Source organism: Elaeis guineensis, chromosome 4, assembly GCF_000442705.2.
Source record: "Elaeis guineensis isolate ETL-2024a chromosome 4, EG11, whole genome shotgun sequence".
Classification (NCBI taxonomy): Eukaryota; Viridiplantae; Streptophyta; class Magnoliopsida; order Arecales; family Arecaceae; genus Elaeis; species Elaeis guineensis.
The window spans coordinates 65,591,605-65,658,289 of NC_025996.2; the positions used below are offsets into that span (position 1 = coordinate 65,591,605).

Consider the following 66,685-nt stretch of genomic DNA (forward strand, 5'->3'; position numbering starts at 1 on the left):
TGTACAATATGTTTTATTCAAGATTCTATAGTTGAGATGCTATAATTAAATTGAATCTTCAGTTGGAGGTGAGGCTTAATCTCATAATATGTTAAGAAGGGGAAGGCATGGGAACTTGCTAGAGAGGAAGTACTTGTTATTATTGTTATGAAGGCTTGAACTAGGATACCTAATAGATTGAGTTTGGTGGTTTGTAGGAGACTGCACATTTGCTATCTTTCTTGCTTGCTAATTTACATGGGGGAGACATGTTCGATGAAATTTGAGAAGAAATTCTATCAAGCTTGCTGTTTGACAAGGTATTCATATTGGGATGTGCAATTTTTTAAAACTCATAAGTTTGTTACTTGCATGGTTTTAAATGATAGCCACATTCGATGCCTTTAGGTTACGGTTGGTAGCTGGCAGTCTATTCGGATTGCTGATAATTTAATGTGGTAATCTGGATTACTGTATTTGGTATGGTAATCCAGATTGCCTTGGCAATCCAGATTGTCTTGGAGAGGGATGGCTATCCAAATTACCACTTCTTTGGAAATGTTGCAATAAAAATTTTGGACAAAATTATCCCTAAAAAAATCAGACAAAACCCATTGTCCAACCCTCCCTATCCCCCCCACCCCCCTCCGTGTGCGCCTCTGGTCAGCGGCTCCACCATCTCCCTTTGCTTGCCTGCGGTTCCTCCGCCCTTGTCTCCCACTATCCCCCTGTGGCTCTTCCATGCCCGTCCCTATCACCCCCACGGCTCCGCACACGCCTGCCCCCTCCCCACCTCTCTAGTGTCCACGGTTCCCCACACCCCTCGTGCCGCCACTTTCTCATACTACCATCATACCTACACCATTTCCGCCACTTCTCATCAGAGAAAAAATAGAGCACCCAGTCAAAATTATTTGGGGTATTTTGAAAATTTGATTTCACATTACCGATAATCTGATTGTCATACCAAACATGTCAATCAAGATTTTTAATAATTTTACTGCAACATTACCTGTGTACCAAACACAGTAATTAACATTGCTGACAATTTAATGGTGGTAATCTATTCTGAAAACAATCCACATTATCTTCCAATATTGCTTGGCGATGCATCAAATGCAACCTTAAGGTCCGTCTATGCACCCAACTTACCATTATGTTTTATGTTTGAGTATATAGGATAATATTGATCTATGAAGTAGCTTTGGATGTTGTCATATTAACAATGCTTTTAAAACTGGATCAGACTGGCCAATTCGATCAGTTGAACCGGGAAGGATACTTAAAGATGGTCAAAATCAGATGAACTAGTCAGACCACAGCTGGTTCGGTCAATTTTTTATGGATTTCTTTTTTTTTTTTTTTGGTTCATGCTAGGGCTGTTGTAATCCACTAATCACTTCAAGTCTTAGGTTTCAACTAGTCGCCCTCGCCATCCCTTCTTCCCCCAAAACCAGAAACATCCCTCCAATTCCTATGCCTCCACCCACCCCAAAATTGTCTTCCCTCACCCTTCAGACCCTCCCTTCTCTCCAAATCCACATTGACTCCTCCTTCCTCACCAAAAGATGGCCTGGAGGAGCTGAAGTCATCTGACTATGAAGAGGAGGAGAAGATGCCACAATTATGCCATTCCTATGTCCTAGTTCTACCCTCAAACCAATATTCCATTCAAAGGAGAATCATCAAACCTAGGGTTCCCACATGCCGAATCTTGACTCCTCTCCATGCCTCCAAATCTACCGTTCTCACTACCTTCAAATCAACCATGCTCTTCCCCTTTCCTATCATTCTTGAGTTGCTTCGTCTTGTTTCCACCACCATTTCGACCAAAGACCGAATCTTTACGGGTGCACAAGCTCTTCGGCACTTCCTCCAATCTAGGGTTTGGATCTTTACGAGACTTCTAAGGATGATCAGGGATTTGTCAAGGCAGAGGGAGAAGATTTGAATCAGAATGCGATAGGTGTTGTTGTCAAGGTGGGGTTGCTGGATCAGCCAAGTGGACCGGTTGACCTAAGAACCAAATTGCTTGCCAGTTTGCTGTCTGATCCCATTTTAAAAACATTTCATTATTAATAGTTCCCATTAACTAACAACATCTTATTTGATAGGATAACTTCATTTATTAGATTCAATACACACTCTTTGCTTTGGAATATTCTATCTCCTTTAGTTACTTTGAATTCTTAGAACACTCTTGTATGCTTTATCTTTTCTTGCTTGTTAATATTTTTCTCTTCTAATTAGCTGGATGGGCTCTAGCCTTCACCTTGCATCAAACAACAGAGAAAAGGGTATCCTTTAGGTTTCCTGTGTGCTCACTATTTAATTTTTTATTTACAAGTTTTGGGCTTCCTGGACCTTTGGTTGGTTCCCTTAGCGTAAGGCTTGTTGGCTAGCTTTTCGCTGCTTATAGACCTTCAACTATGGCTTTCATCAATGCAAATAGACTAAAAAGTTAAACTTAGGACTGCTTTTTAGACCTTTGAAAAGGGTAAAGGTAACTCGATAGGAGCTTTGTTGATTTTAAACTTATTAATCAATTTGACATCTCTTATTGGGCACGGTATTTTGGATGTTGTGCATTTGAATAGTTATCCATGAGGCATAATTCAAATATTTTATTGAAATTACAATTTTTAAATACCTTCTAGCTTTGTCTATGGTGTCTATGCTTATTGTGAATTTGTTAGCTCTCTACTTGATGTTCTATCATGAGGGGAAGATTGTACTAAATAATTTAAGATTTAGGAATCTTGTAAACGATGGCTTGTCAAATGGAGAAATAGTGACTATTGGCTATACTGGTAAGTCTGTGGAGTCATGCAGGGGCATCTACATGTGCCATGAGTGGCCTCATATAGCCTGCAGGATTGTGAAAGTCTGTTCAGTAGCTCACAAGAGGTACAAATTATTCATTCTTATGGGGAGGTCAACCAACCAGCAAATTGGTTGGTTAGTCATGCAAAACAATACTTCCACTTTTTTTAATAAATACATTTTGATGGTTTTCCTTATTACCTAGGATCATGGTTTGTTGTACTGCTCCGAATTGCTTGGTTTGGGGCATATCAAGCCATACCAGGGTGGACCAGCATGTTTTCAGCCCTTAGTTCAAGACACTAGCAAGGGAGGAGAAGGAAAGAGGAGTTTTTTTTTTTTTCTTTTTTCTTTGTGGGGGGGGGGAGAATGAGAGAGAGGGAGAGGGACGGTCATGGCTAGAGGAGAGTCAGAGAGGGGTGGTGGAAGGGCTCTGCTTTCCGATTCCCCTGTTTTGTTTGAAACAAGAGAACCAGAGATTCTTTTTTTATTTTGAAAAGTTTGAGTGAAGTCAGCAAAGTAGTTGCCCTCATATTGTACCGACATCAAGGGAGGGGTGACATTTGTTGCTTACCTAAATGATTTCTTCCTATAAAAACTTAAGCATGCCCAATAAAAAGTTTTGTTTGTTTTTACTTTCTTTTGTTAAGTAGATAATTTGATCTAGTAAACTTCATTGCACATTTTGTTTTATGATCCCTTGGCAAACTCTTAAGTTAGGAACTGATTGTTCTTTTTAACCTTTTTAGTTTCCACTAGGATATCTCCAAGAGGAAGCATTAGTATTGCACCTCAAATGGAGATGTTCTTTCATTGTAACCAAGAATCATCCCTTCTCTTCTTTCTAGTGGGTTTGTTATTTGCTTGTGCATGAAAGATTTTTAGTCGAACTTTTGCAGTTCTGTATAGCAGGACTGTAATTGTACAGTCATTTCGTTGGACATTGTTGAGAATACTATTGATATTATAAATACATTTTCTCATGCCACATCTTATTCAAATACTACTGCTTTAAGAGTTTTTTGGCTTGGTTGTGCAAGAGTGGGGGTTTTGAGGGTGTGGAGGTATTCAAGGATACAATGGAGTGGAATAAGGTTCCGGAACAATGAGACTGGCGGGGTTGGTGAAGGATTGAACATTGAGGCAGTAGTCTCTTTTCTGTCCATTTATTTATTTATTTTTTTGTCCCAGAAATTAAGCTTATGATTGTTTTCAAAAAACATCTTTCTGCTATATGGTTGCAGTACAGCTTCTTCCATAGGGAGTGGATCAGCTTTGGCAGGATTCCTCTATTGAAGATTGGAGGACTCCTGTAATAAAGTTTGAAGATGCTTTCCATATATTTCACAACTGCAGGAATATGGATCTTGTGGTATCTTCATATTGCTAGTGTTATTTGAAATCTTAACTTTGGCTTTCCTTCTTTGGAATAAAAATTTTCCAGTTTAACTGCAACAGAGTTCCTATTATGGTATAAGAGTTCCTATTATGGTATATTTTTGGGAGTATAAGTTCTGGAATGATAACATCAAGGAGAAATCAAAAGGCTGAAGACCATTTACTCAGCCCTCAGGAGAGGTCGTGCTCTTTGGTGTGCTTGCTGGTTTCCATTTATTGTAGGCTAGACTATTAACAATCTTTTCCCAGTTGATGGAAGATATAGCAGCGTAAATGTGGTGATATTGTGGCTCAGATAAAAAATAAGCATGGCTTAGATGCAAATGCTAATGTTGGTTGATACGAGGTATTGAATTCTTCATTTGGAATAGGAACCCTTAATTTGAAGGAAGAATTGTAGGGCAAGAGCTTGAGACAGAGCCAAGAAGGGCTCTTCCACGTTGACAGCATAGAGTTATCAGTCTTTCAGTGATGTTACAGATTGAGGCTTGAGTGTAGAAGTACTGGCATTGCATAAGTTCAGTTGGCAACTGTCATGCCCTTTTGTGGGAACCTGACTGGGAACCTGACTGATAAAGAAACCCTAAATTGCCATTTTTGAGGCAATGATTGACAACTGCTACAGGTTTCCGGAGTAGCTTCTTATTTTAAGTTCTTTTGCTACGATGGTTGAATATTAGCACTGCTTTGTAGAACTTGGACAAGGCCATATATCTTTCTTGCAATTGTTTCTCCATTTTAGTTAAATAGGGATGGTTTGTAGTAGCAGCAGCAGCTATTAAATTTTCTCAATGGAAGGTTGGATGAGGAATATATATAGATTTTTAGTGAGAACCTGTCTTTGATGATAAAATTTAAAATGATTGTGAAAATGCTATCCTGCAACCAACTTGAATTAAAGACAAGATTTTTATTTTCTTGGTCAACTTTTTTTTATTTTTTCTTTGAAAAAGGGCTAATAGATGAATGAATATATTTTTGCATGCATTTATGCATCGCTCTCTCCATGGCTTATTCTACATATGCTCTAGTGGATTTTGGAGCTCTCTTTGGTGAATTTCAAGGAATGTTGACATTAAGTTAGTAGATTTTGGTGAACCATGACCTCTTTTAAAGATTCTTAATGGATTTTAAGCATCAACAAAGACTTGCCATAACTAGGTGAAAGTGACTCGGACTCAGTATGGTGCATATTTTACACTGCAGAAGGCTGTAAAAATCTAGATAGCCACCACATCTATTGTTCATCTTCAGAGACCAAATACAGCATGTTTAGTGGCAGACACATAGCATCGCTTGTTGAATGGCAGCCGTCCATTTCAAGATTGATAATGTGGCTCCTATCTAGATCTATACAGCCCTTTGCTGTGCAAAACATGCACTGCAAAGGATCCCGGCTCAAACTACTGGTCATCCATAATTAAGGCTTTTAGTTCCCTTTCTAGTTTTAGTTTTTATTCTAATTAGCCTGCTAGACAGCTTTTAGTTTGCTTTTTTCATTTTTTTGGTTTCTACTTTCTATGTGTCGCTTTGAAGGTTATGCTGCCACTTCCCTACCTTTACTAGGTTCTCAATGGAGATGGAGAGAAGAAAGCAAGCTAAGCGGTCTTGATGATGGCGAGATGAGAGCAAGACAAACAAGGGTTAATACCGGTGATGATAATGCAGATTTGAGGTTGTGTAATATGGAGACATTATGGGAGAGAAATGTGCAAGGTATTGGATGTATATGCAAAGATGTTTCAAGATATTTATCACTTCGCTCATGACTCAGCCACCGGTCTAATTTGGTCTGGTTCAGTGGTCATAACATTGTTCTTAATCAACAATCAATGTGAGAGATGAAGGAAGCGTCCATCAAAATCTTTACTTATCCTCCTTTTTGATATTGTACAGAGGTTCAAGTAGGAGTGTGTCTAACTTCTCTAAATAATTTTACATCAAAAGAACTTCTCTAAATAATGAATATGCAAAATAAAACAATAAAACAATAGATGATGTGGCAATCATATGGAACTGATTTCTATGGTTTTCAAAGTTAGTTTATTTTTTTAGATTGGTGAGATCCTTCCTCTCTTATTTGTTTATTGGGTAGGAGATTCGGACATCTAATAATGTAATAAAACATAGATGTTGTACCAATTAGATATAACTTTTTGTGAGGCTTGTAGCAGGTATATGTTTAATCCCATATAAGTGTACTTTTGGAAGGCCTTGTATCTTTGAGCAAAGATTTTTATTAGTAACTTCATGTTAGCAACTTTTAATGAGTTTTAGGTTTATTACAAATGGTATCAGAGTTAACCCAGTTGATGGCATATAGATTTTGAGACTAACCATGAGCTGGTTGTCATTGGACCTTTCCACTGGTGAGGATGCTAGGACTTATATATGAGTTAATTTGATGCACACTTTAAGTTATATCTATCATGAAGGAAATTTACACAATATTCTTTAGACAGCATTTACATCCAAATGACAGCCTTATATGTGTACATGAAAATTGAATATTAATGAAAACTTTCTAAGCGACAACCTATATATATGTTCGTCAAATTAGAATACAAATGAAAATTTTCTTCAGGGTAGATTTTTCTTAACTCTAATATCACCATTTCACTTTTCACATAGGCTCCAAATAGAGAAACATGCATAAAGGGATAGTTAGAGGGATAAATACTATGAGAAACTGTTGAATGATCTGGTTGGAAGGTACTTGATAAGCTCTAACATCAGTTTGGTGGCATTAATTTGATGGCACAAAGTTATCTTGCTCTAATCCTAGTCTAGCTAGATCATCGAAATGCTGACTGGCAGGAGTCACTTGGCCCTGTTTTAGAAAGTTGATATGGAAAAAATGTTTCTGAAAAAATAGTTTATATGAAAATATTTGACATTTGGTGGTAATATCCTCAAAGTTCTATTATTCTCTGCTATTGAGTGATGCTTGGTGACACTATTTTCGTGCAAATGGAAAAAATTCCTCTCTAACATGGTAAAAGGGGATTGGTTTGACGAGCAAGGACTAGTTGAAATATGGGGATGGTTGATTGAGTTGCCCAGGGGGCATCGCATGGATTGGAGGAAATTTTTGGGTACACTGACCAGTGGCCTAAGTGAACTGTTCTCCTATCGATGTATTTAAGTGTTCGAATTCTTTAAGATTCTTGCTCGCTGTAACCAGTCCCTAAAATCTAGTCGTCTTGGAGGTTGTCTACGCTATTTGGTTCAAAAGAGGATTCCGTTGGAGAAGTCAAAAACTCAATATGGGGGCACTAGACTTATGAAATACCATGGAGGAGAACATGTGCATCCATGAGGGAATAAAAAATTTTCAAATAATTTTTTCTGTCAATGTATTTTTCAGCTTTGATTGATATCTTTTAGTCTCGCATCGGGGGTAAAAAAAATTTTTTAGTTTATATGAGAAAAAAATTTGTTTAAATTTTTAATAGTATTTGAGGGGATTTGAAGAAAAATTTATTTGAGATGTAGGTGTGAGTACATTGGGCTCTTTAACTTCTGAACCGGTTTATTTATGAACTGACAGATTAATAAAAAGTAGAAGTGACTGATAGAAATTTTTTTTAGATTTCTTGACTTATGTTTATTCCAACATGTCCAGAGAGTTGCAGCCACAACGGTGAATACATCAGAAAATTTCATTCTCTACGAAAAACAGAGATCTGAGAGACTTGAGGGGCGTTGGAAAACACCCAAAAGATGATACATCACCACCTCCCAAATTGTATTGGAAATTGAGCGCTGATTAAGATATGATGAGGGGATTCAAAAACCTGAGATGGAAAACAAGAAGTTTTTAGAATCCTGTGGCCCTATTTTTTATCCGAGAGAAATTTTTTTGTACACCACCGGTAGCATAGAAAATTCGTCGTGGAGCACGTTATCTCATCGGATCGCGTAGTCTTATTTTTTTAATATATATTTAATATTTATTTAATATTTATAATTTTATTTTTTTATTTAAAATTTTAAATAATAATAATATTTTTTAAAAAAAAATTATGATATTTTTTATCGATATTATGACATTCTGCATTAAAATTATAATTTTTTTCATAGATTATCATAATTTTTTTAATAATATCATAAAAAATATATATATTTTTATCATACAAAAAATTAACAAAAATATCTTTAGTTATTCTATAAAAAAATTATGATATCCTATATAAAAAATCATAATTTTAAGACAAGATCTATAATATCGGCACATGATGTCATAATTTTTTAGAAAAAAAAGATATTTTTTTATTTAAAATTTTAAATAAAAAAATAAAATTTTAAATTTTAAATATGTATTGGAAGTAACAACTACGTGATTTAATAAAATAAAGCGGTGTGGTCTATATCAAATTTTTTGCACTGCGAGTGGTGTACAAAAAAATTTTTTTTTATCTAAAACGCCTAACAACGCCCGACATCATCCCATTCGAAATCTTCATGGGCGTATTTGGTTGGCGGTATAACCCACAAAATGAGGTGGAATAAGGCTTTTAATCTATAAGTAGATGAAATCAAATAATATTACTCTATTCCACAAAAATATTAGAGACCTTGCACCGTGAAATAGAAAATCTTATCGTCTAATTATCTTTTGACGAGTCCTTTATCAAAATAATTTTAAAAAAAATTATTTATAAAAATAATATAATTTTAAATTTATTTACAAAGCTAATACAAATTTTATAAAATATTATTTAAAATAATATTTTATAGTATCACATCAGCATCTCTTTTTCATATGGACGATGAATAAAAAAAAAATTAAATTCATCATTTCAAATGGTATTTTTGAAAATGTCATTTTAAATGGTATCTTTGAAAACGCCATTTCAAATAATATTTTCAAAAACATCATTTGATGGCGAGTTTAATTATTTATTTTTTTTAAAAAAATAAAATTAAATAAAATTTTAAATTTTAAATTTTAAAAAAAATTAAAATTTTAATTTTGATTCAAATAAAAATTATCATTTCAAATTAGTATCCTCATTTCAAATTATTTTTTTTAAAAAATATCTGAAAAAAATAAAAAATATCATAAAAAAATTAAAAAAAATTGAAAAAAATAAAAATTATAATTATAAATTTTAACAAAATAAAAATTTTAATTTTAATTCAAATAAAAATCATCATTTCAAAAACAATCTCCTTTTTTAAAAAAATATCCCGAAAAAATATCTTAAAAATTAAAAAAAAATACTATAAAAAAAGAAAAAAATAAAAAAAATAAAAATTATAATTTTGAATTTAAAAAAAATAAAAATTTTAATTTTAATTCAAATAAAAAATATCATTTCAAATTACTTTCCCCATTTCAAATTAATTTTTTTAAAAAAATATCTCAAAAAAATATCATAAAAAAATAAAAAATAGAAAAAAATAAAAACTATAATTTTAAATTAAAAAAAAATAAAATTTTTAATTTTAATTAAAATAAAAAACATCATTTCAAATTAATTTTCCCATTTCAAATTAATTTTTTCAAAAAATAATTCAAACAAAAGAAAAAATACCTAAAAAAATGCTATAAAAACAAAAAAAATGGGAAAAATGGGAAAAAATTAAAATTAAAATTTTAAATTATAAAAAAATAAAAATTTTAATTTTAATTCAAAAAATTAAAAAAATAAAAATTACGATAAAAAAAGTAAAAAAATGGGAAAAAAATTATAAATTATAAATTAAAATTAAAAAAAATAAAAAGTATAACTTTAATTTAAATAAAAAATATCATTTTAAATTACTATCTCCATTTTAAATTAATTTTTTTATTAAAAAATCTCATAAAAATAACTCAAGAAAATAAAAAAATTTAAAAATATCATTAAAAAAATAAAAAAAAATTAAAATAAAAAATACCAAAAGAAATGATGTTTTCAAAAATGCCAAAAGAAATGATGTTTTCCTTGCTTAAGACAAAAAAAAAATCCCTCTTCTCCCTCTTCTCCGACGTCTTCCTTCTCCGCATCTTCCTTCTCCTCTCTGGCGGCATGGCGGTGAGCTTCGGTGATGGTGAGCTTCCTCTTCTCTTTTTCCTCTTCCTCTCTCTCTCCCTTTTCTCTTTCTCTTCCTCTCTCTCTCTCCTTCTTTTCCTTGGCCCACCGACGACAGCCATCGATGGCGAACCCGCATGCCCCCCCATGTCGTTGGCCCGTCAGTGGGCCGACGGCGGCCGCCCCGCCCCTCCCCTTCCCTTGGCCTGCCACCCGCCCCTCCCCTTTTCTTGGCCGGCCGCCCCGCCCCTCTCCTTCCCTTGGCCGGCTGCCCCGCCCCATCCCCACCAGCGGCGGCCCCTCCCCGCCTCCCCTTCCCTTGGCCGGCCGGCCGCCCCTCCCCTTTTCTTGGCCGGCTGCTCCACCCCTCCCCTTCCCTTGGCCGGCCACCCCGCCCCATCCCTCCCCAGCGGCAGCCCAAGCAGCAGCAGCAGCCCCTCCCCAGTAATTTCAATGCTCATTTTAAAAATGTACAGCTGAAAAGAGAAGTATAGCAAGCAGGAAGCACTCATCAAGTTCGCAAGTTCAACTATATCATGGATAGGATCAGAACAGTGAATGAAGAGGCTTGGAGCTGGTTGTCTGAGTTAGAAAAGGAGAAGTGGACGTTGGCACATGATGACGGCCTGCGCTATAGTGTCTTAACTACAAATTTATCGAAGATTTTTAATAGTATTTTACGAGGAGCTAGAAATATGCCAATTACAGTTTGTGTTCCAATAACGTTTTACCGTCTTGTGAAATACTTTAATACGAGGCATGCCCAAGCCTTGAGATATGTATAGGAGAATCCAAATAATCTTTTTACTCCTCATGTTGCAATTAAGATTGCTGAAAATTAAGTACAGCTAACCAGCACCGAGTAACAGCATTCAACCTTCAAAGAGGCATATATGAAGTGCTTACGAGGAGAGTAAGCGCAGGGTTACGTGGTAGAGAAAATTTTCATACTGTTACTTTAACTGAAAGAAAATATTCTTGTGGAAAGTGGACCATGTACAATATCTATGTTCACACGTTTTAGCTGTGTGCCAAGAAATTGCTGTATATTTTAGTGGGTTTGTGGATGATGCATATACAATTACAGCATATATGAATGCTTGGAGTGGCGAGTTTAATCTATTACCACATGAAGATTATTGGATGCATACACGTATGTTCAAATGTATTCCTGATCATCATCATTTGAGACCCAAGCAGAAAGGCAGACCAAAGTCAATAAGACTGCGAAATGAAATGGATGATAGGCAAACAAGAAGTAAGAATCATTGTAGTATTTGTAAGGAACAGGGTCATGATCGTCACCGCTGTCCTAGAATACTTCAACACACTTCAACTTCAAGCAGTGGAAGAAATTAAAGACTCCAAAGATATATTTTCAATATTATTTTATGTATTTATGTGGGATATTTTACATATTTATGTGGGATTGTAATTTTAATGTTGCTTTCTATCCGAAGATGAACTGTATTATGTATTTAAGTGGTTTTATATGACAATATTATGTTTAAAATATATTTCTCATAAAATGAATGGCTACCATATTTTTCATGCTCTAACACACTTGGGATAATATCATTATTTTAGATTCATTAGCGTGCTATGGCTTACGATCCACGGTATCCAGGCCCTCGAGACACGAGTATTCTTACATTGCAGGAGCACCATCGGTCACAGACTATTTTAGATGGCGGCGTAAGCATTTCAATCCTACTCTTATTATTAATATTTTTTTTAAAATCATATACATCATCTAATTATTATATCTTATTGCAGGAGCCCAGACACCTTAGACTAGATGATCCGATGCTGACTTCTAGAGGACAGAGCATATCCCACTTAGAGTGGTAGATTATTTGCAATATCTTAGATTCTATGGAATGTATCGGATTGGTCACATACAGATGGATGTTGGTCTTATTACTGTCTTACTTGAGAGATGGCATCCAGAGATACACACATTTCATCTTCCATTCGGTGAGGCGACCATCACATTACAGGATGTCAGCATTCTTACCGGACTACCAGTTGATGGCAATCCAGTTACCAAAGTTGATCCCACGCTTATCTTTTCGGAGTGATAGGCTTTATGCTTACGATTGTTAGGGTTTAAGCCCGACGTCCAGTTTTTCGATCATTTACGACTCCGGATAGAGTGTTTGGATGATCGTTATCGATATTTTCACATTAGGGATAATGCACCAAAGAAGATGGTGCAGCAGTATGTCAGGGGTCAGGTGCTGCGATTGCTTGGTGGTGTTCTATTATCTTATACTTCATCGAACAAAATGAAGTTAATATTTTTGCCATTATTGGAGGATTTAGAGTTCGTTCATAGGCTCAGTTGGGGCAGTGCAGTACTAGCTTGCTTGTACAGGGCTATGTGCCGGGATTCTTATGCTGACCAAAGTGAGATTGGTGGTTATCTTGTATTACTACAAGTATGTGAATTAAAAATTTATATTTTTAATATTTTTAAAAATTTAATATTGTAGCTTTGATTTGATATATCAGGTATGATTTTTTTTGAAATTTACAGATTTGGACATGGAAGAGGATGCTGACTATTAGTCCATTACGACGACAGTTGCTCGAGATGCCACCAAAATAGTATGACCCTGATATTCCATTTAGACTAGACAGACCATTGAGATATAGGTATAAAAATATTGCTTCGTTTACTTGAAATTTAGTATTGTTTTAAATCCAAAAAAAATTTATTTAACATGAGTAGACTGTCAAGCAGATGGAACGTTGCATTCAACATTCATCATGTATCGACGAGAGTGGCATGGATTTATAGGTACAGTTGGATACATTAGTTGATATACATAGACAGATAAATTTTATTTATTTATAAATATTATTTTACAGTATTCATAATCTATTAAAATTTTAGCTTACTAATTTTTTTTATTTTAACTTTGTCAGTTTTTATGAGAGCCATATACACATGAGATATTAGCTATATTGCCGCAGATATGTACAATTGGACATGACATATGGACTGCTAGGGTGCCACTTATTTGTTTTGATGTGGTAGAGTGGCATCTTTCTGATCGTGTCCTACGGCAGTTTGGTCAGATTCAGGGCATCCCAGAGCAGTTTGATACCAGCCAGAGATTTCATCGTATTGATCGATGAGGGAGAGCTCGTGTTGACTGACGTATCAGACATACAGAGTATATTGATATTTGGGATACACGTCAAGAACACATTATTCATAGTGATCCCATTTTGAAAGGTCGTTCATATACCAAGGACTACATGGTTTAGTTTTTTAGCATTACAGTGCGAGTCATTGAACAGCCTCGGTATGCAGTTCTCGGATATGAGGATGAGAGTTCTGCTGTGCATCTTTTGGTAAAACTATAAAAATTAGTTTATATTATTTATGTTATATTTTTATTTTATATTTTACAGTATATTACTAATTTTATTTTTATTATGTAGACTGATTCTATGTCGGATCTTGTGTTGGACGCTCATCGTGCTTTATCTATGACTGATGAGGACGAACGGATTCGGATACTGCGTGAGATAGAGAGAACAAGTTTCGAAATATTGGTGGTGATTGGTGTTGACCCATATAGCTGTGCACCTTGGTATGGAGCAGTCGATGCACCAGATATGAGATATACGCCGTCACCATATGTTCCACATATGCCATCACCGCATATTCCGCAGATGTCATCACTAGATGCTGCACAGATGCCACCACCTTTTGATCCACAGATGGCAGCGTCTTCTTCTTCCTACATTCCCAGATGACATCACCGGGTACCAGTTGGCCACATGAGTATGACACTTTCTTTTCAGGCCCATCCGTATATCCAGATGAGAGGGTTGAGGGGGTCGCTCGGTCCGTAGATGATCTGACAGCATCAGTTATTCCTGAGCAGCATGACCAGTAGACCTCCACTGATATAGGGGAGGAGCCATCACAGCAGGAGCAGCCGTTGAGGACCTTCCTGAGAAGGTCTAAGCGACCACGGGCACCACAACGTCCTTGTGGGACTTAGTATTTTTTAGATTTGTAGTTAGTATTTTCGAAACTTTTATTATACTATTTTTTGTACACTTAACAATTTTATTCTATTTTATATTATTAATTATTGATTTTATTTTATATTATTTAATTTTAAGTGATCGGATATTATGCTTTGTGGATATGAATACACATACTCTCATGTATCTCAAAATATTAGGAGAGAAAAAGTTATGCTAAAAGGACTATAGAAATTATAATGCAAATAATAATAATATATCAGATAATTTAATTATATTTCTTAAAATATCTAAAAATAAGCTAAATCAGACAAATCGGTGGGGAACTATCAAAGTTCAAGCCAATTTTTCGATAAATAAGATGAATCAGACTGTACTGGTACATCTCGATCTGGTACGGACACGAACAGCTATATACAGTGCGGTATGGGCCGGTATAGGATGGTAAGATTTTGGTATGTTGCCCAGCTATGCAACCCAAGATGGAGGGTGAATTGAATTTTTAAAAATTTAAAGTTAATTTAGAACCACAAGGATTAAGTAATAATAAGCAAGTTATATGTAGTAAGTGATTTAAGCAAAGTGTAGAAATGAGATGCAAAAATGCAAGAAAATAAAAAAATTTAGATAGAGAGCAAGTAAGTACATCACAAACAATCAAGATTTATAGTGGTTCGATGTCAATCTTGCATCTACATCCACTCCCCAAGCTCCTACTTGAGAATTTAAATTCACTAAAACGTATTCAACAAGAATACAATGTCGGTACCTCCGACTCTAGCTATCCCAAGCTAGAACACTTGTTTCTCAGATACAAGCCAACCCAATACAATCTAATTCAAGGTTCGAATCAATCTATCCAAGTTTTGGAACCCTTTCAAAACTAAAAATCAAGATAAAAATAGAGTATAAGAGTTAATGACAAAGAAATACAAGTTTAGCTCCTTTAATGAGCAAATAAAATTTTAAGTACACTTTACACAATAAGGAAGAAGCTTTTCTAATTTTTCTCAAGGTTGTTGAAGACTTGAATGAGCTCTTGAGGGGTTGGTGAATTTAAAATGAAAGCTTCTTTTGCTTGAAGAGGACTTTTTGCTTAGGACTGAAATGAATGCTTGAAATACAATAAATCTTTTTTCAAACCAAAATCATTAGTAACTTCCTCAAATATTTTGTAATCATCAAAAGAAATTCATAAAGCAATATGGTACATTATGGTGCTTTTACCAACCGCTCGATGTGATGCGGTTTGGGCTGCTATAAGTCGTTATGGGGATGATACGGATTGATTTTCTATTTTTTTTAAATTTATTTGAATTAAAATTAAAATTTTTATTTCATTTTCTCTTCTTTTAATTAAAATTTATTTTAATTAAATTTAAAATTTTTATTTTTTTAAACTTTAGAATTATAATTTTTATTTTTTTTATTTTTTTATTTTTTTCTATTTTTAAAATTTAAAATTTATATTTTTCTATTTTTTTGATATTTAAGCCCATTTTTGAAAACATCATTTCAAGTGATCGGATATTATACTTTGTGGATATGGATACACAGAGTCTTATGTGTCTCATGTGTCTCATCTGTCTCATGTGCCAAGGAAAAAGAGGGAGAGAGAGAGGAAGAGGAAAGAGAGAAGAGAGAGCTCACTGCCATCGGAGCTCGCCGTCGAAGCTTACCATTTTTTTTATTTTTATGGTATTTTATTTTTAGGTATTTTTTTCTTTGTTTGAAATATTTTTTTAAAAAATTAATTTGAAATGGAGAAAGTAATTTGAAATGATATTTTTTATTTGAATTAAAATTTTAATATTTTTTAAATTCAAAATTATAATTTTTATTTTTTTTCATTTTTTATGGTATTTTTTTATTTTTTTAATTTTTTAAGATATATTTTTTTGGGATATTTTTTAAAAAAAATTAATTTTAAAAGGAGATTGTAATTTGAAATGATGATTTTTATTTGAATTAAAATTATTTTTTTTTAAATTTAAAATTATAATTTTTATTTTTTTCATATTTTTTCTTTTTTTATTTTATTTTTTTTTAATTTTTTAAGGTATTTTTTTGAGATTTTTTTTAACAAAATTAATTTTAAAAGGGGATTGTAATTTGAAATGATGTTTTTTATTTGAATTAAAATTAAAATTTTTATTTTTTTAAAATTTAGAATTATAATTTTTATTTTTTTTTCAATTTTTTTCCCTTTTTTCTTTTTTTATGGTGTTTTTTTACACCAATTTTTTTCTTTTTTTAGATATTTTTTAAAAAAATAATTTGAAATGGGGTTACTAATTTGAAATGATGATTTTTATTTGAATCAAAATTAAAATTTTAATTTTTTTAAAAAATTTAAAATTATAATTTTTATTTTTTTCTATTTTTTTTATTTTTTTCTATTTTTTGATAAATAAATAATTAAACTCACGATCTCAAATGGTGTTTTTGAAAATACCATTTCAAATGGCATTTTCGAAAATATCATTTCAAATGGCGAGTTTTTTTTTTTTTTGTTCGTCGTCCATGTGGAAAAAGGATGCTGACGTGGCACTATAAAACGTCATTTCAAATGATGTTTTATAAGATTTACATTCGCTTCGTAAATAAGTTTAAAATTATATTATTTTTATAAATAATTTTTTTTTAAATTATTTTGATAAAGAACTCATCTTTTGACCCATATCTACTTTTTGACCTGACAAATAAAAATAAAATGATAATTATCGTTGTGTTGAAATCCATATCTAACACGAAATTCAATGTACTTTATTCTTTCAGCTGGTCTCTGTACTTATCCCGCTAACCAAATACTAAGGGAACCCATATTCGCCAGTATAAACAATGTCTTATTACAAGATATTAACCTTGAAAATTTATTGCGCACCAAGCTCTTTGTCTGCCCTCCTAGACATCAGCCCAGGGCTTCTTGTGAGATATAGTTTCTCCTTCTCATCAAGTCATACTACCACAGCTAATCTACTCGAGATAAAGAGTCTTGTAAGATTAAAATAACTTGTGATAACCTATATAGAAACCTTCTTCGTTCTAAAAACCTCCCATCCATAGCTTCCCTCCAATTAGGGAGAAAAAATAAAATTCTTAATTTGCTGTATCTTTTCAAACATATATTTTATAGAGAACTAGGGATAAATTTCTAATTCTACTTTTAACTTAAAAGTAGCTCTCCAGTTAAATTTTATGTAAACATAGCTCCTCATTTCAAACATAAATTAAAAGTAACTCTCCATTTTTGGCTGAAATTACCCTTATACCTTTATGCAATAAGATAGTATTCCTTTACAATAAAATAGTATTATATTATATTAGTGCAGTATTACAATAAGGTGATATTACATTACAATAAAGCAGTACTATTTTATAATAGCATAGTATTATTTTATAATAGTGCAGTATTACATGATATTAGTGCAGTATTACAATAAAACAGTATTTTTTTCTTTACAATAACGCAGTATTACATTACAATAAGATAGTACTATTTTATAATAGCGCAGTATTATTTTATAATAGTATAGTATTACTTTATAATTACAGAGATAATTCAGTTATTTCATACCATTTGAGGAGCTGCTTTTAAATTATGTTTCAAATGAGGAGTATTTTTTACTTCAAACTTAAATGAAGAACTACTTTTAAGTTTAAACTTAATTGAAGATTTTTCATTAGTTTATCCTATATTTTATGCATTAGAAAGGTAAAAGAATATAAAAGCCTTTTTATATCTGGATTATATTGCCCTAGGCTCCCAGGCAGACACCAAATTAACTTGATGGTAAGCGATGAAGCAGAGGTGTTGGAGTGCAATGTTGGTTGGAACCTGCAAGCAAGTCAACTTGTCAGAGAGTATCCAATGGGAGACCCTCCGACAGTCAAGTTAGTTGAAAGCCCCAAATAGCGTACGTGAGAGAGAGAGAGAGAGAGAGAGAGAGAGAAAGAGAGAGAGAGATGTAAAAAGGTAGAAGAGAGTGATGATTAGCTCTCAAGAGTGCTCAAGAGACTAAGGGTCTTTCTATTCTTTTCTTTTTGTAGAAAATGGACTAGTAGTCATCTAAGGATGGTGGCTAGCCTTATCATAATTGCATATGTAGGGTCAATGCATAGAACCTATTCTGTTATTCAGTGATGGCATCATAATTTTGGCGATCTCTTGCCCTATCTGTGCAATATTGGTGAGTCTCCATGCGGGGCATGCGTTGATAATCTCAGTCAACAAGGTTGTTGCTCTAGACCAAGGACATCTGAATCGCACGAATAGTTCTAGTTTGAGGCTAACTAACTTTAACGACATATAAGATCAACTGCATATCAGTCTCCCCCCACTCCTAAGTCTGAAGTTGACTATAGCTCGAATGAAGGGAGTTAAAATATTTCTCTGATAGAGGCATCGCCAATTACTTCGGCCATTTTTTTTGGTGGTTGTAGTAAATGTTTCGATTAGACTTTCAAGGCATCATAATTTTGGATCTAGAAGGCATGCCACTCTAGACTCGCAACTCTTCGCTTGGATTAGAAAGGGACTTGTGAGACTTATCCTAGCTAGTCTCGGGGTGCGAGGGCTTACCATAGGTGCATATGATCTTCCTCTGATCATTCGGAGGTCGGGTCTGATGTCCTTATAGGCTCAAAGTAGATTGCATCTATTTTGTCTCCTATAGACTTGGAGGCAATTTGCCTCCAATACTAAATTTTCGATGAGTTCCATTTGAAATTCCTAGGTCTTGAGGCCTAGCTCTTGGATTCACCACTGGGTCGGCTAGGTCTCCATTGAGAGATGCTGGAGGTTGGGCTAAGGCTTTCACTTCATCTCTTCACCATCCAAATCTTCATATATTATTGTATTATTTCGGCTCTCCTGATCAACACTTGGAGGTTTATAGTTATCTTTTTTTCCTTTTGTTTTCTTTACGGCCTTCGCCTTACTATTTCTCTCTTCCGTGCATCTTTATCTTGAAGAAGTGTCTCCAAAAGAGGGATTGGTGGCATATGTCTCCCAAAAAGGGCTGCATCTTTATCCAAGGGACCCTTTCTATGCCACAAATGGAAGGAGTAGTTTTTCTTCATTACTGTCGAGCAGCCATGTGATTTTGATACTTCATAAGGTTGGCCTCAGAAGGCTATGAACCAAGTCCCTAGGCTATTTGATGCTGACAGCTGTTCTTTGATGACCCTATCTAGTTGCAATGATCCTTCTTTATAGGAGTTGCTGTCTGAGTAAATATTGGTCAACATCAACTTGAGTCATGCCGACCCCTGTGATATGGCAATCTCTCATTATTGTTCGTGATAGTCTCTAGCCTACAACATCCTTTTGACTTTGCTTTCTTCTATCATGCAGCAATGCAGGTGAATGCCGAGCTTCCCCACTAGACACTTTAGAAAAAGTGGAAGGCTGCAACAGCTGGTAAGCTGTCATTGAGGAGGGCTCAAGTCAAGCCCCCCATTGGTCATCCAGGACTAAGCTCGACGAGGGGGCCGAGCCACGTCCTTAGGCTCTAAAGAGGGACCGACACGATCTTGAGGGCAAGGTAGTCTCACCCATTCGTTTACTTTCTTTTGGGATTCTAGTTTCTTCGAGGTCTTCACCATCAGCCCTTACTCCCCACGGTTGAGGTAGAGAGAAGGCCCATGGTGGTCATGGCCTGTCCTTTTGCTTTATTTTCGTCCAACTTTACATCTCAAAATAGAGTGTAAAGTAGAATGAAAGGGGCTCCATAGTGCCCACATTGTCAAAGACCTTCTGCACAGGGTGATCCTCCCCACCGATTGGGAGGCGTATCAGAGCTTTAGCACCCCCATACATTTATGCGAGGTATTTGACTCCCTCCTTCAGATGAGAGCTTGTCATACTTTCTTTCATGCATAGCCAAGCCTTTTAGCCTAACTATTATCTGATTTATAGTTTGTCCACTACACCAACTTCTTCAATGGTACCACCAGAGGCTCTAGGCTCTATGGGCTAATGCTGAGAAGAAAGCTAGATAGACGAAAGAGAAATTGGCTAGAACAATGGCTAAGTATGAGGAGAATTTGGTGAGGGTGGTAGAGCAGTCAAAGAGAGTTGAGAACAAGCTTCTGATCTCCCTCATCGAACATGAGAAGAGAGAGAAGGCACTGATGGAGAAGGTGGTGAAACTGGAGGGCTGCTTAGCCTATGAAAGCAAGGCCTAGAGGTCAGAGATTGCCGACATCAAGGGCAAGCTTTAAGAGGTCGAGGAGAGGTCCTCAACGGCGGTTGAGGAATACTGCGGCCAATGTGACCTTGCCAAGTACGGATTTGGCCGACCTCAAGGGCAAGCTTTAGGAGGTAGAGGAGAGGACCTCGATGGTGGTTGAGAAGTACTTGATGTTAGATCGTTGCCAACATGATCTGGCCAATTATGGATTCGAGGCTTATCAGCACAGCTTCGAGGATGTCATGCTAGGATCCAAAGATTTTTTTATAAGATTAATTTTAGCATCCTTGATAAGGATGCAGCTTCTTCTGTTGCCATTTTTCTATCATGGTTGAGGAGTTGATCAAGAGTATGGTCCCCTCAACCAATGAGATCACCCCCCAGGACTCAGAGGTTAATGCCCCCAAGGAGGTCTCCATAGTTGATGCCTCCATCCATGTCGATCCTTAGCCCCCTAGGGCCTTTGTCTTCTTTCTTTGCTAGTTTCTTTTTTCTTTTGCTTGCATTTGTGGATCTTTATTTTGTAATTGACTTCAACCATGATCATGTATAAAACATGAAATGAAACATCTCTTTTGACTTCTTTATTTGCACTCTTCCCTACACTTTGAATATTTAGGGTTACATTTCATGTCAGGTGGTCAGAGTTTGACTTCGGCTTTATTTGCTTCCAAGTGAGATTGACTGTAGCAAGCTTGAGGTTGGAATTGCATGGCCTAAAGTTATGTTTTATGTCGAATGGCCAAAGTTTGGCTTTGGCTCCACTTGCTTCCTAGTGAGCTCAAATGTGTCGATCCTAAGATTGGGCCCATGTGGCCTAGGGTCTTGTTTTATATCAAGTGGCCAATGTTTGGTTTCGACTCCACCTTCTTCTAAGTGAGCTTGGATGTAGCGACCTTGAGGTTGGGCTTGCAAGGCTTAGGGTTGTGTTTTATGTCAAGCACCTTGCTGCTGTTGGCATGTATCCTCCATGCAGATGGAGTTTCAATAGTGGGCATAAGATCTAGTAGGTAAAACAAAAAGGAAGAAGTAATTTATTAAGGCACAACTCATCCAGTATATGGGACATCACTGATAATAGGATCATAATTATCTGATTTTTAGATTCTCTAAATTGAAGTGCTGTCCAAGTAGCAAAGTCGATAAGTTTCTTGATGCTGACCTCCTCTATCTAATAAGGTCCATCCTAATTGGACAAGAACTTCCTCTGCTCCTTAGGTTGTGATATCTCTACTCTTCTAAGTATTAGGCTATTGAGGTAGAGTGTGAGAGTTATAGTAGCAAGCCACCCTCTGTTGGTAGATTTTCATCTAGATTCAAGCTTATTCTCTTGTCTCTTTCAGTAGGTTTAGGTTAGCTCATAGTTGCTTCAAATTGCTCTATTCATATCATTGCTTTCCACTCGAGGTGAGGGCAAACTGAGCTTGATAGGTATGATGGCTTCCATCTCAAACACAAAATAGAATATTGTCTTTCCAATCGGGATTCTTTGTGTTTCGATAAGCTGACAATATATTGTATAACTGTCAGTCCATAAGCCTTTAACATATTCTAGCCTCATCTTTAGTCCCTGCAATAGTATCTTATTTGTTATCTCAACTTCTTCATTAGCTTGTGGATGAGCTACCAAGGTGAGACGATGTATAATGCTGAGCTCGTTACAAAATTCTTTGAAATAGATAATATTGAACTGCCATCCATTGTATATAATAATAATTCACAGGAAGTTGAAGCAACAGATAATTGATTTCTAGATAAAATCTTTGGCTTTGGCTTGATTATCCAAGTCAAAGGTTTCGCCTCAACTTATTTAGTAAAATAGTCAATGGCCACAAGCAAGAACTTCTTCTACCTTATTGCTCAGGGAGACGGACTAAGAATGCCTATTTTTGAATGGTCAAAGGATCATAGGGCACTAATTGGTGTTAGCGGTGTAGAGAGCTGCTGTTGGATGCTTATATTTTACTGGCACTGATCATGCTTCTGGATGAGATCAGCATTGTCATGTTGTCGGATCAGTCAGTAATACCTTTGTCGGAGGATCTTATAAGCCGGCAACTTGCTCCTAGATGATTGCAATAGATGCCTTTATGCACTTTCCGAAGCACATAATCATTCTTGAAAGGAGGTAGGCACTTGAGGAGGGGTAGAGAGAAAGATCTCTTGTGAAGCTTGTCGTCATGTAGAATAAAATGAGGGGCTCATTATACCTGTCTCCTTATTTCATCCTCATCTAATGATAGTTTTTCATAGCATAGGCGGTCTATGATCGGATCTATCGAGCTCAGCACGTGATCTACTTGCATCATTGGTGCAGGTTCTTTGATTTTTGGCTTACTCAAGATTTTAAAATATGAGATTTTCTCCAAACTCGATACTCCTGAGGTGACGAGCCTTGAGAGAGTAGGTCAACTTTAGCATTTTATATCATCGAGATTTGCTCAATATCGAAGCTCAAAAGTCTAGCTATGGCATCTTTCACTTTCTATAGGTACTTAATCATATTTGATTCACATCTGGCTAACACAAGTATTGAATCATTGTAAGCCTTCATCTGCTTGACCTCAAGTTTTTTAGCAATTTTGATACCAGTGATTAGGGCTTCTTATTTTGCTTCATTGTTATAGGCTTAGAATTTACACCGCAAAGTATATTCTACAGTGATCCTTCTGAGATGGATGAGGATCAGTACGACCCTACACTCTACTAAACTAGAGGACCCATCAACATATAGGGCCCAATTGTATTCAAAACTTTCTTCTTTGTAACTAGCTTCTATTTTTTCTTCTTTGGTGATGATGCATTTGAGGATGAACTTACCAAGTACTTGTGCTTCAACCGTCAGATGAGATTGGTACTTGATGTCAAATTCTTCAAGTTCTAGTACCCACTTGGCAAGTCCAGCTAAGGTGTTTGGCCTATGGAGGATGGTTTTCATTGGCTAGTCGGTCAACACCACCATCAGGTGGGCTTGAAAATAGGGGCATAGCTTTCTTACTGAAGCTATCAGTGCATACACTATTTTTTTTGGCCAGTGTACCTTGTCTCGATGTCCTGGAGGATCTTACTTACATAGTAGACATGCTTCTGTAATCTACTTTCTTTATGAACCAAAACTAAGCTTATAGCATCAGAAGAAAAAGCTAGGTATAGGTATGCTACCTCGCTCAATTATGGTTCACTGAGGAGAGGTGGGGAGCTAAGATAATTTTTTTAGTTCATTGAAGGTCGCTTGAAACTCATCGATCTATCCAAACTCCTTGATATATTTTAAAGCCTTGAAATATGAAAGGTATCTTTTAGCTGATCTTGATACAAACAAGCTGAGACTGATAATCCATCCGATTAGGTGCTACACCTCCTTCATTATCTTTGGTAAACTCATCTCTTGTAGAACTTGAATTTTCTCGAGATTGGCTTCTATCCCCTACTAAGACATCATGAGATGAGGAATTTTCTTGATGTTACATCAAAGATTTTTTTGCTTAGATTCAACTTCATTTGGATTTTTTTTTGAAGGGTTGTGAAGGTCTCTTTAAGGTCAGCTATGTGGTCTTCGATCTCTCGACTTTTGACGAATATATTGTCAAGATAGACATCCATATTCCTCCTGATTTGATCACAAAAAATCTTATTCATCAACCGTTATTAAGTGTCTCCTACATTCTTCAAGCTGAGTAGCATGACCTTGCAACAAAAAAAGGTCATTGTTAGTGATAAAAGTTATCTTCTCCTTGTCCTTTGGCGCCATTCTAATTTAGTTATAGCTAGATAAGGCATCCATAAAAGTGAGAAGTTAGTGGCTTGATATAGCATACTAGAGCTAGTCGATTCGGAATAGAGAAAAATTATCCTTGGGACAAGCTTTATTAAAGTTGGTGAAGTTAATACAAATCTGTCATTTTCCATTTATCTTTTTTTACTAGCACCACAGCAACAAATCTGGATAGCTAACTTCTCGGACAAAACTTGCTTCAAGGAGTTTGTTCACCTCATCCTCGATGATCTTCTTGTACTCAGGGGTAAAACTTTTTTTTTCTGCTAGATCGACCGATGCTCTGGATTTATATTCTGCTGATACACCATCACTTCAGGGTCTACCCTGGCATATTTGCTACTGACTAGGCAAAGACATCTGCCTTTGCCCGAAGGAATGAGACGAGATGTGCTCGGACCTCTTCCTCCAATTGGGAGTCGATGTGGATGGCCTTGGTTGGGTCACCGTCCTATAATTGAATCAGGACCAACTCTCCAATGGGCCCATCCCATTGCTCCTTCAACTCATCTCACATGCCCAACCTCTCAACAGGGAGAGTTTGTATTGGACTTTCCTTTGAAAAGTCATCATGTAGCATTCTTGAGCCACGACTTGGTCTCCTTGGATCTCTCTAACCTTGTATCTTGTTGGAAATCTCATTAGTAGATGATAGGTTGGCATAATCACTTGGAGCAAATTTAATCTCGATAGACCCTAGATGGCATTGTATGTCGATGGGATCTTAATCACCAAAAATTTTAGCAACACGATTGACTATTGAGGTTCTTGTCCATCTGTGACTTACAAGGTGACCACCCCTTCTATAGGGATAGAGTCTCCAATGAAGCCAACAAGAGGGGAGCCGATTCCTATGAGAAGCATCATAAAATAAAATATTTGCTAAGCTCCCATTATCTATTAGAATGTGGTTTATATCATGCTTTTATAGTAAGAGACACAACCACTGCATTGTTGTGTGACAACCAACCCCAGTCAGATCAGCATTAGAAAATATGATTTCATCCCCGGCCTTCAATTTCTTTTGTGCTGAGGCTCTTTTTGATCAGTTGGGATTTTGGAGGGTTCCATTCAGTCGTTCGTCCATGATGGTGTTAATGACACCTATAGTAGGGTGGTTCTCCAGGTTCTCTTTAGAAGGTCTAGGTTCATTTTGGACTTCCTCCTGCCCATGCTACTGCTCAACATATCTACTGAACCAACCTTGACAGACAAGGACCTCAAACTCATCCTTGAATTATAGACAACTCTTGGTGTCATGTCCATGATCTCTATAAAATTAGCAGTACTTTTTTGTATCTGTCATATAAGGTGGAGACCACATTTATCTTGGAGGCCGTAGCTCCTTCTTGACCTCTATTAGAATTTGAGTCCTAAGGATATTAAGATGGGTGTACCTTTCAAATCTCCTCGAAGAGCTCAAAGATCATGCCTTAAAGGTGGGGTCTCCTCTTCCTTCACAAGGTGTGCTTCCATGAGGCAAGTTCTTCTGCTTCTTATTTCATTCTCTCTTTTTCTTAACAGTACCTTTCGAGGACTTATCACAGGAGTTCATGGCCCTCTCAAAATTGACATACTTCGCCAACATTTCAGCAAACTCTTTGGGGTACTTCTTCAATAAAAAGAAGAAGAATTAGCTCTTGCAAAGTCTACCCTTCACTGACATGATGGCCAATTGGTCGAGATCTCGCATCTATAGGGTTGCTGTATTTAAACAGCTTACATAGTCCTGAAGTGATTTCTCCTCTGCTTGAGGTTCACAAGGGAGTCTGATCCTCAACATCACCTCTGATTTCTGATGAAGTGTAGGTTGAACAGATGGCTAAGCTGCTCGAAGGAGTGGATTGTATTGGACTGAAGGCTAGAGTACTACAATTTGGTGGCTTTTTAGAGGGTCGAAGGGAACACTTTGTATAGGATGGCATCAGAGGCATCGTGAAGCAATATAAGAGATTTGTAGCTTTCCAAATGATCGATCTGATTAGAAGATCCATCATATGGGACTAGCTGGAGTAGTGGGAGCAGTTCGTTCATTATCTTTTGACAGAATGGTGGGTCCATGTTAAACTCAGATTTGTCGATCGGGCCTTGCCCCTTTAGGGCCTTGATTTGCTCTTGCATCTCTTTAAATTTCTTCACAAGGTCATCATCTTAGGATAGATGACACCCAGAAGGCTAAGGGGAGGTGTGCTCTAGGATAGAAATCCTGCCTCACTATGAACATGATTGTAAGAGTGAGATTGCTGGCTCCATAGTGACCAAGCTAGAGGCGGATCGTTGGCAGGTTGTTTCGATAGTAGGCATGCGGGGATCAGTTGCTGTGTCTCTTAAACCATGGCCTCCAAGGTATAGATCTATTGGACCAGAAGGTTGAATTGCTCCAAAGTGATGGCAGCAAGGGGTAGTTGTGCCCAATCCAAGCTACATAAGGATGTGTTGGAATGGGAAAAGGTATTAGATGCCCTCTTGCGTGAAGCATTTGATGCTCTTCTATGCGACTTCATAATTATAGACTCTCTATGCGACTCCATAATTATGGACTCTCCTTTCTAAGTTTAAAGAGTGGCCCTTCCTCTAGCACCAGGCAGTTGCCACACGCTCCCGGATGGATACCAGATCGACTTGATAGTAGACGATGAAGCAGAGACACTAGAGTGTGAATGCCGATTGTCACTTGTAAGCAAGTCCACTTGTGGAGAGTATCCGATGGGGGACCCTCCAATGGTCAAATTAGCTGAAAATTAGGAATAGAGGAATAGAGAGAGATACAGGTATAAAGAGATGGAGAAGAGTGACGATTAGCCCTTAGGAGTGCTTGAAAGACTCATCTGGGGGTCTCTTTGTTCTTTCCTTTTCATAAAGAAGGGACTGGCAGTCGTCTAAGGAAGGGTGGTGGCTGGTCTTGCTATAATCGTGTATGTGGAGTTAATGCATAGCATCCATCCCATTATTTCAATGATAGCATTGTGATCTTGGTGATCTCGTGCCTATTCTATGCAATATCGATGACCCTCCGTATGAGGCATGCACTGGCCATCCCGATCTGTCATGATTGTTGGGCCTATCTAAGGGCACCCGAACCATGCTAGTCGTCCTAGTCTGAGGCCAATTAGCTTCTGTGTCATCCAAGACTAGCTCCATATCAAATTATATTATTAAAACTCATATATGCACAAGGAGAGAGAAATAGAGATGCAGGGTTTACCAGTCTGCAAGAGAGGGAGGGATCCTGGATTGCACCTTTATTTCTTCAAAACCAAATATACAGTATTCCAAAGTTGATATTGCACTTCAATTTCATACCACCAGACATGATCATTTGCTAAGTTCAACTTCATTTTGATTTCAAAGTTACATATATAATTTTTTCTTTTAAACCCAAGGCTCTAATGCTTAGGGATGCAAATAGATAGGGTTAGATCAGGTCACAAGTGATTCGGATTAGACCGGATTACGAGTGATCTTGACTTGACTTATTTTCTTGATCAGATCCTAATATTAGACCTAGATCCAATCTAATAAAAGATCAGATTGGGTCGACATTGTCAAAATTTTTCCCATTAGATTATTCGGGTTGGGTCGACCTAGGTCGGGTTTGGGTAATATGAGAGGCCAAGACTAGCTTAAGGTGGAGAAGGGCCTATAATTTATTCCTTCTCGGTATGATGAGGAATTGCTGCCTCAAAATAAGGGAGTGACTGAGGGTGAAAGACCTACTACTTCATTGAGGTTTTTGACGCTAGAGATTATACAAGTCTATGCATTTGTATTGGAAGATACAGTCAAGGTTTGCTTCATATTGGGAGATAATGGTGGGCGGAAAGAGAATATGATCTCTTCGCTGTGTTTATTTTCAGTCGACAATCAGGGCCATGCCTTACAACTACATCAAATATTATGCACTTCCATCTGGTCCGTTGGCTGCATTTATGCCCATGTCTACTATTTCCAGTATTCCTGGGAACCTGTTCTGAGTCTTGGAGCATGGCACATGGTGGACTTTTTGCTTGCTCGAATCTGTGCTTCCATACTTGCATCAATTTCTTGTCATAGGACCCTAGAATATCTTACCTCTAATCTATGTGCAAGAGGGTTTGCACATGGTGTATTTGAGAGGATTATTATTTGCATATGAACCTGATTTATGTAATTACAAGAATGTTGAAACTGATGAGTTGTGAAAATAAATTCTGGAGCACATATGCGATTCTTTGGTATCAATCAGCTATTTTGGCAGTTAAGAACATGTCTATGTTTCCTACGAATAAGTATCATTTATTCATTTTCATCTCTTTGCTATTGATTGCTGTTCAACAATTCAGTAAGACAAATTAATAAGACTATATCTGAGTGAATTCTTTTAAACACTCTAGTAGAACAAAATCTCAAATCCTGAGGACAAAATGGCCGTATGCATTCACCATAGATCCTCGTGTGGTTGCCACACATCCGAATTCCTTTAGAGAAGCATACACCTCCAGGAATCGAGACTTGGATTTATCTGCTCAGATCCGGGTCAGATCAGATCATTGAGCATAAGATCCATATCTACCTAGAACACTAAACATATCGAATCAGACCATAATCCAAGAAAACTAGATCAAACTCAAAAACTAGAATAGATTTAATTTTAAAACCTGATCCAAATCCATGAGTCCTTTAAAACAGTTCAAATCGAATTTCGCTGGATTAGATCAGATTGGATCACAGGTCAATCTAGCTCAATTGCAGCCTTGCTCATGCTATCATATCATCGCATGCATTAGGAGGTGAGACTGTTGACTGCAGGGGTTCTGCAAAATGGTCATTCTTTCTACTTGTGTTCTGGATAGAAGCTTAGTAGCTAGGATGGCTACCTCGCCTAAAGCGCAGAAAACGCCAAGCTGTAGGCACAGCAGCCTCCGACAAACTCCACACTGAATCATAGTACCAAAACAAACTTTAGAGAGAATTTTAACCTCTGACGACAATAGAGTACTAAGCTCCTTTTTTTTCTCTTTCTTTTTTTCGATAGAAAAAGGAAGAACAATAAGAAAAACTAAATATTAAAAATGAAACGAACAAAAACCAGCAGTATTCAACACCATCAACAAAGACAACTCTTGATTTTATAGCAGAACTCATGCAACTGCGACAATGGTGCAGCTCGGTTTTCTGCTCTGCGACAGCTGGAATGATATGATAATGTCAAGGAGATCATGATGATCATGGAAATTCCACATACGGACCATGAACCATAACAGGTTTGCCAGGTTATTATATGTATGAAACCTACATTATATACAAAGACTATATACACATTTAACAAAACAAAAGGCAGAATATCTTGCAAGTATGAAGAAAATGCAGAAACACAGCAGAATAGCATTGATAACTCCCATCAAACTCAAATCATCTGCATAATTTGCAAAAGGAACAAAAATTAGCTGAGTTTGAAAAAGTTAAATCAAATAAACAGATTTCTTAAATGAATTTATCACGGAAAGAACGGAAGCATCATCATCCATGCTATGTACAACAATCCACATTGAGGAAATATAAGCATGCTATACTATGCACAACAACCCACACAAAAACATCAGCATGCAAAATCTACCAAAAGAATGACAGAATCAGGGATAGATGGCACTTCCACAATTAGAAATATATGATAGGAATCAAGCAAAACATAATCAGGTCCAAGGAACCATATCCCAGTTTTAGATACCAGCTATTTATTTTAAATCTAAAATAAGTGATCCAAAGACCAGACTGTAGCTAGCTACCATAAGAAAACAATGATCGTCAGATGATAAACTTAGATAAACAAAATGAATTTAGATCAAATGCGCACACATCAAGTTGGAGGAAAGAGATAGCATGAAAAGGAAAAGGTCAAAAAATGTGTTTGTGTTGAACGAGTGAGAGAGAGGATGAGGAGGTGGGGGTGGGGGTAGGAAATTCAAAACCACAAGAACCAGATGCTTTCTTTATTCAAACATATTATCTTATTTCTAGACTACTTAAGTTCCCCCTGATAATCTATTGGAATTACCATTGAAGTAGTGTATGTCCTGCTTCCCTGGGGGAACAGTTGGCCTATCCACTTCACATTCACCTGTACGCTTAAGGTGGAGGTGCCTATGCATGACCAGTACATATCTTTATGCAGCAGAATCCGCCCCAAAGTATCCCTTAAAAACTTCAAAAAAAAAAAAAAAAGGGATGGGAAAAAAAAAGGGAAAGGAGGGAAAAGAATCCTGAAATTACAATGCATGCTGAAGTACAAAGGAATGCATAGATATGCACTTGAATGAGAAAAAGAGCTGCCTAACTGTGAATAGGATCAGAATGATCCTCAATGAACTAATGCAGCCTAGTACTGAATGCAGACCAAAGAGTAGAAATAATTTACATGGAGGGAAATTAAGTATGCAATAAATCATGTACAAAAGCACTACCATCTTAGCTGCATTTCTGTTTTTCAGCATCAACATTGCTGCCTCAGCAAAAGCCTGTGCTGCTTCTGCATCAGCTTCTGCAGCCTCTGCCTCCCTTGCTGCTTTTTCAGCTTCCGCCATTGCTGCTTCTGCCTCTGCAACTGCTTGAGCAGCAGCTGCCGCAGCCTCCTGTGCCGTCATGTTTCTCATCCGTGCTAATTCAGCATCAACTTGAGATTTTGTAAGGGGTTTGATATCATCCTTTTCTAATCTGGAACACTCCCTATGCTTTCCATCACGTAGCGACAAATTGGAGCTTTTTCCTACTGAAAAAGATGAACTAGGTGCTATCCTATACTTGCGCTTCACCTGTAAAGGCAGTCACAAGATTCACAAAGATTTAAAACAGGCAAAGTGTGACATAGTCCTATGGAAAAATGATGAGAAATCTCCTCAAAAGAACAGGACTAACAGGTGATCGGTGAATGTCTTTCATGCTACTGGCTGAGTGGATCATGAAAATGCTTTAAAGAATGTTCAACAGCTAATTATTCTGCCAAGAAACAGTTTAACTGCATTGAGCTACAAATCCAAAACTTTTTTACTATATGAGTACCTGTATCAATTATTGCCCACAATGAACAGTTTGATATGTGATAAGGGCCACAGCTAAGTCAGATCCAAGACATCTAGCATCTTTATGTATGTTAGAGATAAGGAACCTATCCGGTTGGAGGAAAGGAACCTATCTGATTGGAGAAAAGGAACCTATCTGGTAAACTGGAAATAATAAAACTTATGTTTTCGTAGTCTAAAATGTATAGATATAATCAGATGAGATTCACCATATTGTACTATATGCTTCATCATATCCACTGTCTATTTTGCAAGATATTGGAAAGGTGAGTTACCTTAATCAATGTCCCACTTGCTGTCAAAGCCTTCAGTTTTGCAGACAACAACCGTTTGAAATCTGGAGGTGGCCAATATTGATCCTACACGAATCAGATAGACAAAGTTCTGAATCATCTATAAGAAACTAGAAGAAAGTGCAAACAACACCTTCATTTTCATGTCAAAATGCCCAGAATTTTACATTTAATGCATGATTACCATTCTTCTCCAAATGAAGATGAGATCTCCATTTTTTATAGTGAGAAAATAAAAACAAGTAAATTAATGCCTTTACTCCATTAAGCTTACATGTCCTTTATCATTAACTCACACATATATCCCAATCTTTTTGAAACTATAACCAAAAAGAAAAAGAGAAAAAAAAAAATCCACCATAAAAATAGCTGTACAATTGATGTTCTCAAAAGAAGAGTGAATTCACATTCACTTTTTACAATAAGATAAGCTGGAAATTTTAAGTTAAATGAAAGGATGCAAATACACATTTTATGGGCCTTCTGTAGATCTAGGAATCATAAAAAGTTGCAGGAATCGGTTCTCAAAAATAAACCCACCCAGCACTGAGAGGATGGGAGAATACACTGAATAAAACACAAAGTCAGCAAGTCTACAAAGTGATTATATCCCCAAAGCACATAACTATTTAAAAAATGAAAATATCTTAAAGATTCCATATTCCCTTAAGTAATAAATGCTCTAACAAATTGCCAAGAGCAAAATATAAAACTAAATACACATAAAAGCAGATTCGCTTTTGGAGAAAACATGCAAGTACCTATCAGGATTAAATCAGTAAAACTAGTTGCAGGTTCAACAACACATTTTAAATAAGGAATTGGAACATGCTCAAGTACAGAATTTGCATTTAATTATTTATGATGACAAGGACAATTACAAACAGATAAATGCCTTAAAGAACCTGTGCAATTAATATTTCTATAGTATTCTAGAAGGTAAAAATAAGTGGGCTCGTTACTCATTGGAACCCTGTGAAGTCCAGAAGGCCCTCCTAAAATCTTCAACAATATATATACAAAGACAGATAAATGCCTTATTTATGATGACAAGGACAATTACAAATGGATAAATGCCTTAAAGAACCTGTGCAATTAATATTTCTATAGTATTCTAGAAGGTAAAAATAAGTGGCTCATTACTCATAGGAACCCTGTGAAGTCCAGAAGGCCCTTCTAAAATCTTCAACTATATATATACAGAGAGAGAGAGAGAGAGAGAGAATGTTCATGACTATGCCGTCAATTTTTACTCATTATGGGTTGAACTAATCAGAAAAGAAATAATGAGAGAGGATGGAAAAGAAATATGGTTCTCCTTAATCCCACTAATCTTGTTACCAAAAGATCCTGCTCTCTCTCTCTCTCTCTCTCTCTCTCTCTTGCGCACGCACACAAAAAACCCACAACATAAGAAAATTGCAATTCTCTCACTTCATATCTTACGACATTTAGTCTCAAAGCTTCCATGACATCCTATTTACTGTTTAATTAATTTATTTTAAGAGAAAGGCACCATGATATAAAGAAACCTATAACCATTCTCTCCTAAAAAATCCACCCATATTGGGTTGCCTTCTTAGTCTGACCATTTCTTAACAGGCATAAACAATTGCTTTTCATGTTTGTCCTTTAAATGAACATTTTTCCAACTTCCACCACTCCAGCTATTTCTTGACAAGCACAATTCCAGGTACACACAGGGCTATCTCTCTAAAGCCACAATTATTCCACATGCCAACATCCTAAAGTGAGAACATCTAAAATCTCCATATCCCATATGTTTTCTATAAGAGGAAAGAACCAAATGCTTCTTTACATATTCTCCACCTTCTCATCCCTCCCCCAACCCCCCACCCCTTGCCTTCCAATCTTTTTTACCTATTGCAAGACCCATGTAGTCCTAGAGTGCTTCCAAGGATCCTTTATGGAGTTGTCCAACTTTGCATTCCATGCCAGAACTTTTTCGACCAAATGAATCATAGAAGTTATTAGTTGCTGAAGAATACAAAAATAGGTGGCCAAACTTATTGCATCTCTTCTTTTAAGTTTACTATCATCTTTCTTTTTTACACTTAATGAGAACTATTTCCTATAAACAACAGTGTAAGACTTTTTCATTAAAGCTGTCAATTTGGGTTGGGCCCATCGGATTGGCCCACCCCGCCATGTAAATAGGGCGGGTTGGGTTGATATTTTAGCAACCCATTTAGAAGTGGGTCAGCGGGTCGGGACGGGTTGATCCGTCTCTTTATATATATATATATATATATTTCAAAAGAGGTTCTAATATTATTGAAGAGATAATTGATGAAGAAGAGGAAGAAGATAAAGAATTGAATGATGAGGACCACAATAATGATATGGAGGATAATTTTTTGGGACTTTGATTTCCCTCTAAATTAGTTTGAAAATTGAAACTTAAAATCTTATAAGTTTGGGTTGTATTAAGTAGTTAGTTTAAGTTTGACAATTTCATTTTATGGCTCTAAGAATTGAGATATAAGACTTATGATAAGTTGATTTGAGCTCAAATTGAATATGAAATTCAGTTTATATTACTGTTTATAGATTTTTTTTTTTTTTTGAATTTTGATGGGTTGGCCCGTTTAACCCGCGGCCCATGGCGGATCGGATTGGAGTTTTTCCAACCCGTCAGTTAAACGGGCCAGCCCGCCCCGACACATTTAGAGGTGGGTCGGGGCGGACCGGCCCATCTTGACAGCTTTATTTTTCATATTGTTGTTTCTTAGTCCTTTAGGTACTTAAAGTCTGAATGAAAGAAATAGATCAAATATTAGCTGCATTAGGGTAGCATGTCCCTCTGGTGATAGCTCTTGAACATTTTCTTCTGAGTGCATCTCCAGTGTCTCTTTTTTCTTTTGTGAAAAGAATAGGGCTGGATTTTGTTTTGCAAATAAACAAAACCTGTAAAGATACTGTCCAGTTCAGTCAAATGGTTATACAGTAACAGCATAATCTTGACCTTCATTCATCCTTATCAACCAAATGGCCAGGACACCAAATGACTCTGTTGCAAACAAATATCACTGCTTAAAAGTTCTGAATTAATGGTTCAATCATTATCAGTTCAAGTTTAACATGAGGGGCTTTTTTACCACTTTGAGTGTTGTGAGCTGTTATTGGATTCCTTTGGGTGGATCTTTCTGGTTTCTGCCTGTTGGGAGCTTGGGAGCTCTTCGATATCCTCTTCTTTTTTTTTTTTTCTTTCACTCCTATCAAGTCCATTTTATTAGTGAAATCGGAGTAAATTCTGTCACAGGTTTGTCATAAAGGAAAGTGTGTTAGTCCCTTTTTTAACTTATCTCATATCATTAGATTGATGTTATTATTCCACGTATACTTTTCTGATCATGAACCTGTTCACCAATACTAGAATAGCATCTTATCCTCTTTTTGGACCAACCATGCATATCAGCTTGTGTGGGTTGTAAGTCTGCATAAGATTATTACCCATTGACAATGTCATGAAAAAAGGGTCCATGCCTTAATCAGTAGTTATAGGGGATTAAGTAGCTATAGCATTGTCATGGGATATATGGTGCCACCAAATTACATTCTATAATGAATATTCTCATACAGTTTTTTCAAATTGCAGACTGTGGACCAAGAAAAATAATGAACTGTGCTAGTAAATTTCAGTTAGATTTTTTATGCTGCTGAAACACATAATTGCGAAGTCATGAACAAATCTGCAGTCTAAGAGAATCTCTTGTCAAAAAGCATCATTACATGCTTTAGTCTAACATGTATCCCCTGCACATGGGTCCCAGGTCATCATTTTGCTATCAGGTCATTTTCAATAGCATATTTTCTGTTTCTCTTTAAAATATGGAGCCTGACAAGAATTTCTATATTTATGCTATTTTTAGAATTTGATGATTGTTTGATTATGTTTCATGGGATATAAGTTATAATTGGATTCACTGAAACTACCATTTAAGCCAAAATTACGTCAGTTTGGGCAAAGCTTCAACTGATTTTGGCATTTTTTGCCTAAAGTAACCAAAATTGCCATTTTCCAATCTTTTTATCACTTGATAAGTATAATGTTTAAAGTTTCTAATATTTTCTAGAATTATCAATAATATTTAATATCAGATTAATGATTAATCAAAGAGTCCAATGATCCAATCTATGTTACCCTTGGCTATACTTGCTAATATTTATTGTAGTAGGCAACATATGATCATAATGCATCTTTATTAGCTACAGAACACTATGTGACCCTATCATTCTTCTTTTCTTGCTTATAGTTTTTTTTTTCTTTTTTGAATAAAATGATACATTATAACACATAGATATTTTCTTGCTTAGATGGATTATTTAGATGAAATTAAAATTCGATACTCTAGTATTTCCTTGTATATGAGTTATTAAAACAAAATATAATGAAATATGCTTAGAGAAAAGGTTCAATTAAATATAAAATTTAGGACAAATGAGAAAAATTAAAAAAAATAGATAAAACATAAGCTAGAAATTAGAGAAAAATTTGACATATTTAATATATTATGCTTTAGCATAGTTTAGTTTTGATCTGAAACTACCTAAAAATCCCCAACTACAACAGTCAGGGAGAAAACTCCAACAGTCAAGTTTTGATGTAACATCGTTTTTTTTTTTTAATTTTTTTCTACTTTATCTCAATCTTTTTGAACAAAACTCCAACAGTCAGGGAGAAACTATTGAAACTGTCAAAGGTACCAAAAACAAAAATCTATCCTCAGGACTAAAACCAAAAGGGAGGCCAAGTTTTAGACCCTTGATGTAAGAACTAATTAGCACAAAACTTTAGAGGGTCATAAATCATTATGTGCACATTCCAAGTAAAGCATTATTCAAAGTCAGTTGTCATGAAGGCTTCCATCAAAAATTCAAGCTTCTAAAAAAGAAACCTTTCGATTAAATTTAGGTACCATAGACGGTCGATGACATATGGTGTAAGGCCCTCTTCTTCGAGGGCTAAAACTCATTTCTGTGTAAGCTAAATGCTCACTGGGCTTTAAGGCATTAGCCTCTGAGAAACCTAAAAAAAAGCTGAGTTTGATGAGTTTAGCTTTTGAATTGTTAAGTTCTGAATGCAGATTTTTCTCCTCTATGAAGTTCCCTTTTCCCCTTTTGAACTCCATGTCTTATACTTGGCAAAAGAGGATCCATAAAACCAACCTACATAGTTGGGAAATGTCTTGATGATTATAATTACGATTATGAACTACTTATGTCCTAGAGGCTCTCAGTATTATCCTATCCAAGGGCCAGCACAAAGAAGCCCAAGACATACAAGCAGTCAGAGATGAGGAACATCTGGGCAGGTTTCATGCAGTTTCCACTAATCCTACATATCATGAAGAAAGCAAAAGACAAGGGGAAGGCCATCTTACCATTAAAGATTCAGCTACAAGCAAGAATAAAAAGATACTGCAGCAAGCAAGGTAAGCCGAATCATGCTGAACCAGCTGGTTTGAGGCATATCAAACTAGACCAGTCAATTACCGGCATGGTTTAGCAGATGGTTCAGTATATAAGAGGCAGCCTGTAGAAGCTCCTGTTCAAAGCCCTAATTGGCTAATCCCCTATTTGAAGCTCCCTTCCATTACTCAGTCCCCTCTTCCCATTGAGTCGATGATGATGACGACCTCCTATACAAGTGAATGAGTCTCTCTCTCTCTCTCTGTTTCCACTGGCAAATCCAGATTTGATCTCTCTCTCTCTCTCTCTCTGGTGAGTCTGAAGGCCTTGGCCTCTCTTCCCCTCCCTCCTTCTCTCTTTCTCTCCTCCCTCCCCCATATTTCCCTCTCTCTGTTTTGATATGCTCCAGCATAGCACTGTATGGACCCATATCATAGCATATTGGTAGCCAACTGCTATGGGTCCCAGTATCGCTTCCGCAAAGAACCGAAAGGCCATACTAGACATGGCCCCTCCACATGAAAACAAAATTATGCTTCCTAGCTTTACTTCTAGGATTTTGCATGCACCCATAAACATGCTAGAAATGTAAACTCATCTTCCATTGCCATTAGACTTATGAATTTTCTTGACAACTAATAAGAAGGTAATTCTAAAAGACATTCATGTTATATGCTTCTAGTCCTGATGATAATCAGAAGTTGAAGACAACAGGATTACATAATGGAGAAGATGAGGATGTTGGCCATCTTAAAGAGCCCTAGGGGTAGAATTCAGGGTCCCGTTTTTTATTTTTCTTTTTAACTCTCCATGGGGAAGAAGTCCATGTTATATACTTCTCCCTTTTTGTTTATATTTATGGATGTTGAGTCCTTGAATGCCAAAAACTCAAAACAATCAATTGTTTCTGTAGTTTCTATACTAGATGTCAATCAAAGTTTTTAATTTTAAAATCTTTAATACTTATTATCCTCAGTCACTAGTGCTTGAAAATTTGCTAATAGTTTCCTTCTTATTTTGTATTTCAAGATTGAGTCTCACCTCCATTAACAGGACTATATTTTTTTTTGTATGTGGTGGAGGATAAGGAGGCAACTAAGAGGAAGTAGTGGGAAATGAAGCTAAAGGGAAAAAAGGGTTGCAGACCATTTTGTTTGTAATTGGAGCTGTAAATGGGCATGTCCGTGCAGAGAATTGGGACTTTAAAACTGATGGTTCAGGCTTAAGCATGCAGTTAGATGGAAGAGAATCCAGTCGATCTATATAAAGATTATGAGAGCAAATGCTCCTCCCAAACCCCTTTTTTATGTTTCATCATGTTTATTAGAATTCTCTGTTTCCAGTTGGACCCTCATAACATCCACAATCTGGACTTTATTGGTTCTCAGTCAAAGTTAGATCTATGTTCGCATTTTCATCGATATTATTTAATAAAAAAGGAATTCCCAGTACCAGTCATGTCTAAGATTGTCTCAGTTCAGATACCTTTTGCATTAAGTTTCAAACTAACTTGCCTTCAGCTAATCAAGATTCTGAAATTGATATTAAGATTGAAAAAACCTAACAAAAACCAATATAATTATAGAATATTTTCAGAGTTATTCGCTGTTTTCATGTGTTTATATTTCTTCTACAAAGTGTGGTTAATTTGCCTTCCAATTGACCAGTTTTTCTCCTGAAAAGGTCAAATTTTTAGACAGGTCTAAATATGATATTATAAACACTACTCTCAAAAAACATTTACACATGTATGGCACTAGAGTGGAAAGTCTGGCATGATAGACTATATACATATGTTTTGTGTGTGCACAAGGGCTATCAAATGAGTAAGCTGCTTACAAACAGTTTGCGTGTGGCTTGAAATTCAGCTTTGGTTCAGCTTGCTCAATTAACAAATGAGCTAAGATAGAGCCAGGATTGTCTCGCTCTCTCTCTCAAACAAATTTGAAATAGAATTAACAATTAATTTACACATAAAAATTGTTTTATATTTACTAATTAAATTATGTGTGAAAAATGTATTTTAACTCTGATATCAAGATATAAACAGTGGAAACTAGCTCAGATATCTATAATGAAAACCATGCAGGACATCATGCTCTAACCAGATCACTTAAATGAGCTCTTTGTAAGGAGTTGAAATTTGACTTAGAATTAAATGAGCTGGCATGAGTTTCACTGACTGCAGAATAAGCCAACCATGAGATAGGCCTAGCTTGTTCAAGCTCAATTTGTCTTTACCCCTATGTAGACATGTTTACAAATGTATACACATAATATCCGTTCTTAATTAACTGATATATCAAGTGATTAAAATAATTTTGTTTTAAAGATTTAACTTTCCTTGCTTCAAATAAAGTCATTTTTCGGTTCTACATGCAAATGTGCAGATTTTACTACTAACACATGAAAGCATCTTGTCTTAGATTCAGATGCAGCAAGAATGGTTAGACAAACTTGACAATTTCAACCAGTTGCATTCACAAAAGAATAAAATAAAATAAAAGGTTTCAAAAGTTGAATAAGCTCCTAGTATTAATAAAATTAGCAAATAAAAAATTATCAGGATTAGATAATATTACTTATCAATCATACAAGGAACTGCAACAAGAAAAGACAGGCTGAAGTTTTGATTGTACATGTTCTTGAAAGCAAAACAACTGAAAGATGTTTAACCATGGTAGGAATTCACCTCTATATACATGGCAATGGATGTCTTGTTAGACCCAGTCGGCTCCTCCAATGTTGTTATAGCTTCCAATATAAGATTTTCTAGCCTATGTACATCAAAACAAAATGAAATAAAATAAGAATAGAACCAAGTAGGTAGCAAGGACAGGTAGAAGCAATAATTGCAAAATGCAAGGCACATCTTACATGAAGATTTCAACATAAGATTAACTGTCTAGGAAGAGGAGAAATAACATTAAATTTGCTATAGTGAGAAGAAAAAAGTTCAGATAAAACAAGCATGGAAGCATGGAATAAGGTCAACATTCTGAGGAATAATAAATTTCTGTTGTTTTGCCATTGCTGTTGCTGTTGATCTAAATAACAAATATAATGACACAGCTATTTGCAGCCCTTGCGGATCTTCTTTGCTCATAAGATATAACAAAAAAGGGGATCTAAACTGGCTTGCAATAAAAATTTTCCATTCAAATTTGGATAAGTCATGAAACTGGCATGCAAGCAAGAAAAGCCACCAGAACAACCGACATCTTAATCCTCATATATGTAGAAACAGATTTTTTATGATTTCTGACCGAAAACAGACCAAAAACAAGCAGTGGCACTGCCAACCAAAATGAAAAAGTATCCATAATCATCACATTTTAAAAAAATTGCAGCCTTTCTCGATCGTAGTGTCCAAGCTAATAGCACAGCATGCCATCAATACAACTAAGTTACTGACATATTTAAGAATTAATGCAAAATGCATGGATTTAACAAGAACTTCCATCGAGATTTATCAGTGTTCTTTTCTAAATATTGATCATCATGATCTCAAAGGATGAACGATGTAAACTAATCAGAACAAGAAAGCTTTATCATATAAAGACATCTTTACAAGCGTTCTCCCTTAATACCTATCGGATGCATCCAACTAAACACACGTAAGTTCATGTGAACAAAAGATAATATTTTGACAACTAATCTTCGGACAGAGGTCAAGCTTCTGGCTAAGGACCAAAATCCATGTACTTACTCTAGGCTTACTACCAGAATTAACAATAATGCAATGCAGAAACAATGGAGAGGCCATCGAATTTTTATTTTGAGATTGATGTTGCCGCAACAATATAGAGACGGACTCAGGATTGAAGGCAATTACAGCAGCATGGTTCAGTGGCTGCACCAGAGAGAAGGCTTAAGAAATAGAATACTAACATACTCAGAGCAGCATATATTAAGTTTGGCCTGCTTTACCCTCGAATATTCTAAACTTCAGAACATTGCATGACTTATTTCATCTATAAATTTTTTCTTGTGTCATAGAGCCATGCATCTTTCAGTGAAGCCCCTAAAAGGACCATATGACTTCATCCAACATGCTCTTATTGTGTTAGATATATCTTCATCCACCCCTCAACATTTTTTATAATAGATCCAACATAAGAAAGATAATCATGACATGACATCTTTTTGATTTAAAAGAATCACTTCAACTAATATGGATTAGTTAGATAGCATCAGGCATGTCCAGATTACTCGGGTGTTAAAATTCAACATATGTAACATTGTTTGCATTTTGGAAGTATAGATTAGGTGCAAAAGTCCACCCTGTCAAAGGGCATAACTTCCTTGACCGATTTTATTTTCTGCTTTGTTTGCTTAAGAATCAAGAAGAGTAGATTAGATGACGGATTTACATGCCTTGCTAGAAGTTAACTATATAAATTCCTTAAAAGTTTATTAAAATTTTAACAGACCACTTTTCCTTCTTGAAGCTGAGAATTGAATGTCATCAAAACAGTATGCTTATCCCACAAGCCTTAGAACAAGAGGAACAAGATTTGTCAAGCTGACCGGCCTTGCTCCATCAACATGTCAGACTCACAAAGAAATCAAAATAAGTACATGAACTACAAAACACAACCATGCCCCCCAATTTAATCATTCTTAAGTACCCAATTTAATGGAAGACTGATTTTCAATTCCATTTAAAGTCACATTCCATATGCTCCGTTTTGTTCTATTGGTTTTGATGACCTTGCCTTTTAGTATTTTCTCTGCAGATCCAACTGGGTATTTAAACTTATCCTCATTTCATCAATATATACTATATCACAAATAACATACATATTTGCACATTGCTTAAGGGGCTGTTTGGATGTCAAGCTTTATATATCACTTTTTCACAAAACAGGTTTTATTGGTGGATTTTATACAAGCATATTTGGAATTGATTTGTGCAAATCCTGTTTTGCAAATTTAGCTGTTTGGCTGTATTTCATTAAAACAAAGTTTAACAGTAGGTCTTTGTTAAGTTGTTGTTTGGTTATTCAAATTTACCATGGGGTGTAGCCACGATGGTTAGCATAAACCTCCCTCCCGCTACATTATAATATTGCAAATGATGACTTCAAAATGACCAAGTTGATCAATATACAGAAGTGAGAAACCAACTTACTTATTAACTAAAGAAAGATTAAGATTTTTAAGTCAAAGATAGAGTAGATAGATGATTGGTTAACTTCAGTGACAGACAAAGTAAAATTCTGGAAACTAACTTCTCAAAGAATAAAAATCTGGAGACAATAAAATAGTATGCGGGAAAGACAATCAAAATAGTAAGAGAGAAGTAATGCGAGAAAGAAGGGAAGTGTGAACCACACCCAAGCTTCCATTCGTGGAAGTAATGCAAAAAAGAAAACAAGTAACAGAAAATAGTAAGATGGAAAAACAATCAAAACAAGCACATTTCATGAACCCAATCACAAAAAATATTTCACAGAGATCAAATTTCACAAGGATTAAAACCAGAACTGCTAATACATACTTCGCACACTTCAAACATGAGCCCTAAGTACATACTTCATAGATGTCAAATCCTTTCCCCCAATTACCCAGTTTATAGAGATCAAACAGCTTAATCTTCACAAAAAGGCTGGAGTGGTGTTTCGACCAAAAGAAGGATAGGCAAATTCTCTGGTTGGACATATGAAGAAGTGGGTGCCAGGAAGGAAGGAATTTGGGAGGAGAAGGAAGGGCTTGAGAGGGCAGGGAAGGATATTGTGTGAATAAGAAAAGAGGTCATACATGATCGAGGGTAAAAAAAAAAATCCATTTTATGAAATCTCATTTTCTGAAATGAAGGTCTCCCATTTCATCACAAAACTCAAATTTTTGCAAGTTACTAGTTACCAAGTAAACAAAATATGAGTTATATTATTCCAACCACAAAAATTTTTTTAAGTAAAACTCTCTTTCTAGTATGTTTTGTACATACAGGTTGTATTAAAAATGTACATCCAAACAGCCCCTCAATTTTTATCATAAATTCATTTATGACTAGCGTGAAGAGGTGTAGATCTAGTATTAATCCAAGTTGTATTTCATCTACTAAAATTTACTTATAACTAATCATCCATAAATAACCTCATCACTTAGCTGACGTAGATGACCCAACAATTATAGTGTACTTTTCACTTTTTATGTCCACCAAAATTCTCTCTTAAGGTACCTTATCATGTGCTTTCTATGGCACAAGAAAAGCCATTTATAGATTCTTCTATGTTCTGTAAATATTAAGATTAATTTCCGAAGTAAACAAGATAGCTTATATTCCTTATATCAATTATTCAGAATAACTATCACTTTTCTTAACCTTCATTTCATCACCCTCTCTTATAACCATAAAGGGTGGGTCATATAATAAAATCCACAGTAAATGATGCAATGTTGTGCGTCATCTTTATTGCTATATGCGCAGCATAATACTTATTGAATCATTTGAACATGTTCAAGGTCTAATTAAGTAAACTAGTTATCCAGATTAACTTAATTTCTCTCGTGATTTGCCAAAACTCAGTTGATGTTTCATCTTTCTCTTACCCTTCTATGGCATTTTCAAAGCTAACTCAATTTCAATGTTTTTGGATCAATGAGTGAACGACTCCTCTGCCTCATCTATCCTAATGTTTCTAGAAATAAAAGTACTACAAATTCTATCAGACCATTGGCCTTTTCTTTATTAAACCTATATAATATATAATCGTGTCATCTAGATAAGGATGCAAGGAGATCACTCACCCTAAAAGCATACCATCACCTTTAAGCATCTCCTGCAGATGGCAATCATCTTAATCTTTCTCATAATTAAACAATTAAAACAAACTATTTTTAAATATTGTAATGCAAAAGCCTTTATTGCCCATACATGAGTTCATGTCTCTACCTAGTTTGCATGGTTAGTGATATATTCTCTCCCCTCTCTTAATTACTTCCAATGTTCATAACTTCTAAAGATCTAAAACACAAGTGTCCCTACTGAAAAAGCACACTTTCCATTCTATTGAAGGCACACTCTACTAGCAAATGTTTCACCACTTTCTCAACAAGACATCATAGTTTTTTCTAAATTTATCAAAGTTTAAAAGACATCAAGTACATGTGATTATAAGACTATCTATATAAAAGAACCACAAGACTATCTACGTAAAAGCACACTCTATTCCAATAAATGAACCCTTTAGTTCTCTCCTAAAAAATTGTGCAAAGAAGCATGTCTTGCAGAGTTGAACTGTAACGATCTGTACTGGCCGACTTGTATCAGTAGGGAACTGATACTCATTAAGCCACCCATACCAAGCATTAGTAAAAACTGAACCATACAAAAACCACACCAGTTGCATACCAGTACAGGTACCAAAATCAATAATGCAAATCTTGTAGAAAAGACAAAATAAAAAACATGCAACAGCCAAATGTAAGAATGCATTTATCAATTCATGTGGCTTGGAACAAAAAAAATCAAATAATAATGACATGATCGCAACAAATCAACTGATTCCCCTCCCCATCTTGAAATTAGTATAGCATGTATGTAATCCATGTTAGGATAGCACCTAATAATGACATGATCAAAACAAACCAACATTTTTGATAAATATTAGTGAAGATAATTTCTAAGTATGCTGTGGTAGTAGCATCATTGAAAAACTTATCCATCATAGCCATCATCAAATCCTTATTATTCTTTAACCAACACGTATAATGCATGTGCTAAATGTTAGTAGGCATGAATTTTCAAGATTAATTTTCCAATTCCATAGTTACAAATCTCCAATGACCTGCTAACTTGGCATGCGCAAGCCACAGTCTCTTGACAATGGCAACTAACAAGATAAATATACATGGTCACATAATGAATTCAAATATATGGCCTAACACCCATGAACATGGAAATAACAATGAGAGACATCTCCATAAATCAGCCTCATAATAATGTATCGCTACAATCATTGCCTTCTTCATTCTACATACCACTATGTTATTTTCACAATCCAGTCAACTAGCAGGGTGCTTGGGAACAACCAACATGCCCAATTGCACTATGTCTTTTCAGTTTATGGATTGAAATGTGATCAAGTAATGTCTAAAATTGTTTTATAAGTAGCTTTCCACCTGATTTAAGCTTTATGGTCCGGGTTAAATTCCCCCCAAACAAAACAATCGACATGAAGAAAGCTACCACAAAACCTTGAATAAAGATAAAAGCAGACCTGTATTCTTGAGATATACCATACTAATACCACAATACTCAACAGCTAATTCAATAAACTCTGAAGAATTTAGGGCTGCTCCACTCTTTATAGTTCTACATGAAGAGAGATAATCCAATTGACAGAGTTTATTTTTTTTAGCAAAACAATGACTTCAGGTTAAAAATTCCCAACATGATGTTTCTTTACCTTTTTCTCCTTCCTTCCAGTCTTTAGAGAATGATAGACAGTAATAAATCCTTCACATTTCATTTCTTCTTTAACAGCCCCTCATTTCTCTAGTCTTATTTGTTATCTTTCTTTTTCCATTCCTACCTCCTTGTCCCTAAATCTTTTTACAATGCTTAGTGTTCCAATTTTCGACCTATTAGACTCCCTCTTTAATACTCTTTGTTTATTGATTTTTCTTTCTGCCTCTCTTTAAACCTCAATGTAAATCAATGAACTATTTCAATCACTTCAACAAATACAAAAAATCAATCACAACAAATCCTTCACCCCTTCTTCCTCCTAAAGTTATAACTCCTTCCTCTAACCTTTTCTTTTCCCTTCTTGTAGAATATATCACTTCTTCCTTATTTAATACCTTTTTCCTGTCCCTCTATTCTCATCTTCTTTCCACCTATATACCTTTCACTTCACACCATTTCTTCATAGGCTCCTCTTTCTCTTTTATTTCATCCCTTTTCCTAAACCAATGAAATTATTCATTACAACAAAAACCATATAATAATCAGAAATCTTGCAATCTTCTAAAAGATTCACAGCTTTTAATTTTTAGCTCAAAGATCATAGGGTAACTCTAACTTAACAAAAAACTGCAACAATAAACCATACATCATCCATCTATTTAGTCAGTGTTATATTTCTTCCTAGCCCAACTTACAACGTTTCCCAATTTTTCATGGACATATATAATTCTAGAAAAGGTATGCATTTCTTTGTTTCTCCAACTTAATCTAAACAACTACCTCCATTCAACAGCCCTAACCCTCCTTGCCATTGACATATTGTGACGCCATGCAGAATATAGTGCATACAAGATGAAATCTCCTACAGCATCTCTTATCTAGAGTAAATATAATATCTTGGGAAAAAATACAAAGAGCAAATCCATTCACCTCAAATTGCATATCCAGACCCAACTGATATTATACTAAATAGGCCAACACATCAAAAAGTGAAACTAGTAATGCAACCACATATATTAGGCAGCAATGAGGCATCAAATACACTAACCTTGAATTAGATCCTTTAGGACCAGCAATTCGTAAAGATTCACTGGACACTGCAAGAGGCTTGGCATTAACAATTTCATCATTGACATCCTTAACTATTGTACTGAGTGCCATTGGGTTATGATCATGGTTGGAAACTTGTTTGCTCTTTTTCAACGCTATCCTGGCCTTCTCCCGAGATCCCCATCCACTTGCAGTCACACTAATGTTGCGCCACTTATCCTGTCCAATTCAATAAGGTAAAAGGAAAATAAGCATAGCATAATTTAGATTGATATGTCAGCGTTTGACATCACATATTTGAAACGCCAGCATGCTTCTTGTTTTTTATTCACAAAATTTGATTATTTGCTTTTTCATCAATAACCGAATTTGTTCAGGAGATTGAATCAAGAAAGGACTTTACCTTGAGATCAACATTTGACCTCAAACATAAGACGCCACTAAATTCAGGATCTTTCAATATTGTGCGCCACTTGCCAGCCCCATGCTTAACAACTCCAGCTTTGAGTGCGGCCTCTTCCTCTGCTGTCCACTTCTGCTTGGGAGCTCCCATAGGAAAATCCTTGAAAATGTTCAGGAGGAATCTGATGTTGTAAACGTACTGACGTATATTCACATATCAATCCACAAACAGTTGAAAAAAAAATATCAGATATCAAAATTGATCAAATAAAAAGCTACAGAAAAAAAAAAAATCATCTTCAGTGATAAAAATGAGCGAAGATTCGTAACAATCAGAATTTCAAAGTTCAACATCAATCAAATTAACAAAAAAACAAGTGGATGAAAAACAGAATCAACCAAACTTCAGTCATTTCAAATTGATTCCCCGATATTGCAATAACTCATAAATAACATGAGGGGAAGAAGAGAATTCCAAATACCACAGAAATATGCTTTTCCCCGCTTCTAGTGACACCACTTATTATAATTTTAACAGATACAGAAAATTAACACATAAACCACCACAGAAATTTACGATAGTGGAGTAAGAAGACATAAGAAATTATATAAAACACTTGCAGTTTCAATGATTGTATAACCAACACTTCCGAAAACACAGACCAGAAAATTCAATCGTGATTTAAATTATGTCCTTGAGCCCTGTTTTCTATCATAAAAACGAGTCTTCTAAATTGCCAAGATAGAAGATATTTTTTGCCAATGATTTCAGTTTTCAACTACTAAATAAAACTAAAAAGCAAAAGAAGAATTCTGGATGACAGGTATAGATAGTAAAAGCATATAGCTCTTTACACGGGTAGAACCAAAATACCTACTCAGAAGCACAACAGGGAATTAATTAAGAAAAACAAGGCGGGATGGTGGGAGAAATACAATCCTGAAATAAAGAGAAAGATTGCTCAAATCCATTGGAAAAAACCACGAGGTCAAGAAATCGGCAGTGTATTTCGAACAGAAGACTAGGGTTTCGGCCAACAGGAGGAAGGTCGGTGAATAATTTAAAAACAAGGGTAGGTCAAGGCGGATTTCGGTATGGCTGTCCTAGATCGATAACAAAGCGTCGTTGTCGAGCTTGTAAACGCGGCGACGATAAAACGACGGCGGAGGAGTAAGAAAGCCGCAGAAATAAAGAAAAAGGCAACAAAGGTAAGATTTTTACCTAATAGACCGTCGGAGACCGTCTTTATGCCAATGAATGGTCGCCGGAGTTGGGGACAGTGATCGGCACGGTGGTCGCTGCGGAGGAGAGGAGCAAGGCGAAGGAGAGATGGTGGCTGAGAATGCTGCGGCGAGCGAAGGTTTCGCGAGCTTGGGTTTCGAAGGAAGGGGACTAGGATTAGGAGAAAGAGAGATGGCGCGGCAACTCCATCCCCGCCGGCGGGGATCGTTGTCCCGAGTGCAGGACCCAGACCGGCACCAGCCGTCCCGCCACGACCGCGGCTGCTCTAATATCGTTCGCACGGGCGACGTGTGTCACGTACTTAGCACGTGAGAGAAATAATAGAGATGGTGATGTCAGTGGGTAACCTGATCCAAACTGATCAATAGTGTAAGATTTGACCTAAAACATAGGACCGATAAATTGGTTACGGTTGGTTTGGTTCTCGAATTTAGACGTTAGCTCTCAATGGAGAACAAAAATTATATGGGGTGGACAGACCGTACAAGATAGACTTCACAATATGCTACGTATCTTTTAATATTAATTTTAAAATATAAATTTAAAAATTAAAAAAAAAATTTATTAACGAAATTATTAATCACATAATTAAAGCATTCTCTTTTTTTCTCGTTTCAGTACATAACGATACATACTATATGACTATATGATACATACTAAATATATAACAAGATAATATATACTATAAACTTTTGTGATACACATTTAGCAACAATCTAATATATACCTACATCTAAATTAATACATAATTTACCGAATTTAGTTTCACCAATACAGAGTATACAACTAATTGATACACATCTAGCAAAATATTCATCCAACGTCCTAATACACATCTCTAGATAAAACGATACAGTTGTTAAAATATAGCATTTATCAATACACAGCATATTAATAAATGATACATACGAGATGGCTTATTGATACATATTGGAAGCTTTTTTGATGCACACCTAGTAATGATCTAATATACATTTTACAGATAAATTGATAAATAGTTTACCGAATTTAGTATTTACTAATACACAGTATATGACCAGTTGATATGTACTTAGCTCATCCAACATCCCAATACACACTTCTAAATGAAATGATATATAGTTTCTGTAAATTTTTAGATGTAAAGATCTTAGAAAAGAAGAAGAATTTGAAAGAGAAGAAAGAGCCTTAAGGTGTGTATTGGATTATTGCTAGATGAATATCAAAAAAACTTACAATATGTATCAATAAGCTATTTAGTATATATCATTTACTCATATACTTTATACTGATAAATGTTATATTTTGAAAGCTATGTATTACTTTATCTAGAGGTGTGTATTAGGATGTTGGATGAATATTTTTACTAGATGTATATCAACTAGTCATATACTGTATATTGGTGAATACTAAGTTTAGTAAACTATTTATCAATTTAGCTGTATGTGTGTATTAGATCATTGCTAAGTGTGTATCAAAAAAGCTTACAGTATATATCATCTGATTATATATTTAGTGTATATCATATGATTATATAGTAGTATCGTTATATACTGAAAATGAGAAAAAAAGATAATATTTTAATCATGGGACTAATAACTCCATCGTAGAAAAAATTTTGACTTTTAGATTCATACTTTAAGATTAGTATTAAGAGACACATGGCATATTATGAAGCCCACCCTATATAATCTTTTATAGTGCCTGCCCTATATGATTTTTATCCCTTATTGAATTTGTGTGTGGATAAAAGTTGCTCGTATTTAAAAACTCAAAAGCCAACTATATACTTGGTGACCATGTATATGCGCAGTGTATATTTGAGGAAATAGGGATGAGAAAAAAGAAATGAAGTGATCCGTCAAAATTAATTTATGCATCATAACAATAAGCAAACCAAGATGGTGAAGTGCAGGCTCATATTCCTATTGATACTGGTGCTGAAGAAAGCAAGATAAGGAAAAGTGGATCCGAGGAAATAACAACTACGATTGCGAACATAGATGATTTGAGAGTCGCTAGATAAAGATAATAGAAGAAACCTACAAAGAAGGTAAAGAAAGTGGAAGAAAACTATGAAGATATTAGTAGAAGATAGAGAAGGCACCTATTGAACATGAAGATGAGGAAGATGGAGGAAGTGGCATGATAGTAATCCAAGTGACAACGACTCCTCAATTGTCCTTAGTAAATTAAGGGAGTTTGATGATGAATCTATTTGAGGAGAATGTTAATAGAAATATGATTGAAGAGGACTTAAGGAAGTGGATTGTTGAATAATCTAGGGTTAATATTAGGGATGATGTGCTTGAAGATACAGGCACTGAGGGAAAGGAACTAGAGTCTAAGGATGATAGTAATAAGATATAAAAAGCCTTAGCAGCGGTCATAAGGTTAAGAATGATGAAAGGATATGATTTTCTGAAGTCAATGAGTGCTCTAACTTTGAAAATGTATCAAGCTTTATTCTGGAATAAAATTCAATAATCATAAGGTGATCAGAAGAACAAATCTTGATAGCATTGTTGCTGGATGTGCAAAAGCTAGATGAAAATAGAAAACTTATATTCGGAGGCTATGTGTATGTATTGATGCTTGCGAAAAAAATTTTGTACAATACTGTAAATTGCTCATTGCTCTTGATGGCTATCATCTAAAATGATCTTCCATAGGATAGTTTCTAGCAGTAATTCAAAAAGATGGTCATGATAAAATCTGCCCTGGATCTAATTTGAAAATATATAACTCCACTAGTCCTCTCCCTATCGTTTGCCCTAATTACTTTATTTATTCATCCTGTGACTCTTGTTGTTCAATCATCCCCTCTCTTTCCAACTAAATCTTAACCGCAATATTGTATCCACTTTCTCTCCAAACTATTTGGTTTCTAGCTGATCCACCACTCTCCATCTACATCTAGATCTCTATCTAGTAACTTGGTATTAATTTGATCCTTTATTATTATTTTTTATTTTGTTTTGCATTTTATATTACAATCATATACTCCTACTTCAGTTCCCATGAACTTCTTGATATGATTATGGATTTTTACTTTAATTCTCATATATCAGTGCTACTTCAATTTGTTCTTTTATTGATTTTTTATTTGCTAAAGAATAATATTTTTATTTGTTGTATATCTAAACTTGTTGAAAATTTTGTTTGCTATGTTTTATATCCGAGACTCTTATTTTGTTTGCTAAGACTTATATTTTTTTTTATTTATTTGATTTATATGAAAGAATTGATTTTTGTAGCTTTATCTAATCTAATCTATCCAACCTCCCCTATTTAGCTCTACCCGACTGAGCCCAAGATCGGTATAGGTCGGATACAAGTACATGGTTCTTATTTATAAGATGACTATGGGTAATAACCTACTTAATGTATACCCAATCTTTTGCCATCCCTACATACATAGGGTCTCATTGAGATATTCTAATCATTATTTCTAATTATAGATTATAAATTCTAAGGCGCATGATATGAATTTCAAAAAAGAAGGTATCAATTAAGGAATTTCAAGATTACCTTGTGGAATTGTACTAGAGCAACTAGTAAAAATGATTTTGAAAAACCATGAAAGAGATGAAGAATTTAGATGGAGCTTGTCAGTGGCTAAGAAGACAACATGTGGAGCAATCGTCAAGACATGCATTTAGTCTCAAACTCAAATCAACTATGCGATTGAATAATACTTGTAAATCCTTTAACAAGTATATTATTTGTTACCACAGAAATCTAGGACCCGAACAAAAAAATTAGAACGGTGGCACATCCTCTTAGAAGAGTGACCTACAAGATAAGTCATGGCCAGAGTTGGCTTCGACAGAGACTCTCTGATGCTTAAGTCAGATCTCAGAAAAATTAGAAGAGGAGTGTTGGAAGAGATTGTGCGTGCATACCTTAGAAATCTTCTGAAGATCTTTTTATAGGCGAATGTTGAAAAGTCATTTTGAGCAAATTACATGGTTGATTCAGATGCGATATGGTGAAATTTTCGATCGAAATTTTTGAGATCGGATGGTTACACCTACGTTATCTATTTTAGAGCCGACTGCAGTATCATGGGCGCTTTTGCATTTGAAATGAGGATGCAGATTGGATTGAACCGGCTTCATTTGTAGAGGCTTCGGTATGGTCTGATGGAGATGGATGTAGAAAGAATGAAGTGGCTGGAGCCAGCTGTGTTATGGAACAAAAATCGACATGAGTCGAAGTATACTTGCAATCGAAGTCAAAGATTGATCTATCCACATATTAGCTATTGCGTAGACTGGAGCCAGTTGGAGCTGGGATTTGAGACCGAAGTCAGAATTAGTCAGACTTTGGTGTTTTACTTAAGATCGTCAGGAGTCAAAGATCATTGAGGTCCGAAGCTAGGATCAGGAGGTCCTGATTTATGTGCTGGATGACTTCCTTCAGCAGCCCTCTCGTGGTTTGAGAGGGACACATCTACCTCTAGGATCGGACACCTTCATCTCTGACTGTACCATGGCATCGGCTTTTCCTGCTTTATCACGTGACTTCCCATTGATTCATATCTTTGACATGGGTGACAAACTATCCCCCAACATTATTAATGCTAGATATACACCAATATCATGAGATGATAAAAGGATCGTTGATGTAAAGATTTCAAGCATAAAAAAAGGGCATATCAAAATTTGAAGGCTCCATTTGTCCAAAATGCAAAAGTTGGAGGAAGCGAAGATAAGAGAAATGGACCACCACTTTATTAGGACATGGACAAATTTGTAGGTCCTATGTATCCAAAAATGCAAAAGAAGTTGGAGAAAACCAAGATAGGAGTAATGGATTTCCAACTTATGAGGGAGGAGGGAATAACTTTGAAATTGACTATAAAGATGAAAGATTAGGGTGAACTAGAGTGAAAGGATGAGTGAATGTAGAAAATGGGATTTTTATAGCATCTTATGCTACTACATTATGGATGTCAAACAATTTATAACGAAAGATGTTGAGACCCATTTGAGTGAATGGAATTTCAGAAAATATAGGTAAATGCATATGAACTTATGAATCTAGTCACTAGCATGCAATCATGGCCTTGAACTCATATGAACCTATTAATCAACCAATTGCTGGCATGCAATCATGGCCTCTTGGCAGGCCCATAAAAAGGTAAGAAGAAAGGAGGATGATGATGTGAGATAGTATTGGGATCAAAAGAAAAGGCACTTCACTCAAATAAGGTAATTATTAGGAGTTGGGGCACAATTTAAGGATTTTTAATAAATCTACAAAGCAAAAAGTGACAAAAAATTAGTTTTAAAAGGCCAGAGAAGTAACAACCAGGGGCAAGGCAATAAACAAGGCCAGATAGGGAAGCAAAAGGGTAAGAAAAAGGTTGCAACAAATAAAGGAGGTGGCAAGAGCACAAAAATGAGAGGGCAGAAACCTCTAAGTCTGTTTGTAAACCATCTAATTCTATAAGAGTGTAGAAATTCCTAAATCGATACTTTCACTCACTCTTAATAACATCTTAAGAGACCAAATGTGTAGAGGTAATATAAAAGGAACATTAGACTAGACTATTTTAAAACTTCATTCGATTTTTTATGTGTGATATTATGTTTGGTATGTGAAATATATTTTTGAACTCTTTGTTAATTTTGTGGCAATTGAATAGTTGGTGGTATATGATATATTGATTTAGTTTGGATTGGTATAATTTATGTTTGGATGTGGTATACTTTTTGTATTTGGAGATGATGTAAGTTTTCTATTTTTTTTAGGGATGTTTACTAAATGATTTAAACCATTAAATCGAACTAGACCAAACCATTTTTATTAGTATAGTCTAATTTGAAAATTAAAATAATTTGGTTTGATTTATGATTTTCATACAAAACGGTTTAATGATCTGGTCTAATTTTTCAAAAATATTAGAGTAGACCAAATCATAAACCATAATATATGTGTATATATATACTAACACATAAATTCTAGAATAGAGCCTAACTTTTGGTTGGCTATAGGAATAATCTTCACTTTAATGATTTTAGAAACCGAAGCTATAAGGAAAATGGTTTCTAGATTATAAAGAAGTATTAGAATATTTTTCTTTCTTAAGATTTTTTATCTTCCATATTGCAATATATCAGACCATTAATCAAATCAGATCAAATTATAATTTACTGATATGATCTAGTATGGTTTGAGTGATAAAATGGTTTGGTTTGGTTTGTAAAATTGACAAACTGTAATTTATTAGTTTGATTTAAGAATATCCCCAAATCAGATGCAACCAGATCATGTACACCCCTAATTTTTTCATAAATATTTTGAGAGTATCTATTCAAATTGTTGATACGACTTTCACTATTATCAATGCAAAGTTGGTTATTTGATAATTTCTTGAATTGAAGCTTGGTGAGTAATTTAGTTCTTATGACTAAACTATGGATGCGATATGAGTATTGTGGTACCGTGGCTAGATCTTGTGCTTGATTATGAATGTATGTGATTAACTTTGTTCTATATTAGTTATTACTATAAGAGTAGTAGTATATTAGTACTTAGCTTTATTTAAATAGTATGTTGAGAATGACTATAGTTACATATTTTGATTAATTATGCGCGATTGATTGTGCATTGTATTTAAATAGTAGTGCTACTATGTTGAAGTTAGGTGATTATTTCAAATCAACTAAGTAAAAATTTATTTACTTTTATTCTAGATTTTTTTTCATCTCGTATCAATTTTAGACTATTATAATAGTGAATCTCATAAGAAATCCATTTGCTTTTAGTTCAATCGCCCTTCATTTCATATAAGTTCTAGACCCTTAAAAGAGTAAAATTTAATAAGATCCTTATAAGAGTAGAACTTCATAATTACTCAGTAAGTAATTAAGTTAATAATTTTATGTTCACTAAATTATAGCTTGCTGATTACAACACAAACTTAGTAAAAGCTTACCTCATATTATATATTCTCCAAGACATACCTTTCTATATTTAACCCACTACATGATCTTAGTCGCCAAAATATTCATCTAAAGACCCAAATGATATAGAAGCCTTTATATGTAACTATCTTAATCCTTTAAAATCCACCAAGTAATTATAGCAAACCACTCAAGGAGACTCTAGCTTCTACATTCCAACTTGAATCCGAATCGCCATCTGCAATTAGCTAAGAAGCTAGTATACATCCCACCAAATAATTCATATTTATTTGGCAGCTTTTGAGCTCACCTTCTTATTGCACTCAATTAGCTTGTGAATTATCTTTTCTCTTTTAACTTATAGGATGATTGTGCCAAGTAAAATAATTACAATAACATTTTATTGATAGTAGCTGTTGGTGCAAAAATCCGCTCGCATCGGAGAAGCTGGAGTCGAGAAAGTCGCGGTCGCCGCCGGGACCTGCAAAGGAAGTCTAAACCGGAGGTGGGGTTGCTCCGGCAAGACCCTCCGACGCTCAAGTCAGTTCTCTGCCTCAACAAGAATGGAGTGCTCGAACGAAGAATTTAGCAGAGTTTTTAGATGAAAGATGAGAGCTTATCGAATAACGTATTTGGGGTTTCTCTTTTATAGACGGAGAGGGCAACAGATTGATAGCGACGCCTGTAACCGTCTGGTAGTGGGCCGCCCAGAGTCAGGAGAAATTTATTGCGGAGAGTAGTGGAGCGGGGTCGTGGCTATTGCTGTAGCTTGCCACGTGGGATCAGTTACGGGGAGTGGAGCGGTGTCCGCTGTCGTGGCTCATCTGGGGGTGGTGGAATCGCACAGGATCCGCCGCAGAGAGTGAAGCAGAATCATGGCCGTTAATACAGCCTGTCAGAGAGTAATGGGGTCGCGTAGGGTCCGCCGTAGGGAGTGGAGCAGTGTTGTCCGTTATTGTGGCCCGCCAGGGGGTCCAGACTGGTCGGTCGGAGCTTGGTTGGAGTCGGTAGCGAGGTCCGGCACCCGTAGAAGTCCGGACGAAGTCTACTTGCAGTTGGGGTCGTGGGCAGAGTCCGGCTCCCGCAGGAGTTCGGACGAAGTCTGTCTGCAGCCGTTGGTGTCGAGGACGGAACTCGGCTCCCGTAGGAGACCGGATGGAGTCCTCTCAGAGTTGATATGGCGGACGGAGTCCGGCTCCCGTAGAAGTTCGGGCAGAGTCCTTCTGCAGTTGAAGTTGGTGATGGAGCCCGGCTCCCGTAGGAGTCCGGGCGGAGTCCTCCTGCAATTGAAGTTAGGTGCGAAGTCCGGCTCCCGTGGGAGTCCCGACGGATCTTACCGGCGGTTGAAGTTGGCTATGGAGCTCGGCTCCCGTAGGAGTCCTGGTGGAGTCCCCTCGGAGTTGAAGTCGCGGGCGGAGTCCGGCTCCCGTAGGAGTCCGGGCGGAGTCCCCTGCAATCAAAATCAGGTGCGAAGTCCGACTCCCGTAGGAGTCCGGGTGGAGTCTACTTGCAGTTGAAGTTGTCGGCGGAGTCCGGCTCCCGTAGGAGTCCGGACGAAGTCTGTCTGCAGCCGTTGGAGTCGAGGATGAAGCCCGGCTCCCGTAGGAGTCCGGGCGGAGTCTTCCTACAATTAAAGTCAAAGACGAAGTCCGGCTCCCGTAAGAGTCCGGACAAGGCTTACCGGCAGTTGATGTTGAGGATGGAGCCCGACTCCCATAGGAGTTCGGGCGGAGTCTACTTGCGGTTGAAGTTGTCGGAAGAGTCTGGCTCCCGTAGGAGTCCGGACGAAGTCTGTCTGCAGCTGTTGGAGTCGAGGGCGAAGCCCGGCTCCCGTAGGAGTCCGGGCGGAGTCTTCCTGCAATTAAAGTCAAAGACGAAGTCCGGCTCCCGTAGGAGTCCGGACAAGGCTTACCGGCAGTTGATGTTGAGGACGGAGTCCGGCTCCCGTAGGAGTTCGGGCGGAGTCTTCCTGCAATTAAAGTTAAAGACGAAGTCCGGCTCCCGTAGGAGTCCGGACAAGGCTTACCGGCAGTTGATGTTGAGGACGGAGCCCGGCTCCCATAGGAGTTCGGGCGGAGTCTACTTGCGGTTGAAGTTGTCGGCGGAGTCCGACTCCCGTAGGAGTCCGGACGAAGTCTGTCTGCAGCCGTTGGAGTCGAGGATGAAGTCCGGCTCCCGTAGGAGTCCGGGCGGAGTCTTCCTGCAATTAAAGTCAAAGATGAAGTCCGGCTCCCGTAGGAGTCCGGACAAGGCTTACCGGCAGTTGATGTTGAGGACGGAGCCCGGCTCCCGTAGGAGTTCGGACGGAGTCTACTTGCGGTTGAAGTTGTCGGCGGCATCCGGCTCCCGTAGGAGTCCGGACGAAGTCTGTCTGCAGCCGTTGGAGTCGAGGACGAAGCCCGGCTCCCGTAGGAGTCCGGGCAGAGTCTTCCTGCAATTAAAGTCAAAGGCGAAGTCCGGCTCCCGTAGGAGTCCGGACAAGGCTTACCGGCAGTTGATGTTGAGGACAGAGCCCGACTCTTGTAGGAGTTCGGGCGGAGTCTACTTGCGGTTGAAGTTGTCGGTGGAGTTCGGCTCCCGTAGGAGTCCGGACGAAGTCTGTCTGCAGCCGTTGGAGTCGAGGACGAAGCCCGACTACCGTAGGAGTCCGGGCGGAGTCTTCCTGCAATTAAAGTCAAAGACGAAGTCCGACTCCCGTAGGAGTCCGGACAAGGCTTACCGGCAGTTGATGTTGAGGATGGAGCCCGGCTCCCGTAGGAGTTCGGACGGAGTCTACTTGCGGTTGAAGTTGTCGGCGGAGTCCGACTCCCGTGGGAGTCCGGACGAAGTCTGTCTGCAGCCGTTGGAGTCGAGGATGAAGCCCGACTCCCGTAGGAGTCCGGGCGGAGTCTTCCTGCAATTAAAGTCAAAGGCGAAGTCCGGCTCCCGTAGGAGTCCGGACAAGGCTTACCGACAGTTGATGTTGAGGACGGAGCCCGGCTCCCGTAGGAGTTCGGACGGAGTCTACTTGCGGTTGAAGTTGTCGGCGGCGTCCGGCTCCCGTAGGAGTCCGGACGAAGTCTGTCTGCAGCCGTTGGAGTCGAGGACGAAGCCCGGCTCCCGTAGGAGTCCGGGCGGAGTCTTCCTGCAATTAAAGTCAAAGGCGAAGTCCGGCTCCCGTAGGAGTCCGGACAAGGCTTACCGGCAGTTGATGTTGAGGACGGAGCCTGGCTCCCGTAGGAGTTCGGGCGGAGTCTAGTTGCGGTTGAAGTTGTCGGCGGAGTTCGACTCCCGTAGGAGTCCGGACGAAGTCTGTCTGCAGCCGTTGGAGTCGAGGATGAAGCCCGGCTCCCGTAGGAGCCCGGATGGATCTTACCGACGGTTGACGTTGGCGACGAAGCCCGGCTCCCGTAGGAGTCCGGGTGGAGTCCCCCTTGAGGTTGGAGTCGTGGGCGGAGCCCGGCTCCCGTAGGAGTCCGGTCAGTCCTCCTGGAGCTGATTCTGCTGAGGACTTCGGCTGTAGATATTTTATACCCAACACCAGTCTCCCTACTTCTGAGTTTGAATTTCGAACGAAGGAAGTACAGAGAGATGGGCACAGCCGAAATCGTCCCCTCGAATCCTGCGCACCGCCGCCCCCAGATATTTTGACACTAAATGTGTGCACGTCAGAGCCCTTTTTTCGGTTAAGGTGACTTGAAGAGTCTTTTCGAAACTCTCGCTAAAACGTGATCCCAAGCGTCGCGCTACGAAAATTTGCGAACAATCAATCCTCGATAGCGGCGAGTGGGACACGCGGGACACGTGGCATGCACCAGTTGGTCTAGGGACACCCGCCGCCATAACTGCGCTAAGATCCGTTGGCTATTTAAACCTCCTACTTTTCCTTTGGGGCTTCATCCTGCCGAAAGGATGGCACCTTTCTTTCGTCTGAGAGCCTAGCTACTCAGCCACTTCCTCCGCACCGGTCCTTGCCGTCTTCAGCCCCTCGATTCTTGTCTAAGGGGTTCCCACGTCATGTCCTCCACCCCGGAGGCCATCCTCGAAGGGATGTCTAGGGCTTGGAGGAAGGCGAGGAGGAGAACAGCGGCCGGTGAGTTCTCCGGTCATCAAGTGGCCGCTGAGGATCTCCGTAGTTTCAAAGGGGGCTCAAGGAAGAATTCCTTCAACAACAGGGGTTTAATAACGGAGGCCGCCGGTAAAGGTATTCTGCCCGAGAATTTTGAAGTAGCAAGGCGGGATGATACCGGTCAAGAGAGCAGAGCTGTCGTCACAAGCTGTGGCGGGATCCTTGATGCCGTCGGGGCCGAGGGACCAGAAGCGGTCGACGTCGACGGTGGGGAAGTAAAACTTGTTGCGGGGGCGGTGGAAGTAGCGCATGCCGACCTTGCCAGAGCATTTTGGACGGTGGCTACCACAGAGTATTCGATGATGACGCATATCTCTGGCGCCACCGTTGCCCCCAGGGTGACTCCGATTCTTCTTGAAATAGGTCTTCATCGCCGCTGCCATTGCCCTTACCGCCCCCGAGAATCTATCCCATCCTTTTCCCCCTGAGGTTGGGACTTCGGAGGTGGGGCGAAGCAAGGCGGGGCGAAAGTCGATAGGCCCGCCACACGCACTGGACACGAAATGGGAAGAGAAGTTTGCAGCTTGAAGCGGCTTCCGGTGTATCCTTTCCAAATCGTGTTCTCGATGTCGTCGATGATGTATTTATTTTTTTTCTGGCCCATCGGGTCTTGTAACGTACACCTTGTTGGTTGAAAAATGAAAAAAAGATTTTGTTACCTCGTCTGCATCTTGCATCGAATAGTCGTCTGTCGAACTTCTTTATTCTTCTTTCTTCTCTCTTCCTCCTTTTCTTCTTTTCTTTTTCACATCGTCCTAAGGTCATCGACGACCTCTTTTATTCGTGTAGGATTGTTATTTGCCGAGCTCCTTTTCGACTTTTACGCCGTTCGAAGATACCCGATTGTCATTTTTCCGTCAATGGCTGCAGGCTCGCTTGGGGCCATTCGGGCCTGGGGTCCCTCCTAGGGCTTGAATTCGGGGATCCGAGCTTCTATCACCCTAAGTAAGTTGTCCTATTTTGTGTCGAAAACTTCCTCAAGAGCTGGGACTCCCGATGGGAGCCCCAGTCCTTGCGGTGACAGAGTTTTCTGTACCTCGACCACTGTCCGTTTTCTAATCGTAGCTGTCATGGTCCGTTGCCTTCCTTTTTCCTTTTCGCCCGAAATTTTTCTCCGCTGAAGTCAAGGCGAAGTTCGGCTCCCGTGGGAGCTCGGACGGAACCCTCCTGTGATTGGAGTCGTGGGTGGAGCCCGGCTCCCGTAGGAGTCCGGGTGGAGTCTTCCTTGGCATCATGGTCAGAGTCCGGCTCCCGTAGGAGTCCGGATGGAGTCTTCCTTGGCATCGTGAATGGGGCCCGGCTCCCGTAGGAGTCCGGGCCTTCCACTTTGCTCGAGCCAGGGCGAGGTTCTCCTCCCGTTCCCGGTTTGGCTGTGGTGGCGTGTTAGGGCGCTGTAAGGCCTCTCCCCCCATCCGGTCTGAAAGAACCGGGCCTTTGACTTTGCTCATGTCAGGACGAGGGTTCTCCTCCTGTTCCTGACATGGCTGTGGGGGCACATTAGGGCACTGTAAGGCCTCTCCCCCCATCCGGTCTAAAAGAACCGGGCCTTTGACTTTGCTCATGTCAGGACGAGGTTCTCCTCCTGTTCCTGACATGGCTGTGGGGGCACATTAGGGCGCTGTAAGGCCTCTCCCCCCATCCGATCTAAAAGAACCGGGCCTTTGACTTTGCTCATGTCAGGACGAGGTTCTCCTCCTATTCCTGACATGGCTGTGGGGGCACATTAGGGCACTGTAAGGCCTCTCCCCCCATCCGGTCTAAAAGAACCGGGCCTTTGACTTTGCTCATGTCAGGACGAGGTTCTCCTCCTGTTCCTGACATGACTGTGGGGGCACATTAGGGCACTGTAAGGCCTCTCCCCCCATCCGGTCTAAAAGAACCGGGCCTTCGACCTTGTCGGGACGAGGTTTCCCTTTTGTTTTTGATACAGTTTGTTTGCATTGTCCAAGGACATATAGGTATGTAATTTTCAATTAAAATGAAGTTACTGGTAGTACATCCGCAAGTTTTTCGAGCTCCACGATCGTGGGAGGTCGGCTCCTCCGAGTTCCTTAAGATAATAAGTTCCGGGCCGGACTACTTCTTTGACTTCATAAGGTCCCTCCCAGTTTGGGGCGAGTTTTTCTCGGTCCTGAGGTTGCGAGACAGCGGCTCGTCGAAGCACTAGATCTCCCGCTCTAAAGGCTTTGTTCTTAACCCGGGCGTTGTAATATCGAGCAACCTTCTGTCTGTAGACTGCCATCCGAACCTGAGCTATCTCCCGTCTTTCTTCCAGTAGGTCGAGGTTGGCTCTAAGATCTTGCGAACTTTGATGTTCGTCGAACGCCACGACTCGTGCTGACGGGAGTTTAAGCTCGATGGGGATGACGGCTTCCGTACCGAAGGCTAAAGCGAAAGGGGTCTCCCCCGTGGGTAGCCTCTGAGTAGTTCGATACGCCCACAACACATGATAAAGTTCGTCCGCCCAAGTTCCCTTCGCTTTTTCAAGCCTTGTCTTAATCCCCTGCAAAAGGGTTCTGTTGGTCACCTCAGCTTCGCCGTTCGCCTGGGGATGGGCTACTGATGTGAAGTTGTGGGAGATGTTTAGATCTTCACAGAATTCGGTGAATTTTGCTCCCGCAAATTATCGTCCATTATCAGTGATTAGGGTTCTAGGCAGACCGAACCTACACACGATCGATTTCCAGACGAAATCTTAAACTTTTGCTTCCGTGATTTTTGCTAGTGGTTCGGCTTCAACCCATTTGGTGAAGTAATCGATCGCTACGAGGAGAAACTTCCTTTGCCCAGATGCCATGGGAAAAGGGCCAAGGATATCCATCCTCCATTGTGCAAAAGGCCATGGGGCACTCAAGGGTGTGAGTTCGGTGGTGGGCTGTCTCTGGATGTTGGCGTACCTCTGGCATCGATCATACTTTTTGACATATTCAATCGAATCACGATGCATCGTTGGCCAGTAATATCCCTAGCGAAGCAGCTTGTGGGATAAAGATCTAGCCCCCAAATGGTTTCCGCAAATCCCCTTATGTACTTCCCACAAGGCGTAGTCAGCTTCCGAGGGCCGGAGACATTTCAAGAGGGGCAAGGAGTATGATCTTTTGTACAATTTGCCCTCATAAAGGATGTATCAGGAGGCTTGATTTCGGAGCTTTCGAGCCTCCTTCGCGTCCTGGGGGAGAACTCCATCTCTGAGATAGGTTATCAGCGGGTCGACCCAGCTGGGCTCGTGGTCGATCTCCATTACGGGCCGCGATTCTTCTGTACTCGGGTGTCTTAGAACTTCAAAGAGAACACCTTTGGGCAATTCGGCCGGAGCCGATGTCGCCAGCTTGGAGAGAAGATTGGCTCTGGTATTCTCCAGCCTTGGAATCTGTCTAATGTTGAAGCTGCTGAAGGCGGGGGTGAGCTCCTTTACCTTCTCAAGGTATCTGGCCATACTGTCCTCCCGCGCTTCGTAACTCCCGCTGACTTGCCCCACCACCAGTTGAGAGTCACTGTGCACCCGGAGCTGACTTATTCCCAGCTCTCTGGTGATCCTTATTCCTGCGATCAGAGCTTCATATTTCGCTCCATTGTTTGTTGCGGGGAACTCGAAATGCAGAGCGTACTCCGCGATGACTCCCTCCGGACTGACCAAGATCAGGCCTGCACCTGCGCCCGACATGTTGGAAGATCCGTCCACATAGAGGGTCCAAAAGCGATCAGAGGGATTGGCCTCTTCGTTGGGAGAGTTCGGTTGAGACTTCAGGTCGTCAACTTTGCTTTGCTCAGGTTCGGCCTCCTCTGGGATGGTGCACTCTACTATGAAATTTGTCAGTATTTGGGCCTTTACTGCTGGTCTAGGTCTGTAGTTGATGTCGAAGTTCGTGAGCTCGATCGCCCATTTTGCCATTCTTCCGGAGGTGTCAGCCCGGTGCAAAACCGCCTTGATCGGTTGATCGGTGAGTAGCGTCACGGTGTGCCCTTGAAAGTAGGGTCGGAGCCTCCGAGCTACAACCAACAAGGCGTAGGTCAGTTTTTCTAATTTGGTGTACCTGGTCTCGACGTCCCTCAGCGTGTGGCTAATGTAGTAGATTGGTCACTGGACTTTCGTTTCTTCTTTGACAAGGACGGCCGCGAGGGCCATGGGAGAGACCGCTAGGTATAAAAATAGTTCCTCCCCAGGTTCAGGCTTTGCCAACAGCGGGGGTGAGCTAAGGTAGCTTCTTAACTCTTCGAATGCCTGTTGGCATTCAGAGGTCCAACAGAAGTTCTTCGGCTGCTTGAGGGTTTGAAAGAAGGGCAAGCATCGTTCGGCCGACCTCGCAACGAAGCGATTAAGAGCCGCTATCCTCCCTGTGAGGTGCTGAACCTCTTTGATCGACTTTGGGGCGGTCATCTCCTGGATGGCGCAAATTTTCTCTGGATTGGCCTCAATCCCGCACCCTGATACCATGAAGCCCAGGAACTTTCCTGAGGTTACTTCGAAAGTGCATTTAGTTGGGTTCAGCTTCATTTTATACTTTCGGAGAGCGTCAAAGGTCTCCTCGAGGTCGGCGACATGATTTCTGGAAGACTTGCTTTTTACGAGCATATTGTCCACGTAGACCTCCATATTTCGGCCGATCTGCTCTTTGAAGATTTTGTTCACCAACCGTTGGTAGGTTGCGCCCGCATTCTTGAGGCCGAAAGGCATGACCCTGTAACAGTAAAGGCCGCGATTAGTGATGAAAGCTATCTTTTCTTCATCTTCAGACGCCATTCTAATTTGATTATAGCCGGAGAACGCGTCCATAAAGGTGAGGAGCTCATGGCCTGAGGTCGTGTCCACCAGTTGGTCGATTTTGGGAAGGGGGTAGCTGTCCTTTGAACAAGCCTTATTCAGCTTTTTGAAGTCTATGCACATCCTCCACTTGCCGTTTGCTTTTTTGACCAGAACAACATTGGAAATCTAATCAGGATAATTGACTTCCTTAATGAATCCGGCCTTGAGGAGCTTATCCACTTCCTCGGCTATCGCCTTCTGCCTCTCCGGGGCATGACTCCGAATTTTTTCTTTCGTCGGTCGATGCTTTGGATCGACGGCCAGATGATGCTCCATGACTTCCGTGTCAATCCCCGACATGTCTGCTGGAACCCAAGCGAAAACGTCCGCATTCCTTCGTAGAAAATCAATAAGACGCGTCCGCACCTCCTCCCCCAGGTTGGAGCCAATTAGCGCCACATGCTCCACGTTCCCATCATTCAAAGGGATTGGTACCAGATCTTCGATTGGGCCGCTCCTTTCTTCGGTGAGGTCATCGCGAGCATCTAGTCCATCGACGGGATAGGGGTCAGCCTGATCGCTTCTTTGCAAGGCGATGTTGTAGCAGTGTCTGGCCAGGGCTTGGTCTCCCCGGACCTCTCCGATCCCCTGGTTGGTGGGGAACTTCAACTTCAAATGGTAGGTCGAAACGACAGCTCGGAGAGCATTGAGGCCGGGTCGGCCAAGGATTGCATTGTAGGCGGATGGCGCCTTCACCACCAAGAAATTCACCAGAGCCCTGGATTGCTTTGGATATTGACCCGCGGCCACAGTCAAAGCTATCATTCCTTCCGTCAGAACGGCGTCACCGGTAAACCCTACCAGGGGGAGCAAATCGGTCTCAGATGACCGCCAAGAGCGGACATTCTTGAAAAGGCATCGTAGAACAAGATGTCGGTCAAACTTTCGTTGTCGACAAAAATGCGACGGACGTCGTAATTTGCTATATTCAAGGAAACTACGACTGCGTCGTTATGAGGGAATTGGACTCCCTGGGTGTCTTCTTCGGTAAAGGTTATGGGTTCTTCAACCTTTTGCCGCTTGGGGGATACAGACGGTATGTTGGTTACCTCCCGCCGGGATCCCCCCGAAATGGTGTTGACGGAATCCGATAGAGGCCAATCGTCCGACCACCCCTTGTCGGCGACCATAGCTGGAGGTAGTTGTGCGAATGCCTCGGGAGAAGGCATCAGATGAGGAAAGGAGGAGTGGGTGCCGGATAAGATGACCGGAGGTGGATCCGTTGAGCGCTCCTTTAAGAATAAGGGTATTGCGAAGACACAGGCCCTTCCTCTAGCGCCAATCCTGTTGGTGCAAAAATCCGCTCGCGCCGGAGAAGCTGGAGTCGAGGAAGTCGCGGTCGCCGTCGGAACTTGCAAAGGAAGTCTAAACCGGAGGTGGGGTTGCTCCGGCAAGACCCTCCGACGCTCAAGTCAGTTCTCTGCCTCAACAAGAATGGAGTGCTCGAACGGAGAATTTAGCAGAGTTTTTAGATGAAAGATGAGAGCTTATCGAATAATGTATCTGGGGTTTTCCTTTTATAGACGGAGAGGGCAACAGATTGATAGCGACGCCTGTAACCGTCTGGTAGTGGGCCGCCCAGAGTCAGGAGGAATTTATTGCGGAGAGTAGTGGAGCGGGGTCGTGGCTATTGCTGTAGCTTGCCACGCGGGATCAGTTACGGAGAGTGGAGCGGTGTCTGCTGTCGTGGCTCATCTGGGGGTGGTGGAATTGCATAGGATCCGCTGCAGGGAGTGAAGCAGAATCATGGCCGTTAATACAGCCTGTCAGGAAGTAATGGGGTCGCGTAGGGTCCGCCGCAGGAAGTGGAGCAGTGTTGTCCGTTATTGTGGCCCGCCAGGGGGTCCAGACTGGTCGGTCGGAGCTTGGTTAGAGTCGGTAGCGAGGTCCGGCACCCGTAGAAGTCCGGACGAAGTCTACTTGCAGTTGGGGTCGTGGGCAGAGTCGGGCTCCCACAGGAGTTCGGACGAAGTCTGTTTGCAGCCGTTGGTGTCGAGGACGGAACTCGGCTCCCGTAGGAGACCGGATGGAGTCCTCTCAGAGTTGATGTGGCGGATGGAGTCCGGCTCCTGTAGAAGTTCGGGCGGAGTCCTTCTGCAGTTAAAGTTGGCGATGGAGCCCGGCTCCCGTAGGAGTCCGGGCGGAGTCCTCCTGCAATTGAAGTTAGGTGCGAAGTCCGGCTCCCGTGGGAGTCCGGACGGATCTTACCGGTGGTTGAAGTTGGCTATGGAGCTCGGCTCCCGTAAGAGTCCGGGCGGAGTCCCCTCGGAGTTGAAGTCGCGGGCGGAGCCCGGCTCCCGTAGGAGTCCGGGTGGAGTCCCCTGCAATCAAAATCAGGTGCGAAGTCCGACTCCCGTAGGAGTCCGGACGGAGTCTACTTGCGGTTGAAGTTATCGGCGGAGTCCGGCTCCCGTAGGAGTCTGGACGAAGTCTGTCTGCAGTCGTTGGAGTCGAGGACGAAGCCCGACTCCCGTAGGAGTCCGGGCGGAGTCTTCGTGCAATTAAAGTCAAAGACGAAGTCCGGCTCCCGTAGGAGTCTGGACAAGGCTTACCGGCAGTTGATGTTGAGGACAGAGCCCAGCTCCCGTAGGAGTTCGAGCGGAGTCTACTTGCGGTTGAAGTTGTCAGAGGAGTCCGGCTCTCGTAGGAGTCCGGACGAAGTCTGTCTGCAGCCGTTGGAGTCGAGGGCGAAGCCCGGCTCCCGTAGGAGTCCGGGCGGAGTCTTCCTACGATTAAAGTCAAAGATGAAGTTCGGCTCCCGTAGGAGTCTGGACAAGGCTTACCGGCA

At 38.8% G+C, this 66,685-nt stretch overlaps 2 protein-coding genes across 8 annotated transcripts in view; one reads left to right on the forward strand and one right to left on the reverse strand.

Moving 5' to 3' along the window:
• Nucleotides 1–6,042, forward strand: part of LOC105033129 (pentatricopeptide repeat-containing protein At2g18520, mitochondrial) — an 8,692-nt gene extending 2,650 nt beyond the window's left edge. For 2 of the 5 annotated variants that reach the window (XR_012140992.1, XM_010907801.4), the window contains one exon: nucleotides 5,767–6,042. The gene's annotated coding sequence lies outside the window, so the exon portion shown is untranslated. Of the gene's footprint in view, nucleotides 1–197; nucleotides 216–4,046; nucleotides 4,288–5,736 lie in introns of those variants that run through there. The other 3 variants (XM_010907803.4, XM_010907802.4, XM_073256619.1) reach the window with 3 other exon arrangements.
• A 23,247-nt stretch (nucleotides 6,043–29,289) lies between these two features.
• On the reverse strand, nucleotides 29,290–48,346 carry LOC105033130 (single myb histone 5). 3 transcript variants are annotated; one of them, XM_010907805.4, is made up of 8 exons: nucleotides 48,072–48,346; nucleotides 46,851–47,009; nucleotides 46,446–46,666; nucleotides 39,671–39,755; nucleotides 31,528–31,611; nucleotides 30,638–30,985; nucleotides 30,232–30,378; nucleotides 29,290–29,592 (listed from the first exon to the last, which is right to left on the reverse strand). In XM_010907805.4, exons 2-8 carry the CDS (start codon nucleotides 46,998–47,000, stop codon nucleotides 29,584–29,586), a joined length of 1,044 nt encoding a protein of 347 aa, XP_010906107.2. In that variant the 5' UTR covers nucleotides 47,001–47,009; nucleotides 48,072–48,346; the 3' UTR covers nucleotides 29,290–29,583. The 3 variants fall into 3 exon arrangements, with proteins under 3 accessions (XP_010906107.2, XP_029117063.1, XP_010906108.1); XM_029261230.2 differs by having other exon boundaries at nucleotides 46,851–47,048; XM_010907806.4 differs by lacking the exon at nucleotides 30,232–30,378 and having other exon boundaries at nucleotides 46,851–47,048; nucleotides 48,072–48,345.
• Between the last annotated feature and the right edge of the window lie 18,339 nt (nucleotides 48,347–66,685).

Excerpts from the sequence above, each read along its gene's own strand:
- LOC105033130 (XM_010907805.4), bottom strand. The coding sequence starts at position 47,000 with ATGGGAGCTCCCAAGCAGAAGTGGACAGCAGAGGAAGAGGCCGCACTC. Across the intron at positions 30,986-31,527 it reads CAAGTGGGACATTGATTAAG|GTGAAGCGCAAGTATAGGAT; the intron begins GTAACTCACCTT and ends CTGCCTTTACAG. Across the intron at positions 30,379-30,637 it reads ACAGAAATGCAGCTAAGATG|TTTTTAAGGGATACTTTGGG; the intron begins GTAGTGCTTTTG and ends TTTTTTTTGAAG.